Source organism: Ixodes scapularis, unplaced genomic scaffold, assembly GCF_016920785.2.
Source record: "Ixodes scapularis isolate PalLabHiFi unplaced genomic scaffold, ASM1692078v2 PGA_scaffold1__304_contigs__length_218370807, whole genome shotgun sequence".
Classification (NCBI taxonomy): Eukaryota; Metazoa; Arthropoda; class Arachnida; order Ixodida; family Ixodidae; genus Ixodes; species Ixodes scapularis.
Genome location: NW_024609846.1, coordinates 182,442,368 through 182,514,456, shown reverse-complemented (window position 1 = coordinate 182,514,456; position 72,089 = coordinate 182,442,368). Strand labels below are relative to the sequence as shown.

The window sequence follows — 72,089 nt, the reverse complement described above, 5'->3', positions numbered from 1 at the left end:
TTGTAACAAAAGTGGCACTTTTAGAAGGAGGGCGATAACACACGCCTAAAATATATATATTTTTTTTTGTTTTTAACTGAAGACAAAGCCATAGAAGCGCCAGTTCAGAAAGAATACTGATTTGAAATGATAATACGTTTTCCGCCACCGCGACCAATACGCCACCGCCATTTTTTTAGCCTCTGTCATGACGGTATAAATTGAAACGTTTATAAAAGTTTAAGATTTCATCGTTACGGTATTTTGCTTGACAACCAGGTCTCGGTGAGAAGAACAACATCCGCGTCTGATGAGTCCACAATTGACGACAAGTCATCGCGGTTACGCATAACGCTTCTAATGTTAGTAAAAATAACAGAAATATTTACAAGGGGTGACTCACTAATGCCATCCGAACGCTAGGACAGGGCAGGTACTGGGTTAGAACTGCCGATTTTTCCGAGCACCATGACGGGGTCATAAAATCCGGAAGGAGTCCCGTCTGGATCCAAGTTCCGCTCAGGTGGGTTTAGTTCGCGAACGAAGTCTGTGCCAGGCGAGTAGATGTAACATTTGTTGTCAACGAGTAGTTTGTCGAAACGCAATTTGATGGACTTTCTATGCGACCTGGCGAACTCTATCAGTTTCCGCCTAGCAAGGCGGACGGACGGTATATAATCTTGACTAACGGAGAAAGGGGTGCCCTTAAGCTTGAAAGCGTTTGAAAGTACCGTCTCCTTTTCTTTATAGACCATTTTTACAATAATGGGGCGATGCTTTTGGTGACTGAACCTGCCAAGACGATGCGCTCTTCCGATAGCTGATGTTGAAAGCTGGATGCCCAATTTTTCGCGACACACGTCCAGAACAACTTTTTCGATTGTGTCCAAGTTTCTCTTTCCCCGTCGGGGATGCCAAAAAAAAAAAAAGAAGATTCGACCTGCGCGCTCTGCTTTCTGTATCATCGCAGTGCGCCCTAAGTTCTGATATCTCGGAAACCGCGGATGTTATCTGGGGACCAGGTGTTATGCAGTTACTTGCACTTGCTTCTTTTATTGTGGAAAGTTCGTTTTCTAAGTGACAAACTCGTGTGGTGAGGGCATTCAACGATTCATCAGCACTACTCTGTTTTTCTTTTAACTCTCTAACCTCCTGAAGTATGCTAGTCTGGCCAGTCTGCAATGACGTGACGATGTTGAAAACTTGGTTAAGAAGGTCCTCTTGCGCTTTCGTCATAGGACCAGGGTTTGTCTCAATATCCCCTCCGAGGATTAAAAGTGACATATATCTAACACTTTCTACGTAGGCAGCAACACAAGCACTACCAACGCGATACAGTTCACAACATTTGAGGTACAACACTGAGCATGCCTTGGGGCCCGGCAGCAAAAATGACACACAATGTTGCTCTTTAAACCAAGGTTTTTGAAACTACTGACCTGTAACGATATGACGAAAAACTTAGGCATCCTGCTCAGATGGAAGCTGTCGGGCCCACTGACGATGTTGAACGATGCCGCCGCTTGTCTTCCCAGTGGCGCTGAGCTCATGGAGGTGGCTGATAATGACTGGTTGGGCCCAAGCAGGGGCAGAACCGTAAAAACCACGTGCTGAAGACCGATCCACAAAGAATAGGCCGGCGATGACGGGTGCAGTTTAATTGTATCTTTAGATGTCGCTAATGTGAAGTTGCCTCCGATGATGGTGTCGCCGTTCCCAGATATATAGTGGTGACCATGACGGTGCCAGGAAGGTAGACAGCAACTGTAACGATATGACGAAAAACTTAGGCATCCTGCTCGGATGGAAGCTGTCGGGCCCACTCCGACAGCTTCCATCCGAGCCAAAATAGATGGGAATGGAATACCAGCGTGTTTTCGTTAGCTTCAATCTCCAGTTCTGTCGGAAAGGTAACGCGCAGCACCCCCCCCCCCCTCCCCCCTCCGGGAGAACTCAGCCTGCCCCCCCCTCCCTCCCCCCGGGAAAATGGAAAGTCTACGCCGCTGCACTGGGCTGTGGGTTTGTAGGTTTGTACACACTGGAAAGATGCCGAAAGGTGTATGTTGGCTGCTGACATAGCGGCGGCCAACTGCGAAGGAAAACGTGGGTTTGAAAACGCTGCTTTTGTTTCCTTTAAGCGGGGCGCATTTTGAAGAAACAAAGTTCTGATAGCAATGCTCTCAACGCGCTCGTGCTTGATAACCAGTAGAGGTTCTGATGTTTCTGCAAGTTCCGATGGGCTCTTTCTTCATTAAAATCGTGTCGGCGTTATGTGATATGGATAAAAGTACTTGAGTACTCAGTCAAGGAAACTTTCTCGGATTACTATACTTGTTTTGCCGAAACTCAAACGATGCGGCATTGGTAGCTTGAAAGTGCAGCCAGATTTCCATTTCCCGACAGGCATAACGTAACGATCGAGCTGCGCTTTCGCGGGCGCGCGCCATTATCACGGCAGGAGCCTTGCGCTGTCGATAGAAAGCGTAAACGACGGCACGCGAAAGCGAGTTAGAATCCAGGAGATTCTTAAAGGGGCAATGCAATAATTTTCGTACTTTTAAAATATGCCACTCAGAATAGACCGATCTCGCAGCCAGTTTCATTGGGGACCATAGTTTCATTACGCCACCGCTGCCTTCATGCATCGTGGGATCTGTATTCTTTATTCACGCGCGACAACCTCGGTGAAGGTCTCCGCGAGCAGAGCACGACTCGACACGAACTGAAGTCATGCACTGGCGCCTGCCTTCTATGAACTACAGTTATGGCGGCGTTACGCATGCGTGGAACGCTTAGTGAGATCGGTCTGTTTATCCCGTATATTCATAACGTATGAAACATGCGCTATTTGTTCTCTCCACGCAATGGTAGTTGAAAAAGAAAAAACAAAAAAAAAAAAACGAGAAAAACGAAAAGCACCTATTTCCCCAACTTGCAGCCAGAACAATCGGCTACGTTTTATGTAGCCGACTATATGCCGCCAATGTTTATCATAGCCACGTGCTCGGCATAGCTCCTCACAGGGAATGCGCTGAATTCCAAACATTGTTAAGCTTGAACCGTATGTAAGAGATTTGGCGAGTTACAGACCAAGCGATAGCGACGAGGTTTGCCGCCGCCCCTCGCTGTCGCTTTACGCCTCGTTCGTCTCTACACTTTCATAAAACTTATCCATCTTCATGCTTCTTACTGAAGTCGCTCGAACAAAGAGCCGAAAGAACGAAACGTTTCGTTACGTCACTAGCGCTGCGCGCGAACGTTTTTTGGTCGCGCGTGAACATCTGTGACATACTTGGAGATAAATATATTTTAACTATGTTTGTCTTATTTTACCAAAAGCTGCCTAAACATACAAAAAAGACACTGTTAGCGTACTTTCTTTGTTATTTATTTTTGTATACAGCCAGGTTTGAGGTTAGCAGTCACTACTATGCGGGGAACACTGGAAAGCCGTCCCGTCGTTGCTTCTCATCGCGACGTGCACCGCTTGCATGCGGTTTTGACAAACCGAACGACAGGGGGTCCTGTCGCGTCGCTTCGAAGAATCGGTCACATCTGGTTCATACGGTAACGTTCCGCTACTCCCGCCATCGCGGTGACTGGGCACGAGCCGCTACCCGAATCACCACCGTACCGGCAGTGATTCGGGTAGCGGCAGTGATTCGGGTGCATGTCGGAGCAGTGATTTTACCGAGCCCAAGTGGGGTGCTCACGTATAGTGCTGGTAACTTCTGTATGAGCCACATTTAAAGGTAAGTCGAAGAGGTTCTTCAAAATAACGAGTTAGAGGTGAATTCTAGCATATTATTTTTCCGTGATTTCGAATATCCCAAGAATCTAACCCGAACGCATCAAGAGATGCGAGAAAAACCGAAAGCTAACCTCTGGGTGTGACGTCATACAAAGAGGTTTCAGCTTCCTCGCGCGTGCCGCTTGTGAGGAAATACGTGCAACGCTTTTCGCTGCTCGTATGAGACTTGCGGAAAGCGCAGAAAGTTCGAAATCTCCGTATTATATATTTTAATTCCCTCCTCACACCAAAACGCTGTTGGAGCTACTTGGCGAGTAAACCTGAAGTATAATTTTGCTATTCGTAGCCCTGGAGGCCAAATAAAGACAATTTATATTTCTTGATTTACTTAAATACAGAACCGCTTCATTTTCTCTTTAAATATTGTCGCCGCGAGGATGGCAAAGCTTGATGCTAAAATCCTGGAGATCGCTCTGTTGACGACGCCAACAATGCGATTCCCACAACTTCATAATCGAGTTTTGCCGAGGAGAAACCGAAAGAAAACGACCCCCTTTGTCCTCAAAAGTACGTGGCGCCAAACACCGCTGCCCTTTTTTACGGGCCGGAACTTAACAGCGCGCATGCGTTGTGTCTCGCGCCGAGCTCCCTATAGACCAGTGTCTGCTCTGTTCCATGGGCGCCGCCATGTTCGTTTATGCTGACGTCATGACACAGAAGGGGGGCTGCGTTTTTTGAAAGGCTCAGTTTCTTTTAGAAACCTTTGCCCATATCGTATACTTCGTTTCAGCCTAGGTCCGAGCGCGGCCGATGTTATGAACCGAAGGGCCAATCAAACAGCGAAAAAGGCACAACGTCATGGTGTGCTCTCTGCAGTTGATAGGAATAGCCGGTATTCGCCGTCCCTCTGTGCGTGCTCCTCTGCCGGCTAGTCCTATCAAGCGCAGAGAGCACGTAATGACTTTGCGCTTTTTGCGCTGTTTGATTGGCCCTTCGGCTGATAACATCGTCCGCGCTCGGACATAAGGTGAAACGAAGTATAGTTCAAGAACGTAAGAAATGCACAGTCCCGAAGCTCCAAAAACCGCACCGACGCCAAGAGTGTTGTAAAAAGCAAAAGTATTGTTTTATGCGCAGCCCCCCCTCTTTACAAGAGCCTGCGTTTGAGATTATTATTTCCCATTTTTATCGCTGGGGGCTAGGATATCGGACACTGGTCTATATACTGCGTTTCACACTACGTCCGAGCCCACCCAAAGCTCCTTTAAAGCAAATCAGGCAGCGCCAAAAGTGCACCGTCATGGCGGTCATCCTTTTTGTGCGTTTCTTTTCAGTGGCTAAAGGCAACACCTCCTAGAGAAGAAGGCCAGAGCGCTCTGAGAGGTTACGTCACAATGGTGGAGGAAGGAAGTCCATGGCGCAACTACGTGAGAATACGCTATCGACGTGAAAAAAATGTACCTCGGCGCGGTGGTGTTCATGCGCGTTTATCCGGCGTTAATATACGTTTTAAATGCGCAGTCTTGTACAATTTATTATATATATAATATAAACGTAATATACAACGCGTTACCAAGGTTAAGAGTACCAAATTAATATTTATGAGTATCCCCGTAACCGCGGGACTACCTGCAGTTCCGCAGCACGCCACACTTTTCGAAAGGACCGGCTGCGATGCTGCCGATGCCACATGGCTCCGATTCTGGTAAATTTACGTTGTGTGTGAGCTGCTGACTGTCTGAAAAGGAGCGCTGAGACATCTCAGAAGGGAAGGAAACCGACAAGAAATCCAGTCATTGTCGCAGGGAGCGCACACGAGCAAAAGATGGGTCGACAACGTGAAGCCTTTCGTCGCCGCTGCTCTCGTGTGTGGTACTTTTGAGACTTGTTTCCCGTCGTATTTCTGTCATCACCGTAGTCTCGGGTAGTTTTTTTGTGTTCGCTTGATACTACGGCATTTACGTGGATTCGTGAAACAAGTCCTGCTTCGGTTTGAGTGACATGTGTAACAACTAGCCAACGAAGACTGGTCGATTAATCGATAGATCTCTCTCGACAGAGAGAGGGTTCTTGGAGTTCGTGTTCAAATGTGTATGTCACGGATATTGTGGGACGTATGGATACGATCGACAGGTGAGAAAGAACTTATTTACGGGCTTTCTTGGTCATGTAAAACGCAAGTAAGATGCTGCAATCGTTTTTCTTTTTTTTTAATCGCATGATAGATTGCAATTTTGTTCTTTGTCATGATTCGCGTGCAGTTTCGTCGACATTTGTAAATATGCGCGCTAATCTTGTTTTCACTGGAAGGTGAAAAACAAGTTTGTGTGATTATTGAAAGTGCGTTGTTCGTGGTTCTGTGTTTATTTATACTAAAGTTATTTTATTGCCTTTTCCGCGTTTATTTTAGAATCTTAACTGTATTAAGGTAATAGTATTATTATATACAAAATAAGTTATGTGTTGTTCTAAGGCAGCTCGAGCCCCATAGGGAGAAGTAAATTAGTAGACTAAGTAGTAAGTTTAGTACCCCTGCCACACGGAAAAGTTAATATATTTTCATTCAGTGATATAGGATTTAATCAGCTCGCGGTCTTGAGTGGTTATACGAGCGCCGCAAGCGGATTTGTCGACCCCACAATGTCATTCGATCGAAATTGCATTAATTTTGCCATCTGGCCGGGGTATGATGCAAGAATTCAGTGACTGCACGCAATAACGTCGCTTACATGATCGTGGGAAACACTTGTCTTGCCTTGTTCGCGTTGACCACGTCTACCTGATTTTTAACTGTTCTGTTTGCTGTTTCCAAATCACTGCGTGTCTCGCCATTTTTTCGAAGTATTTCTGTATAAAATATGCATTCCTACAACAATAATTGCATGACTCAATGTTTTCGACTTAAAACAATCACATCTTTCTATAGACGCATACCTCGTGCCATTTCGTACGGATTATTTAGCGGTGTAATATTTTGCTCGTGTAATAAAATGTTTTCTAGACCTGTTGCTATGTGCAGCTTTCATTTTAGTTAATATGACACGCGTATGTGACTAAAAACGCGTTACGACGGTCGATCTACGCTCGTTGCATTCGCTTCGACGCGCGCCCCCGATGGCCTTCCTTTGCGACGTCACGAGGAGAGCGCTACGGCCTTGTCTTCTAGGAGGTGTTGCTAAAGGCTGGACTCCAAGGAGCGAAAAAAGCGACGTAAAGTTTCCCCGCGGCGTTGTCTCTGCGCTTGGTGTCAGAAGAGTGGCTGTTGCGCCACGCGCGAAGTTCGCCGGTTATTCGCCGCGTATTGGCTCAAACCGGGACATATTCAATAGGCTCATTGGAGTCTTTTTTTTAAAAATAAGTATGATGGCACACATTTTCAATAACAGTGGTCGGGGAACAGTTGTTCAGGATGACTCAGACGGTGTTGGGCAAGGTAGTGTGGTCGCACCCTCACGCGGCTAAAGAAGTCAAAATTGCTCTAGGCGAGATTCAAGGCCGCAGGGAAAGCCGCTCTCTAGCCCGGCCATAAAAGGACATGGCAGGACAACATTGAGCATCTGGCCACACTGGCTGGTATGGCTGGCATCGGAGGCTCACGTTGATTCGCTGGCTCTGGTCCGCTTATCGGGGGAGTGCCTCTAGGACCTTTACTGACCCTAAATAAGGTCATTTTTCTTTTTTATCTCACTTGCCTTGATTTTATTTCGGAACACTGATTGGGCGCACTTGCAAGAATGAAAGAGAAATGCGAGGAAACTTCACGAGTTGGGGGGGGGGGGGGTGATCCTGGGCCGGCTTGCTAGAACAGCGTCTCAGCTTAGATTGGGTGAAAGAAAGCAGTGCAAAGGCTGGGGCGTCCGAGCGTCTTGAGACGAGGCTGAGTCCGGCTCAGCTCGTGCACGCGCTGGCTTTGGCAGTGCTTTCTTTCACACAATCTCAGCTGAGACGCTGTTTCTAGCCATTCAGCCCTGGCAGCTCATCATTAGTTGCAAAGGACAAGAGTCATCATGGTTGGCGTAAAGCGCACTCTGGACTCTTGGAGTCGTCGCATTATTAAACCAAAACCATGAGAGTTAATGGTCCTACATTAATTTTATTTCATTAAATGAAATATAAATTAATAATATAAAAAGACGACATAGGGAGAGTTTCGCCAATGTGCAACGCTTTTGGTAGCGCACTTCACAAGAAAGGGGTTTATTAAACCTTTCTCCTGAGCGTTAGATTTGAGTCAAGAAAGGGGTTGGAGAAAACAATCTCCGTGAGTTGTCTAGGAGTAGAGTGAGAACCCAGCGATCCTGGGTTCGATCCCCACCACTGCCCGTTTCGATCCGGATGAGCATCGTACCGGCGTGTGGTAGTGTATCACTACTGCGTGGTGCACGTTGAAGACCCCAGGCTAGCGGTTGTACTGCACTGGCTAAATTTCTCACCTACAGCTGGGAGACAAGCCGCCCGTTGATGCACACGAAGTACTAGGCTGTATAAGCATACACAAAACCCAATATATATATATATATATATATATATATTAATATATATACATGTATTTTTTTTTACGAGTAGAGTAATTTTGGAAGCTGAAGAATCCATGGCGATGGCGGACAGGACAGAACGGGTGCGGTTGGAAAGCGGGAACCTTAAAAAAAATTATGTTTGTGTATCTTGGAGTGTGGGGGGGGGGGGGGGGGGGGGAGAGAAATAAATTCCACTTCGTCGTCGCTTGTATATGTCTGTTTTCGTCTGTTTGTTTTGTGCTTTCTTACTGTTACATCTGTCCCAGCACGCTCGTCAAAGTCTTCATAGGTAATCAATATTTGCACCTTTTGTGGTGTTGGAACATGGCGGGCAGCATTGAATAGCTTATTTATAGGCAGTATGTGTTTTCGAGAACTTGCACGTGACTCCTGTAACGCGCTTCTCGCTTCTTCTTTTTTTTTTTTTTTTTCGGAAGACGAATTGTGATTTACTGCAAGAACGAGGAAGAAGCACGACAAAATATTTGAGACAAGAATCCTCTGCGCCAGAAACGGGATCGGCGCCTTTTTACCTGAACTGCTCAGCTTCGAAATTCAGCCACCTTTCAAAAGATGGCGCAAGTGCACGTCGTCTGCTACAATATAAGTCCTTTTTGAAGAAGAAGAAGAAAACAGATGGTGGTATGGAGTTTTTTTTTGTCATTTAGGACAATTATAGACCGCTTTAAAAAAATTAGAATCATAGAAATTGATTTTAATTAGAATGAGAAGAGCTCTAAATAAAAAAGAAATATTTGTTTAAATAGTAGTCCTTTTTTTAACCATTTTTTTGGCATACAGAGTTTAGCTCCAAAATAGTTTCATGAATTAAAATTACTTTAAACAAATCAAAATATGAATTCATCTCGTTTAGCCTAACATTGAATTTGCTAAGCTTATTTTAGGACCTTACCTTTATTGTGCGAACGTCAGATTCTACCTCAGTGACCAGTTTACGTCGATCGCGGCCACTATGCACGAGTGTTCGTGCAGCCGAGCCCGGATGTAATACAAGAAGGTCGCGTACTTACAGCATTTTCAGTACAGTGCAGCGAAGACCGCAGGCCCGATGTCGCCATTTTGAGACCCGTTTTCGAACAACGAGCGCTCACGTTGGAAAGGCACGGTTTAGTGCAAGGACGAGCTCGTGTAGCTGAGGCGTTAATTCGGTTATCGTCTTTGCAGCACCGTCAGATAGACGAAGATAACGTTGCCTCGTTTTCAACAAGGTGATAGGGACCTTTAGCAAACCGTTGCCATGCTCCGCGTACTCCCCTTCCGGAGCCTTTGAAGCAAAGCGCGCACCCCGCTGTCACGGTACCTCCCGGGCACGCGCTTCAAAGCATGCTTCGAAGGCTCCCGTAGTGCGGTACGCGGAGCACGGCAACGGTTTGCTAAAGGTTCCTAATGCCGCATTAAGACTGAAAATGCATAAACCTTAACTGTAACGGCGTACGCCTCCAAATTAACGTTTGCCTGCCGCAGACACCGTCCATTGAAGACGGTGGACTGGGAGCTCACGGTCTCCTCCGAGACATCGAAAACTTGCCTACTTCTGCACATTTTCTCTCCGTTTTCTTTAATTCCTCCTCTGAAAAATTCATCGCTAATCGCACGCCGAAAATTGGCCCGTTTAATCGTTCCGCCGGTTGCCATATCGCACATACACAAAGCGGTCGGCGTGTAGTCTTTGACCGTTGGCGACGTTTCCGTGGCGGAGCGTCGCGCCCCCTGTAGGTGTCGCACGCTTCCTATGCTCTTCGGATGCCTTCTACCCGCGTTGTATGCTGCGTTCCTTTGCGCGTTTGCCTGCATTTTCTGAAATTCCGCGCTGCTTTAATGCTGTGAAAGCACCTTGCACCCTCCGACCACGGCATTTATTGTAAACATATCGTGTGTCGGGGAGAAAAGTGAATCTTGGTTTTCTTGCTGCAAGAATAATCTACACGTGGCGGAACGCTCGGTTTCTCGTTAGGAGGAGACAGCAATGTTTCAGAACTTACCGTTATATAATCCAAAGGTTATATGCAATGTTCGTACGTTTTGTTTTATGAGGAAATGGCGAGTAACGGATTCTGCAAGTACATGAGTGTGACGCGTCTGCTACCGGGAACGTGCCCCATTTATCAGCATTGAAAATGTTAGAAAACCGTTTATTACTTTTTAAATCAGAGAACGGTTAGCTCCGTAAGTTTCGCATTTGGTTCCAAACGTAATTGTATGGTTTATTCTAAAGGTGAAAAAAAACAAAAAAAAAAAACGTTACCTTCACATATAAATATCCGGTAGATCTGGGTGGGTTTCACACATGCCTGTGCCTTTCGTCGTGTTCGTCATGAATGTGGAGAAAGCTGCAAATGTGTCAATCATTGTACAACTCTAAAGTTGGCGGTCATGATTTACGGTTGCAATCAGTAATTTTCTCCCTCTCAGTGACACAAACACACACACGCATACACACGCACACACACACACACACCTGACAACCCCCAGAGGCTGAGTTCATCAGCTGAGTTTATTGAACTCAGAACTTATTAGGAGTCCGCAAATTGGTAAACTTCGAAGTCATGCACATTTTTCAGAAATCGCCGGTCCGAGGTGTTTGGGCAGAGAACTCACGTGCATTACGAGTGCTGGTTGGCACGGGCCTTTCGCTTGAAACTCTGTCATTGTCTTTCGTCGGCTCATAGAGGCGAACATGTGTTTTCATTGCAGAATCTCTAGAATATTGATTTTACAAAACTTGGATTCTATCCAAAGCTTCAAGACGTGTCTGTTTCCGCCTTTTTTTTTTTTTTTGAGCTCTCTATCACAGGATTCTGGCGTAAAAAAATTCGCATGAATAAACCTGTGAACAGAGCGCCATAGAACTTTCCACAGAGGTGTTTTTAGAAGGTACGTTGATTATACGTAAAAGAAATAAAATTGTGAGTGTAGGTTTTCGGCAAAAAGGAAAGGGGAAAGGGAAACTTTTTTTCCCTTAATTTTTTCTACATTTTTCTAGGTAGGAAAAGGGAAGCAAACCGTCGGGTTGACGCTGTTGCTCATAAATATGGCACCACGTGTTACAAAAACTAGAAAGCTTCTTAGAGATTAACAATTTAACACCCTAAAGCAAATCCAGAAGACCCGAGCGTGCGTGGTACACTATCCACCAGTCAATTCAACGGTTTGCTTCTGTTTTCCTCCCGCGCCTAGGAAACAAACCATGGTTTTCTTTTCCCCCCTTGCATTTTTTCCCAGAAACCCATATTCACGAAATTTCAGTATGATAAATGCACCACCTAAAGACCCCTTTGTGAAAAGTTCCACGGTACTTTGTTCATTGGCCTTTTTATGCGAATTGTTTTGCGACACACTGTAGAGCAAATAGAACTCCGCTTATATCTGTTTTCTTTCCTTTTTTGTAAAGAGGTGCCTTGAGAGTAGTGTCCTTTATTCGGTGCATGCGTGTTAAATAATGGGGCGAAAGCAAACCATTCACAAACAATTTATGACCTTGCCGGGCGCGCACATGCCCATTTCCCCAAGCATTTCTGTCACGCATTGAACAGCTCTATTATGGGGCCATCTAGTGTGACGGCGCGAAACTATATCTGCCGCATCCGGAGACAGCGCTTCCGCTGTAGGCGCGTTCCGGGCTCCGGGTGACGTGGTCTCAGGCCTTTGCAGAAATCGCCTCCTGCGCGCTGCCATCTTCGTCTGCTGGGCTGTGGAACGCCTTCCAAGCATGCGCTGTTGATCTGCTGTGCGGTATATCGGACGCTGCGCATCCGTCTACAGCTCAGTGACTCGGCATTTTTTCCCCGCTCGCTTCGTTCGAGACTGCCGCTTGGAACGGTGTATAGACCATACACCGTTCCAAGTAGGTCGATGCAGAAAGGGAAAAACACTCTCGAACCAGAGCGCTGCGCCAACGCTCCGCTTACCTTTTCCCTCGAAAGCTCGTCTGCTTCACGGAGTGGACTGTTAGAAAGCACGTGCGCAGTGTACGGAGGCAAGTTGTTTCGACAAGGCTAGGCGCCGCTTTGGTATTATAGTGTGTTTTCGCGCGTAACATGACCTATGCAAGAAAAGAATCGACCGGGCAGCACTGTGCTGGCATTGGTTGTACAAATAACAAAAAAACAACAACAAAAAAAAACGTAAAATAAACGCCGGTTCAGTGTGCGAGACCCACGCTGTCAAACAGGATGAATGTGGGTGCGGCATGTTTATGCTGCACCGGTTCCCCGCTGCTTTAGGCCTACGACGCCTGTGGCTGGCGAATTTAAACAGGAAAGACTTCTTGCCATCGATTAGCAGTCGTGTTTGCTCCGACCATTTCTTGGACGGCCGGCGAACTGCGGAGAACCCCGTGCCGTTCCTTCGCCTGGGCTACGACCGAAAGGTAAGCGGAGGGCGGCCTAGACATTGGTGAGTAGGGTAACAGTCCAGTAATGGCGGTCGATCACTCAGCCGGGTTCAGATTCTCCCACATGCCCGGATGAGGGTAGGCGGCTCTACACTCGTTAAAATGGCGCCGGCTAGGAAGCCCAACTTGGAACGGTGTTATTGGGGTGTTTCATCTAGGCCTTCATTCTTCTACTCTCGTCAGCGCGCACCAAACCCTGTTGTTGAGAGTGCGACCGCTAAATGCGTCTGATAACACTGACATCACCCTCGGCTCCCCGCCGTTCTTGTGAATGCTTGAGTCGGGGGGGGGGGGGGGGGGGGGGGGCGAGTCCCGCTGGTTCCGTCGATCACTGACGCCACGCACATCCCTCCCTGAAAGGCATCCCCCGTGTGAACGCTCCTTTAACAGTGCCCTGTGTTTTTCCACCCCTATATAGCTCATGGCAATAATAAACTTCGATCTTTCCGGGGAAGCCTCGTACGCAAAGGAAATTAGTCTACACTTTCTGCTCTCCGTTTAACTCAGATCCAAATCTGGGTCTTGAACCCTAGTCTTGATTTAGCGTTTGATGTGCAAAAGCTCTCGTGGAAATAACACACTAAATTAAACCACGCGGTTGCACCAGTAGCTTCAGCCAACTTATGATGGGCTACGTACAAGGGGAGGTGTGACGATTGAACGGGCAAGAACGGTCCAGCGATTCAAGCCTCAGAGCGCAGCGTAGTCTGTATGGGGGACGGCTTGCGGTCCAGGGTTAAAACTTACAAGCGAGGATGCTAACAAAAACAGGTAGGATTGAACATTTCTGTATATTCAGTAGACGTATTGCACAGCTGTAAATGGGAACATACCCCTGATACATTTTCTCCAGATTTCTTACCAACTCTTTTAGTTAGAGCCCAATTTATAACAAATAATCTGGTCTTCGCCATTGTGAAGCTACTCATACGGGATTATGGTGATACCGCACTGAGGCAAAAAGCGTGAGACCCTTTTCGGCCACTGAGAAGAGCGAGCGACCGCCACACCTCCCGTATAGCCGGTTTATAAGCAGGCGGCAAAGAACGTTCTGAGATATCTATATTAAGACAGGAAAGCTGTGTTAACTGGCTTGGGAGCTACTACATCCCTAACGTTGTATTCTTTTTAACTAACACACGCACGCACGCACGCACGCACGCACGCACGCACACACAAACACGCACCCTCCTCCCCCACACACACGTACACACACATTCGCACATACAATTAGACACGGGTAAGAAAGGAAGCCAATTGTCAGAAATGTCCAACGACACAATAAACTCTGGGGAGTGGAACGGCCAGCGGCGGAATTGCGGGAGCGTGCTTGGTTAATGGGAGCCGGCGCGTTATCAGCCCCGCAAATGAAACTGCGATTAGGCTAAACGAACCGGAGGGTCCACAAATGAAATCCTGCTTCTTTAATTAAATGAGTCCGTAGAGACCACGCTTTAATTAACGATCGCGTTTCTCCCCCCAAAAACGGCGTCGCCAAGATCCAGCTTTTTATTTTTTTGCATACTGTGGATTGTTAAAGCGGGAAGCAACAGGACCTACGTGGCATTTGGAAGGTTGCTGTATAGCTCTGGGCTTTTATTGAATAATAACAACTCAGCGTAGGCATTTGGCTCTGAAGTCTACGCATGCTTTTAGTTATTATTATTTTTTTTTTAAAGTCATACCGTTTATAGAGCTAGTCCTTGCGCTTTCGTATCCTTGGCATGTAGACGCTTTGCGGCAGCTGTGCGTGCGCACCGCCTTAACCGACCATCGGTTTTTGTTTCCTCTTATTCCGTTCACTCCACTTTATTATTACCACAGCAAGACGGGTTATTGCCACTTTAAATTCTACTCTGTCCACCTCCCCAGCATAGGCCTTTGTGGAGGCTCGCCATCGCCCGATTCAGTGGCTCGGTATTTTGGCAAGACAAGAGAAGATAAGCAATGACGGCTGTAATCTGGCGCGTGAGCAAAGCACTTATAGACCAACTCATGTTTACAAACAAACCAGAGCGCCCCTAGCGGACGCCATCGGAGCCGTGCATGCGCGATGGAGTGTGGGCAAGAAGCTCGCCGTCGCCCATAAACGAACCATTGGAATGCGATGTTGTCGGCGTCGGTGTTAGACCCCGTGTTATTTTTCGTGTTGGCGTTGTTGATCCCACATCTTCCTGGCAATGCCTGATTACTTTAGCGGCCTCAGCGAAATTACCGAGGCTCGTTACACCGCGAAACGTCACGTGGATAATGTGACGTGCGATGATTTATTCTGCGTAGACGCCGTGGAATAGACGATAAAACCTGATTCGCATGATGAGATTCTGCTCGCTATTTCCAGTCCCGACGTCGCTCGGGCTGCAAAAGCGTGGACCGTAGGTGAGATGGTCGACGTCGATACTGAAAATCGCAAGCAGAATCGGACCAAGTGAATCAGGCATAACAAGTCGATGATGGCCACTGGTAACAATGATCAACATATCCTTGTATCTACTGTTTACACCGAGCCTGCTTAATCCAACCAACCTTCAAACTTAAGTTTTTTGAGGTCTTGATTTACTTCTTATCGCAATTGCCGGGTCAACGTTTGGTCTACGGGGCGCTGCTGTTTGAACGAGCAGACGATAACAAGCAGAAATGTTTGAAAGAGCTGACGGCTATTCCAACGATCAGGCAGCCGTTTGAACTTGGACTCACCGGACGTAGTCCGCAAGTGGTCCTTACAACTTGGCGGTTTTTCGCGCGTACTTGGAACAAAACAAATACTAAATCTGACGACCACAAGTATCCGTGAATTCCACCCAAAGTGCTTCTCGCATAAGCAATCGCGGTCCAACGGTGTCTGGTTTTATTTTTCACAGCGCCTATCATAGTTCTCGGACGAACCGAGCAGGTAGAACACACATAAAAACTGACCTTCAAACCTTTCCCGACTCTTTTCATAGAGCCCCAGTGACGGCGTTTTGACAAAGAGGCAGGTTTTTCTCCAGTTTCTTTCCAAACAACATAGGTATGTACGTTCCGCATGGTAACTTCCGCCCACAGCCCGAGACCGGAAGTGCGCCCGACGCCTCACCAACGCGCCGTGACGTAACAGAGGGGAGTTTGTGTATAGCCTCGATTATGACGTCACGGTATTCACGTGACGTCAGCAGGATTTTAAAAGGGTCATCATAACGTCATCATGTGAGCACGTGACGGCATCAGCATGAAGGTCGCCACGCGACGTAGCTTCAGGTGCACTTGACATCGGGTGGTTGCATCAGGCGACACATTGAAGTGGCAGTGTGACGTCACGTCACGCGACCCCATGATTTCAAGCGATACCACTGGCGTTGCGTGGCACCACTATACCACGTGGCAATGTGATATCTGACTCAAATGAACATTCGGTACGGATCCAGAAACATGTTTTGTTGCTTTTAAAAGCGTGTTCGTAAGACGCCTTTCGGATAGGATTGAATATATGTATTTACACCAAAGAACACTTATACTGGGTCTGCGTTCAGGTATTTTACAGCGACAGCTGTTAGTGAGAACCTCCCAAGGAATATGCATCGGTTTTCTTCGCAGAAACTCACGGTGACGTCACAAATCACACGATCTCTCCCGGCCACCCCCGCTGACTTCGCGTGAAAACAAAAAGTTCCGTTTGCGGAGCCGGATTCGAACCAGAGACCTAAGGATGCCGGAAATTGTTTCTCCTGCAATCAACCCAACTACTGACTGTGCATTCGACGGGGCGACTTTCGAAGAATTAAATGCGGTGAAAATTCCATTTTTTTCTACTTTCGATAACGTTTCAGCATCTCCTGAGCCTCGAGTGTATGCGCGCGACGCTAGGGCACAGCAAGAGAGAGTGTGTGCTGGAGGACGGGGCGTTTGAAAGAGACGCCCTGCCCTTCGTGTTTTGTAGTAGGTGGGTTTACTATGCTAGCACATAAAATGAGATGGAGTTATGGATGAAGTGATGCGTCTTGAGCCAGCCCGAAGACCAGCACGAAATCCAAAGCTCCCCCTCTCTATGCGCTTCGTCGTCTTCGAACCCCGGCTATCCAACATCTCCCCTTTTCCTTATTGTCCAAAATGACTTGGTGGCTTGACCAATCTTCCCGCTCCTGTAGTGCGCCCACGTTGTGGCTCTACGTGAACAGTAGCTCATCATCAACACTGAGTCCTGGTGGCCTTTGTATAGGTTTGTACCTGGCGAATCCTCGTACGACATCTCATCGTCCTCCTTGTTTTCGCTTCGATCAATATCCAGAAACTTCGCGTTTCTCAGGACAGTGCCATCCTTTGTGGATACCCAATATGAGCGCGGCGAATCGGCTTTTTTGAGTACTGTCCCCCCTTTATTTAGTTCCTTGATCCAGACTTTCTGTGATGACTGAAGCTCTGGCAGTTTCCTAACTCCATGATGCCTGTTGAAGCCAGACGCTTGCTTGTTTTTTGCTGGGCTCTCGCTCTCTTTCAAAATGGAGAGGTCAGGTGTTTTCGGGTTGAGCAGATTTGCTAGGACTGGCACCTGGGTTGGAATCTTTCTGCTGAGCAAGAGCTCTGCGGGACTGAATCCACAAGCTAATGGTGTAGCACGATATGCAAGAAGCGCTCTATAAGGGTCAATTGACTTCTCAAACTTCATTTTTGCTATCTTGACGGCCGCTTCTGCTGCACCGTTACTTTGAGGATACTTTGGGCTTGACGTGACGTGTCGAAAGCGCCATTCTTTGCTAAATGACACGAATGCCGATCAAAATTGGGGGCTATTGTCTCTAATGACCGTCTCAGGTATTCCGTGTCTAGCGAAAATCGACTTTGCTTTTAGGATGGTTTTTTCCGGTAATTGGTCTGTGAGGAATGATGTTTAGGGCTTCTATGAGGTCCAAGCCGAGCAGTGGCACATTGACATTTCTTGTTACATAGAATGCGCCCGTTGTATGAGAGTCTTTGAACGTGACTGTTGCCTGCAGCACGCCGAGAACATACAGGCGTTCTTTTGTTGCTCCAAAAAGAACTTTATCCGCGTGTCGAACACTGTCCTGGTAATGCAGTTTGGAGAGTAGGTGCTCCGGCACGACAGAGACGTCAGCACCAGTGTCCAAACGAAAGCTCACATCTTCGCTCCCAATACGAAGCAAGACCCGCCATTGTGCGCATTTGCCCGGGGACGTCACGGTTCGTGTGAAGTAGAAGTCTTCATAATGTGCCTGGAGGTGGTAGGTTCTGAGATTTGATGCAGGAAGGTCGACTTCGATTTGCAATCGCTTGCGAAGTGACGCGGCTTTCCACATTTGTGGCATTCGCTCTTCGATGCTGGGCAGTCTTTTCGTGGATGTACGTCATGTCTTCGGTCTGCCTATATAGCTCCTCCTATTAGACCCTCCGTGTCCCAGCAGGACCTGACTCCTTTCCAATCTAGCTACCCCCTCTCTTTTCTCCATCTCCAACTCCCCCGAGGATTAGGAAAGAGGCTCGTCGAACTGGCGCCTTATCCCCCTGTTTGCCAAAGACAAGGCCAGCGTGTTCTGCTCTGCCCGTGCCTAAGGTCACGGCCACACTCCCAAAAGCAACAAAGCTTTTATCTGTCGGATGCAAGGGCCTAATAATGCACTTGCATACAACACAGCACCCCTAAGGAATCGAGCGCACATCCCATACAACCCACCAGGAAAACACATAGTTACATGAAATAGCAGGGAGTGTGCAGGTAAACTGGTGCTTGTAAACGGATACCGTAGTGCAGAAATATTAACAAGCTTTTAAGTCACACTTAAGTTACATTATAATTGACATAGTTGCACACAGCTGTTTTTGCTGTTTTCTTGCCTTTCATTTTAAAAAGAAAATAATATAATATGTTCCATCCTCTACATGTGCAGGTGACAGCGGCTACCCCTTGGAGCCTTGGCTCATCACCCCTGTCCCCGGGAACCACGCGACCTCCACCGCTTGCGGCCGTTTTAATAAGGCGCATTCCTCGGTCAGATCTGTTGTGGAGCGCTGCATCGGGCTGTTGAAAAACAGATTCCGGTATCTGCAAAGGCATCGGGCTCTGTATTACCACCCTTCAACAGCCACTGCCATTATTTCGGCATGTGCAGTGCTTCACAACATCTGCCTTGTATCGAGCGAGCTAGAACCGGAGTCAGACTCCGACCCTGAAGTGTCAGAGTTGGAGTCTGAGCCGAGCTCGGACGGTTCTGAGCCGAGCTCGGAGGGGTCAGCGTTGGCTCCCCAGAGGCTGGCTCCTGCCGGCCCTCCGGTCGGCCTTCCGGTCAACCTCTCGTACAGGGGAAAGGCTCTGAGGCAGCGCCTTGTCGCCCGGTTCGGAACCCGCCGCAGACGTGCCCGTGCGGAGCGCCACACGCAAGGAGTCCGCCGCCACGACGGTAGGCCCCACCACCACGGACACCGTCGGGAAGCCCCTCAGCGCCCTCGCCACAATGGTGCCCAGCATGGACGCCGCCAGCGACAGGGAACCTCTCGCCACCACGACTGAGGTCCTGACCACCAAGGACCCCGTCACATCCTTACCCTCAGTGAAGGCCTTTCCGTGGAAGCCGTAAAGTGCACACTTCGCTTCTTGCTCCACAGTCATGGCCGTCCACAAGCTACATACTCTCTTCAGCTCCTACACCTTGTGAAGTTCGTCGCACAGCCAGCGTGCTGCCTCCGGATACGTGTCGAGTGCATCGCGGTGATATCGATACAGCCTTTTTTTTTATGAGCAGAAGGCACGAGACGCAGTCGACAGTGACAGAAAAGGTTCGCAGGTTTTGTTGCCAGACCAACAGGTCATCTGGATTGCCCCTGCAAAGAACTGAGAATTAATTTAGACTACTTCTAGAAAGAAATACTTGCTTTTGCAGAGGTTGCTTTCTTAGTTACTGATTGAACCAGGGATATTGTTGTCGTGGACATTGTCTCATTTTACAAATGCTTCAAAGCGTCCTGCCTTCAGCTCCATTTTATTATCTCTTTTATGGCACTTCATCAAAGTTAGGTGATTGTGTTATCTTAGGACAATGCACAGGTAGTTTGTTTTGAAAATTGCTTTATTTCTTAAAGAAAAACCTTCGACTTCATGAATAAAAAATGGAATGTAATATTTCATTCATGGAAGTAAAACTGAGCATTGACTGGAACCTTGTAAACAATTGGGCAATCTGAAGTACATATAACAGATACCTTGTTGAACAGTTTGGTCTTATTTGAGCCCAATAGTTAAATCTCGTAAGGAAAAAAAAATATATATTTTCTGACTAGCATACCACCATATAAACACTGGACCACTCTGAAAGAATTATCACAGATGTTGCTCCAAACATTCTTATTTGAGTACAGCAATAGCAAGTTCTCGAAAGATAAAAAAATTATTTCTGACTGGAGATGCACCATATAAACACTGGGTCATTCTGAAGAAATATATCACATGTTTTAAGGACACTATGAAGCACATAGTCTCTAGATTGCATATTGTCAGACATATGACAATGCTACACATAAAAAGCATAAAGGCCAAGTTCAATGCTTAGGTAAGACAAAATGAATGTAGCTGCTATTGCAACCCATGACTAGACTGCAGGCCTCTTAAGTTCTTTATGAAAAATTTCTTGACACCTGACAGGAATGGAAGAACACTTCCTATAGTTAGCGACGGGTTAAGAATTAAATTATGAAAAATTTCTTGACACCTGACAGGAATGGAAGAACCCTTCCTATAGTTAGCGACGGGTTAAGAATTAAACGGAGGCTCCTCCCTCCTCTTCCCACTTCAGCAGAGCAAAGGCTGGAGAGGAGCTTGCTTCCTCTCTACTGTTCGCTCTGCTAAAGAGCAAAGACGTGGGAGGAGCTTCTACTTCACTGTTAACCTGTTGCTGAGTATAGCTGTCGCTGTTCGTCAAACACGAGACATGGAAAAAATCTGTTGCCCAGCCAATATTTCTACTTGCTTCAAGGATCATAGACAAGGAAAAAGTACTAACCCAGCTCTTGGCAATTGCTGTAATCTATTACGCCAATCTCAGGCTGCAAAATTAAACGGCCGGCTTGTCATGTGGAATAAATGAAATAAATAAATAAATAAATCTAAGGTTCAGTTTCAGGGGGGGCGGGGGTTGTGACCGGGGCTGTGGCCAGGGCTGCGGCCAGGGCTTTGGCCAGGGCTGCGGCCAGGGCTGCGGCCGGAGCAGCGGGGTGGGCCGGGGCTGTGGCAAGAGCTGCGGGGTGGGCCGGGGCTGTGGGGTGGGCCGGGGCTGCGGGGTGGGCTGGGGCTGCGTGGGGGGCCGGGGCTGCGGGGTGGGCCTGGGCTGCAGGGTGGGCCGGGGTTGCGGGATGCTCCAGCGCCCTGCTGGCCAGCAGGAGGAGCAGTTGGACTAGGGTGCTGTGGGTGTTCTCGAGTCCCGAGGCCGTCCTGTCAAGGTTTCCAGAGATCCGTTCCAGGACCTCCAGGAGCTGAAATGGCAAAGGAGTTTCATTAACATTGGGCAGCATATTTCCATACACCCACAGTCTGCCAAGACCTTGCTCATGCCACAACGGTTTCATTCTGCACCACTGTGGACATGCACTGCTTTCTGTGGCCTCGTGGCAGCACCTTGATCTGAACCTTGTTAGTTGTAAGTGCGTGTAAGGTTAAGTTTGAGCCTGTACCCGGCCTTGGAACTCCCTCTCCTGTGGAGCCTGGTCCTCGTTCTGCTGCAGCAGCAGGGCCTGCTGCTCCACGGCCTGGATGGCAGCCGCGTCGTGCCGCTCCTGCCTCGACTGCTGGGGGGGAGGGGGGGGGGGGGGCGAGGCACGGTGGGCCGCACCCACGGCTCCTGGCCTGTCGTTGCGTCTGCCAGGAAACCGAGTATGGGTGATGGTGGCGCTCATACCTGCATCACTGATGATAGGTCCCAGATGCCCTAGCAAGAGAGCTTACCTCGTGAGGTTGAGGGCACCGGCTCGGCTACCATCTGGCGCCTGCTGCTGCTTGGCCTCTCCTGGAAGGGGAATTTTTAACTACTCGTGAGAACACACAGCCTTGTCTGTGCTTCCCGTGTGTTGACCAAACATTTTGACGAGCTTGCATTCTACTCGGGGGAGAACATTTTGAGAATGCCACCTCAGAGGCATTCTCACTTTCTTTTTTTGACAACGTTTCCATTGAGTACCGGGATATATGTCTAGTGCTAGCACATCATCTTCCCGAAAATTACAAGCAAGACACCACAGGGATTTATTGCAACAGCCAGGGGCGAGGTGGCAAAAATGACGCATGTCCCTGTTTGAGTGTCAAACATTAGATTTCGCCCCTACATGGACATATGCAATGTCTTCCGCTAGAGCTCCTAATATTTGCAAGAGGTCAACGCGTTTCTTAAATGCATCCTCATTGATATTCCGCGGTGCAGCGCATTGGTGCCCGCTGCCCTGCACTCTTTGTTAACATGATGGTAATTGTTGAAGTACGTACCAGCTGGTCGCCCGGTTTACCGGGGACCCGTACCCCAGGGGCCCCGAGCGCCGAATTTGTGCCCACCAGCGTCAGGATCCTGGCCAGGGACGACGCTATTGGGCGCACGGCTGAGCTCCTGCCCCCGGTCTTTTTGTTGACAACAAAAACGACTGAATAAATTTCATTGCACTATCAGCAAACTACAAAGATTACCTTACGCCCCGTTGAGCTGTGCAGCTCGCTTCCGCGCCTTCATCAGGCGCCGGGTTTAATGCTCTTTCCACTGCTTGTAGCTCTTGGTTGGAGGCCCCAGGGCGTTCAGGCGCAGAGCGAGCTGCTCCCACAGCCGCCGCTTATCCTCCCGCGTCAGGGCGGCGGAGAGGTCAGTGGCACTGCGCGCGAGCGACGGGTGCTCACACATGAAGGAGAGTTGCTCCTCCTTTTGAGCAGCCGTCACTCGCGCGCTCCTCGTTGGTCCCGCCGACCCCTCCGCTGCCCCCGCCACCCCCGGCTCCTCGTGGTCCGACATTTTGGTTTGAAGAAGGCGCGAAGTGCACATCCCGCATGATATTGGAACAACTTTCTCTCGAATTAATTCTTAAATGTATTGCAGAAGGACACGAAAAAGCGGGTTGTTTCAACAACGCACAACAGGTTTTGATTGTTTTTCAATACTTTTACCTGTAATAGAACATATGGGACGGCCAGCGACGCACAGGATTGGTTGTCGTTCCTTCGCTAAGTGCAGGAACTGCTCCCCGCGTCGTAGTAAATCCTACCCCGTATCCCGCGCGTAGGGACGCCACAGGGAATGCGTAGCTCCCTCCGCTCGTCGGGGGTTGGCTCCGAACGTCGCTCAAACGGGTGACAGGTGTCAAGTTTGCGATGACGTAGCGGCGTCAAAGTGGGCAGAGCCGCCACGTGAGTGTTGCTAGGATACGTTCCTCGTTTCCATTACGTCACTTCCATGTACCTTTTCTCGAATGTCCAACCTAGCGATCCAGGGGGGCTATGTTGCACGTTTTGGACTCCCAAGAAACTAGGGAGAAGGAAGTGACGTAGGTGTGAATAAACGTACCTTAGCAGCACCACGCAACGCGTCATCAGCGACTCCACCAATCAACATCCAAAGAGCGTTGCTGACGTCACTTCCTTCTCCCTAGTCTCCTGGGAGTCCAAAACGTGCAACATAGCCCCCGAGGTGGTGCTTTGCGAACTGAGCCTCTCGCTTCTGGCGTCGAAGATAGCTGACCAGTCCCAAAACATCTGACATCATGTTTTGTAGTAGGTGGGTTTACTCAGCTATGTACATAAAATGAAATAAGGTGATGCGTCTTGAGTCAGCCCGAAGACCAGCACGATATGCAGAGCTCCCGCTCTCTATGCGCTTCGTCGTCTTCGAACCCCGGCTATCCAACTCTTTGGTGCAGCGATGTCACCTAGAAGAAAAGGCCTGCGCATTACGTCATCGTTTGTGATGACATCATGCGCAGGCACCCCCCTTCCCTCCCCCAAAAGCGGCAAACACAACGAAGCCTGACGACAGCCGCCGCAAAAACGGCAGACGTGTCCGTCTTGGTCGCCACGTGCCAGTGTCGCGCTCACTGTGAGACGCTGCGAAACGCGTTGAAAGCGCTGCTGAAGCACGCTATAGGCGGCGCTGTCTGGATTCTCTAGTATTGACGTTTGGCTGAAGGCGTAGTCTTTGTTTGTTAGGTGGCATAGCGTTAGCACGCTGCGATGCCAAGACGAAATCGTCTTCACCGCGTCTGCCGCTTTTGGCGGGTGCGCGATTCACTAACGATGACGTCCGTATATGGCTGATCCGAAGAGCACGAATTTCAGTTGCGGCGCACTGATGGAGCTCGTCGTAGACGAAGTAAGGATGAGGCAAACGAGAACCGAACAGAAACTGGAAAGCGGTACCACAATGATTGCGATTTACGGGAGCGGCGAGGGGGGGGGGGGGGGGGGCTGCATGGTGACGCTGCGACAACCCGTTACGCTGAAGTGTAATTGCACGAATTGAATTGCTTAGTTGCTTCATCGAGTCTGGAATTACAAAACACTATAACTTCTCTAAAAGGTACGTCTGCGGCAGTGAAATTCGGATGACGAAGTTTCAGCCCCGCACTTTGCTAGAATCCAAAGCTACAAACTCTATCTTCGGGATTCAGGCAGGCCTGAGAAGCGGAAACATTTTAAATCGCCTCTCTAGGCCCACGGGACAACATGGGTTTAATCTGGTGCCGGTGAAGTGAATCACGTTATTCAATATATTGTTTAAAAAAAGCTTGCTCTCGTTGGGCGATTTATGTGAAGTGTTCAGCTGAAACTTTTGCATCTGTCCTTCAGCGGGGATACGTCTCAGTGAAGTTCAAAGCCTTCTGCCAGGTAGGCATCGCGCCACTCTTTGCTACGTCGGAATCGTCCCATAGAAAGGAGAAGGCCTTGTCGATTTGGTATCCCAGTGCGCCGTACTTGAAGGGTGACGTCAAGTTTCTACTGAAGAAAGGCGAGACGATGGCGTATGACGTCAGCGCGAAGTCAAGCTTCTTTGGTATGATCACAGGAGGGCTGGGGGAGGGATGATCGACGTGTGGCACGAACGTCAAGTGGGTCACACGCGAAGCGCGAAGTCCATCGTTTACTGTCGTCTTGTTGTTGAGGATACTATTGGTCATCGGGACGTAGCGGCCATAAGCTCTAGGCAGTGCGCTCGGTCTCGAACAGTTCACGCACTCGAGAGCTCTTCCGAAGTGATTTCGTGCGTAGGAAGTGAACGTGACATTATTTTGTAACTTGGTGTTCGCGTACTGCAGGTTTACAATGGCACCCGTAGTATCGCGCACAATGTCAGCGACTCGCCCGAACACTTCGTCCGTCGCTATTCTGACCAAGTACCCTGCAGTGAATCGGGACCCATAAAAAATTCCGTTATTCAAAAACAAAATTGGTTGTGGTTCACTTCAACGTTCACTAAGCTCTCGTAGTAGTTAACGATCAGTTAGTTCCTTTTTAATGTGATCACCGGTCATTTGTGCAACTACCCAGCCGACGTATAGGGTCATGTTGGCTCCTCCAATAGCGGCTGTCAAATTAAAGAATGCCTTTAAGAACGCCACGTTTTTATTGACAATGACCGTCTCTTCAATTGATACGTCACAGAATTTAGAGAGCGGAGTTTTCGACCTGTCCTCGGTGACGGGATGCGTTAACGTCGCAACATAGCTCAGGTTCGAAACGATTGCCTCCTCAGGGAGCGAAAAAGCCTCTCTTTAATCACCATGGTGGGACCTGCCACGCGCTAGTTCTTTACGAGGACATTGAAATAAGTAAGATAGTGCCTCGTACCTGTTGGTCCATCTGTCAATTGTTCGGTCCTCCATTTTTTCATGAGCCGTCTGTAGTGTTCATAAGGTTCAATGGTGATGCGGATTGAATAAGCATTGAAAATCAGTCCAACCACGCAAACAGTCCCCAGGTTCCACTTTGCGTTGGGGAATAAAGTTGCTGCTAGGACATCGGAGCTTTGGCTGCGGTGCGGCCAGGAGACAGTTGCTTCGCGAAGGATTGATCTAAGAGGTTCCATTTCATTGTTGGTGCTTTTCAGGACATCCACGCAGGTGTCATAAAGCAGCGCAGCTCTCTCTTGCACGCTTTGGAGTTCGCTCGTGGGGGTATGAATGCCAAAGCTCTGGACGACATCTTTCTTGTACAGGTTATTAAACCCAGGCTTCACCAAGATGCTTTCGCCGTTTCCTGGGTGTCCCGCGGACGTATAGGTAAAAGTTGTGGCAGGGGTTCGCGTACGGATCGAGGCTCTTCTTGATTTCATCGGCATACCACTTGCAGATCATAATCTTGTATCCCGTGGCTTGCTCCCGGTTGGACAGAAAAAAATCTCATCAGGAAAACAACACCGAAAAACATTGGTGTTAAGACGAGGAAGACGAGAAGCATTCTGAGGGTGCTTGCGTGACCTTGCTGTGGCTCCGGGTAAGCTCTGGGGAAAAGTCCCGTTGGGCCAGCATTTCAAGCGTCTGTAGACTCCGGCAGAGTCTGGAGCATGCTTTTGAGGGCATTATCCTCTTCGGGAACCTGCAAAGACAAAAAGTCACGATCGTGTCAAAAACATATTTACATAATATTAAGTTTGAGTTTTTTGTATTTCCGGCTGCCGGTTGCTTCTGGCACATTCTCGGTAATGAACTGTTGGTAATAGACATATTTCTTTGAAGAACGGTTGTTACAATCACCTTAGAATTGTTTGTTTGGGAGTGTTATGCTAACAAAAATAGAGTACGGTGCCGTGTAGTAGACGCCGTAATGGGAATGCGACCAGCTATTCTGCTATATTAACGTAAGGTACCTTTATATGCCCTAACAGCAGGTTTCGGTGTTACGTTACGTTACATCACAAGGCTATCGTCATGTCTCGCTAAATTTAGTGGGAAATTTCAAATCTTGAACGCATATCCTACAATCCAATGCTCCATCCGGTATGGGCCGTGAATACGGAAGTTTTGTTTAGTGTTCACTTTGTGGCAGTTGCTATACTATTGTCTTTCCCTGTTCTTCACATTGATGCGTGGTAAAATTTGCACGTACAGTCGCCGGCCATATGAGCTCCCCCGGCCGAACGGCCACCGGAGCAGCGAAAATCCCGCAAGCGGCGCGTCGAGCGTTGCCGCGTTCTGGGAGCCGGGCTATAGACTACTTCCATAAAGCCCTGCATGCAACACGGCGCGCGTTGCACTCTGGGAACTAGTTGGCCAGGGAGGAGGGTGGCATGGTTTCGGTTTCGATCGACACGTCGACAAGAGATCGTTTTCTGGTCCCGAGAGCGTCATTTGAGGTCTCTAAACTAACCTAAATTGCCAGACCTCGAAGCTTTAGTACAAGCCTGAGACGTATAGCTCGTCTTAACATATGCTTGTTGTATTTTTGTACGTGAGCCTTCCTGTTAGCGTTTCAATCGAGGTATGTGGACGAGCCAGTGCTGGGAATCTCGACGCTGCGAAGCTCGGGGATCTTGCTTGTGTACAAATCAACAAGCTGTAGCAACCAATTAGTACGCATACATCGAGCTCGCGCCTTTACATTAGTGTTGTTGATCAGGAAGTTTGTTTGTTTTGTGCGTCCATAGACGAAATATTACCTTTTGCAATTACTGTTTTTCTTAATATGCCTGAGTATGCGAGGTAAACCTCGGAGGCGCCATTGAAAAGCTCTTCTTATCTCTTATCTGTACTGACCCGCAGCACTGCACGAAGTGAACTCCCCACCCGCTTGCTTTCCACTAATATTCAACATCGCGTATGCGCACAGAGTTATCCTGCAATCATATAGGCACGTTCGCACATACAGACCGTTTTAAGAAAGCAAAAGTCGAGCACTTGAGTGAAGAATGTCGCACCGTTCGCCGGAAGTGCGCCGGACGGGCATGAACCCCTATGCGCACCGCATAGGGGTTCACGCCCGTTCGGCGCAAGGTGCGACATTCTTCACACAAGTGCTCGAACGAATTCAAAGCGCATTTGACGGTTGCTAATGGCCATAATATTTGTTATGTGTTTGTTTTCTTCCTGCCTGAGTATGCCGAGATAATTTCAGACACACCGTTCAGGCACAGATCTTGGGCGTCAGTAAAAGCTCGTGCAAAAAGGCTTAGCGACGAGTAGGGGACGCTTTTAGGGCCTCCGTCGTAGCTAGTCGATCTCAGCGTTTGCGAAAAGTTAATCTTCTATCAGCATAAAATTCGAGTGGGAGATATATGATGACAGGAGGAAGACATCATAGTAACTTTTGTGCAGTAGTGAGGTCGAATTTATTGCATTTCGCTAAAAGTTCATGCGTAAACGCTGGGCTTAACTTTGATACCCTGTGAGGATGCGGCTTGCTTTTCGCCCAATGAAGTAACAAGAAGCGGACGTTTGGCAAACGAAATACGTGTAAGGCTCCATATGAACAAATTTCAGTTCTAATCCACTGGTACGAGACGGGATTATTGAAATTGAGCTCAAACATGCACTCGAGGGGTGAGGTGACTAAGCCACGACTTACTACGTTCGCATACGCACGCACAATATCCGGTGTTTCGGGAACCAAGGAAAGTGCCCCGGAATAAGAATAAGTGTATTGTACGTTCGTGAAAAGTCAGATAACCGAAAACGCAAGCAGCGCGTTCGGTCGCGGCGTGATAGCATGAGATGAAGCTGCTCAGTCGAAACCGAAACTGAGTGGCCAACTAGTTCCCAGAGTGCATTGCGTGGTATTTTGCCGCGATGGGGCGCGTCGGTTTTGGAAGTAGTCCATTGGGACCAAACCATTCCGCTATCAAAGGGCTGGACGCTAGAAGTTTAATAGCATTCCACGTTTCGGAACGTGAATCTGAAACACGGCCGATTACAATCCCGCTTGCGGTTGTAGGTAAACGCAGACGGCTTATCGAAATTATTCACTGCATAATACCTTTGACGTGTTAAATTCTACTTTTTTATTTGCAAAACCGGTTAGTCATTTTAAATATTTCCTATTCGAAGAGTAATCCTATGCACAAGCCCTTTCTTACAAGCTTATATTAAACCTAGACTAGACAATGACAAGCGATTTTGAAATAATTTATTTAATCTATAAGGATATGCTATAGACAACAAATAGAAAATATTTTTGTCGAAGCAGAATAAAACGTCGGGTTTTCATGAACGAGTTTCATCGAGGAGACTGTACTGTTCTGCGCTCAGTAGCCTGTTACTTCGCCAAGGGTAATCCTCTACACGATGACTTTGCAGATGGCTTCCTGGCTGGCCACTTCTCGCTTGCCGAGGGATCATTGTTGTCATGCCTAATATCATATCAAACATAGGGTTTTTACATTTGTCAACATCGATCGAACACTGCTGCTTTATCTGCGCCTAAAGCAAGCTCCAGTTTATCAGCAGTTATAATATCATCTCCGAACACTTGGGGCCAACACCCGAAGGTGGCAATTCTAATCGGCAACGTTTTTGTGATTCACACTTCTAAAGGCTGCAATCCCGATAAAAGCTATGCGTCCACCCCTTTGATAACGGAATGGTTTGGTCCCAACAGCCCGGTTCCCAAAACGCGGCAACGTTCGACGCGCCGCGTGCGGGATTTTTGCTGCTCCTGTTGGCGTTCGGCCGGGGGAGCTCATATGGCCGGCGACTGTACTTATACTTATGCACTAAAAAAACAAAAAAAAAAAACACTTATGCATTAAAACAAACTCTTGGCGTAGTTGGGTAAACATAGCAGGGCCCAAATAACGCGACGGTCAAGGACGAGTAGAAGCGGACACCACAAGCGCTCACCAGCCACTGACGCTTAATTCGCTTTAAAAAGACAAAGGCGTCATTAGTAATATATAAAGAAATGTTGATGAAGCCAGGTTCAAAGTAGGGAGCTTACGCTCAACATGTCAATCCGCCATTATTTGCGGTAAAAAAGTGCATACTTAAGACAATCGGATCTTTAGTGCTCGAAATTGTAAATTTGTTTTTCAAGTATTCATTGGGGGGGGGGGGGGGGGGGGTAATAAGCAGCAACTTGCCCAATATTATGTGCATTATATTTGTGTTCCAGTTCTAGTGTGTCTGTGTAACAAATAATTACTACCGTTATCTCTTACGCAATCTCAGGGTATAGAGCACGACACCGTTTGCACGAACAAAGGGATGTCGCTTTTAAGAGCGCAGCGCCTTGGCGCCTGTTTCCGGGTTTCGAGTCGTCGGCTTTGGCACCGCCGTCGGCGTAACCGCGCTAAATTTAGCAGGAAAATGGGAGTCACGTGAGCTCAACACCAATTGAATTCCCCACTAAGTTTAGCAGGGAAAATGACGTCACATGACTTGGTGTTACGTCGCCTGTGAACAAATAAGGTTTTTCTGCTAGATTTAGCGGGAAAATTGACGTCACGTGACCTGAGCACTAATTTTTTTTCGCCCGCGAAAAGAACGGGGAAAATGACGTTACATAACTTGGTGTCATGTCACCTATGAACAAATTCAGTTTCTCCGCTATATATAGCGGGAAAATTGACGCTAGGTGACCTCAAGAGCAATTCAGTCCCCCACTAAATTAAGCGGGGAATTGAATTGTTGTTGTGGTCACGTGGCGTCAATTTTCCGGCTAAATTTAGCGCGGAAACTGTGTAAGGAGGGGAGGGTATGGCGAAGGAGGGTGGGAGGGTACGTAGGCGGAGGAGGGGAGGGTACGGAGGAGGAGGGGAGAGGAGGTGGAGGGGAGGAGGTATAAGAAAGTTGAGAGCCATTTAAAACTTTCTGTAACCCCGAATCAGAGCGCAGCACTTGAGGAGGAGGAGGGAAGGGTACTGGGGGGGGGGGTACCTGACCTGGAGGAGGGTCACGTGACCTCAGGGGGGTCACGTGACTTCGGGGAGGCGGGCTACGTGACCCCGGGGAGGAGGGAGTCTCCCGTGACCTCGGGAGGGGGGTCACGTGACCTCGGGGGGGGGGGGGGGGGTCACGTGAGCCCCACTCCCCGAGGTCACCGAAGGTACCCCAGATGCTCCCGAAGGAACCCGAGGTCCTCCCGAGGTCCTCCCGAAGGAACCTGAGGTCCTTTCGAGGTCCTCCGGAGGTCCTTGCGGGGGGGGGGGGGCTCGCGGTTACGCCGACGGCGACGGCGACGCCGTCGCCGTCGCCGTCGGCGTCGGCGTAACCGCGCGGTGCATCATGGGAAATGTCCCATAATGCACCGCGCGAGCCCCCCACCGGGGTCACGTGACTTCGTGGGGGGGCACGTGACCCCCCGAGGTCACGTGACTCCCCTGAGGTCACGTGACCCCCTCCTCGAGGTCACGTGACTCCCCTGAGGTCACGTGACCCCCTCCTCGAGGTCACGTGACCCCCCGAGGTCACGTGACCCCCCGCCGATGTCGCGTGACCCCCCGATGACGTCATCGACACTGATGACGTCACCGGCATCCACATCGGCATCGTCATCATCACTGATGACGTCATCATCAGTGATGATGACGATGACGACGTCATCAGTGACGTCGTCAGCGACGTCACTGATGACGTCACCGACATTCGCATCGTCATCGTCATCATCACTGGTGAAGTCATCAGTGACGTCACTAATGACGTCATCGGTACCCGCATCGTCATCGTCACTGATGACATCATCAGTGACGTCAGTGATGACATCATCGGCATTGGGGGTCACGCGACCCCCCAAGGTCACGTGACCCCCCCCCTGGTTAGTCTAACCCCCCCCCCCAGCGCCCTTCCCTCCTCCTCCTCAAGAGCTGCGCTCTAATTCGGCGTTACAGGGAGTTGTAAGCGGCTTTCACTTTTTTGTTTCTTTGTTTTAGAATTAAAAGGCTGTCATCAAAAAAACTGTATTTGGTGTCAACTATTTTGTGCTCTCTTGGAATGACGGTCGCCTGGAGCAGTGGCGTCGTGCAACCCCGAGGGCCGATCGCAAGTTACTACCGAGTGATCATGTTTTTGCCAAGCATTTCCCCGGCACAGCGACATCGAAATGGTATCATGCGGAGTTCGGCGAGAGAGTTCTCTTCCATGCCGCAAAGAAGGCCGTGCTATCTGTAGACGCTGTTCCGATAATTTTCCCTAGCTGCCCGAAGAACCTTACATGTTACAAAAAAAAAACAAAAAAAACAACAACAACAAACAAACAGAAATTTGCTTTGAAAGAGAGAGCATGTTGAGACTATCGTACGTAAACGGGTGACATCATATTGTGAGTGTACAGAAGTGATTTATGTCCTATAACTGCTACTACAGTTTGACTTTCAGTTACTCTGCCATCATTTTATTCAGTATGTCATCATACTGTGTCATCATTTCAGCACTATGTCATCATAAATAGAAATGTTTTCTGCTCACGGTGGTATGTATGTACCACAGTAGCAGTTGACATCGTTTGTATAAACCATTCGTAATGCTAATACCTTTCTGCGCATGTAAATAATTATTTGGGCCCCACTATGTAAGATTATTCAAATTCATTTTTTTAATAAGAAGGGAGGAGCAGGGTGGAAAAAAATCTCCCGCCCTTTAATAAAGCCACGCAATGCGTGTCAACAATTTACTGAGCTGTTACCAAACATGCTGTCGGACAAAACATGCGAGCATGACTCAGCTGTTTAACGGAATTATTTTAAATTAGTCTAAAATTGTTTTAAAGCCCAGTAGGTGGTGTTGGGAAGTTTTATGTTTATGCAAGTATTTTTGTCACGTTGAGTTATCATCGAAATCTTCTCGTTTAAAAAAACAAAAACCGCACGGGGGAAAAGGCAATCAGTGCCAATGCGCCAACATAAATCCATCATTTCACCACACAGTACACGGGGACCAAGTAAAGAGCCCATAATTTCCTTCACAAGCCCTTCTATACTAGGGCGCCATCCATCCCCGTGCGAGTGAAGCACGCTCGGTGCGCCGAGCATCATGTGGTCGCCGTGTCGGACTGAGAGTCATCACCTAAATGTATTTCTTCCACCATGCTTTGCGTGCACTGCAGATGTTTGCGAGATGAAGCGCAGCCAATTCTACTGGGTTCAATTCCCTCCTGCACGCTTCAGTCCGGATGAGCATCGTGCCGGTGAGCAAACATGTACATCTACCGCGTGATGCACGTTACAGACCCCAGGCTGGCAGTCGTACCATAGAGTAATATACACAATGTAAAGAGCGGACACTGCATAGGCCCCAGCGGCCCAGATAGACGCGTAGGGTGCCTACATGTCTGTCTGTCTCAGGGTGAAGACATCCATTGTTGCGCTGAATGTGCCAGCGCGTGACACTCTCGCGCACTCGGTGCGTGACTTGGGCGGTAAAATGGTGTCTTTGCATTAACCAAAGCTACGCGCTCGAGCTGAGTGACACCGGATTGCGCGCGCTTCGAGATGCATGAAAAAACAACAAAACAAAACGATTGGGCGGAAAAATGGCTGAGATGTCACCACTCAAGCAAAAGCGCGCGTGTGTACGAAGGCACTCTATAGATGAGTGACAGCTAGCGCTCCTAGCGGGCGGCATTAAACACAATCCAGTTCCGGTTCCGGACAAGTTAGTTTCGGTTTCGGTTTGGGCGTTTTTGCTCCGGTTTCGCTTATACCCTTCTCCTTCTCTTTCTCCCCATCTTTCCTTCTTGTGTCGCTCCTCGCTATGCTCTCGGGAGGTCTTCGGCTCCCGGAGCCACTATTTCCTTTTTTTTTAGAGCGCAGCTCTTAGGGGCCCGTTTCCAGCCTGAGCGGCGTCGCCGTTGGCGTCGGCGTCGCCGTCGGCGTCGGCGTAACCGCGCCCCTCCCTCTCCTTCTCCCCCTCCTCCTCCCCTCCTCCTCCTCCCCCTTCTCCCCTCCCCTCCTCCTCCTCCCCCTCTTCCTCCTCCCCCTCCTCCCCCTCCTTCTCCTCCTCCTCCCCTCATTGTCCGGCTTGAGCGGCAAGAAGGAAAGCAGTGCGATGGTGGAGGAGGGGGGAGGAGAGACGAGGAGCCGGAGGCGAGGGGGGGGAGGAGCTTGAAGGACGAGGAGGTGGTAAAGAAGAGGGAGTGGGAGCGGGAGGCGAGGAGAACTAGCAGGCATGATCACGAGGGAGGAGGAGGAATATACCCTCCACTCCTCCTCAAGAGCTGCGCTCCAATTCGGCGTTACAGGAAGTTGTAAACGGCTTTCACTTTTTTAATGTTGACTCAGTTTTATTTTAATTTTTACGATATAATCCGTGCAAAATGTGTAAAACAAAATTTCTACTTTACAAAACAGATGCGTATATCTTGCTTGTTTGTTTTTTCTACTGTAAAACATTGAAGTTACACATCCTCCACATTGACTTCAAGTAACACCTTTTGGCGGGCTAGTTGGTTCATGATTTTAGAAATAAATGAACTGCGTAAAGGACGAGGACAGAGGTAGAAACGAGTACGACACACGGAGCGCAGACTTCCAACTCTTTATTTGGCGCAGACACAACAGTATATATGACAGCAGCAATCAGTTTGCGGTTAAATAAGGTTTAAACACGACCGTCCAAAAAAGAGAATTCCTTGTCTGATAGTGAAACAGATTGCATGCTTATGCAGTCGTGACCTTTCTTTTTAATGAAGTAGGCTTCTACGAGTTTTCTTTCCGTTGCCTCACTTGCTCTTGCGAGAACACGTGTCCTTTGCAAATCAGGATGACAACCGCATTTCAAACAATGTACAGACAGATGTCCGCCTGTGTTGTTTTTTATCGACAGAAAGTGTTCTCGTGCCCTCAGGTTGAAACAACGCCCAGTCTCGCCAATGTATACTCGCCCGCAAGAAAGCGGAATTTCATAGATAACACCGGATGCGCATTCCGTGTAGCGCGTGCTGTGCTCCTTTTTGCATTTGTTGATGTTCACTCTTGGCTTCATCATAGGGCACACTTTACTGAGTTTGCAGGGCGCTGAAAAGACGACCGAGAGACCATACCTGGCCGCTACCTTTTTCAGGTTATGGGACAGGCCGTGGTGGTACGGGATGACATGCACGCGCATTTTTTCTTTTTGCCTCTGCTCATTACTACCAGTTTTCTGCTTCTGTAGCAAGCGCACACATACAGCAGAGACCAAGTGTTGGGGGTACCCTGCGGCAGTAAGGCGGTCACACTAATCGCGGAAACTGGACGCCATTTCGTGAACACATGATTTTTCTTATGCTGAAGTACAGCTAGACCAAGAAGGGCCCTAGGACCAAGAAGGGCCTTTTGCCCTATGACAGTGCTCACTCAGAGCTTGTTAAAAGAGCCATTGTTATGTCTAGCTGTACTTCAGCATTAGAAAAATCATGTGTTCACGAAATGGCGTCCAGTTTCCGCGATCAGTGTGACCGCCTTACTGCCGCAGGGTACCCCCAACACTTGGTCTCTGCTGTATGTGTGCGCTTGCTACAGAAGCAGAAAACTGGTAGTAATGAGCAGAGGAAAAAAGAAAAAATGCGCGTGCATGTCATCCCGTACCACCACGGCCTGTCCCATAACCTGAAAAAGGTAGCGGCCAGGTATGGTCTCTCGGTCGTCTTTTCAGCGCCCTGCAAACTCAGTAAAGTGTGCCCTATGATGAAGCCAAGAGTGAACATCAACAAATGCAAAAAGGAGCACAGCACGCGCTACACGGAATGCGCATCCGGTGTTATCTATGAAATTCCGCTTTCTTGCGGGCGAGTATACATTGGCGAGACTGGACGTTGTTTCAACCTGAGGGCACGAGAACACTTTCTGTCGATAAAAAACAACACAGGCGGACATCTGTCTGTACATTGTTTGAAATGCGGTTGTCATCCTGATTTGCAAAGGACACGTGTTCTCGCAAGAGCAAATGAGGCAACGGAAAGAAAACTCGTAGAAGCCTACTTCATTAAAAAGAAAGGTCACGACTGCATAAGCATGCAATCTGTTTCACTATCAGACAAGGAATTCTCTTTTTTGGACGGTCATGTTTAAACCTTATTTAACCGCAAACTGATTGCTGCTGTCATATATACTGTTGTGTCTGCGCCAAATAAAGAGTTGGAAGTCTGCGCTCCGTGTGTCGACTCGTTTCTACCTCTGTCCTCGTCCTTTACGCAGTTCATTTATTTCTAAAATCCACATTGAGTCCTGACTGGTGGAGTATTTTGGGGTCAACAACAGTAAGTGGTTCGAAAATATTTTATTGAACCACATTTGTATATACATGATTTACTTCAGACGTCCTGTATGTTTTATAAGAAACAGATACTAATCCTCACAAAATAAATTAATATGAAGGAGTTCGGCATATCGTACACTTCGTAATAGATTTTAGCGGAACCAAGTTAACAAAAATTTTCCACAGGGAACATGCTGAATGGTCCATTCGCTTTTACGCCGACTCGGGCTCGGGAAGTAAGTCCAGAAATAAATAAGACATCTCTATCATTACAAGTCAAAAGAGTATAATAAAAGTGCAAAGCACACAGCGAAGAGTACGAATTCCCAATTTCTGGCTATTATAAAACGTACGAATTGGCATAGCCTGAAACACACTGCGGGCGAGCCAATACCAAACACTGAGAACTCTATTCGGAATCTGACAATATTCAACATTCCTAAATATTCCTCGAAATACATTTGATCAGAAAGAAAGCATGGCTAAAAAAAGTGGCTAAAAAACTATAGACAATGAATACAAAAGTGGATACATTTTCGTTCTAATATCTATAGCATCTATACACTATTTTCCATAAAAATTCTGTAGAAAGTGGATGAATACTTTGGCAAAAGGGACGTGATACACATTTGCTGGAAATAATAAAAAAAAAATTTTCGAGTGCAAGCTGCACCGCTCAATTAATATGCACCTTCTGTTTCTGATTTGGCAACCACCTTCGTAAATACACTATTAACAGTTAAACTTGTCTAGTTGGTTTACAGCAACTGAAGAGTGTAACCAGACTTTGTCCAGGTTCCGGTTAAGAAACCGAACATGCCAACTGAAGCGTATTCTGCGAAACATTTTTAAAAACCATTTGTACTAGTCTGAGCAATGCCAAAACTACCCAGACTTGAAAGTGTGCGATACAAGACAGCACAGACTCCTCAAACATGCGCCACGCTCTCTATTACGGCAAGAAAGCGATTGTCTCGTTGCTGAATGAAATTAAAGGCAGCCTGGGATGGTACATTAGATTCCCGAAGAGCTTTCCAGGCACGTGATATGCTTTAAAGGGATACTGAACCAAAGAATTTAGTGTCTATAATAAGTGGCGCACGTTCTTTCCACGAGCCAGCAGCCGCCGGTGTGCGCGAGCACACGCAACGAAAATGACGTCAAAGACCTCCATTCGCGCTTAACAGGACAGTGAAATGCATGGGCTTCGGGCCAAAGGAGAATAAAGACAGGCTTTTCATCTCTACAAGTGAAAGCTACGTGCTTGTTAGACCATTTAATCGCTTACCTTTTACACCAGACACTACGGTGTAGATGAAAAACTTCTCTTTATTTTCCTTTGGTCCGAAGCCCATTCATTTCACTGTCATCTTAACCGCGAATGGAGGTCTTTGACGTCATTTTTGTTGCGTGTGCTTGCGCACAGCGGTGGCTGCTGGCTCGTGGAAAGAACGTGTGCCACTTATTATGGACACTAAATTCTTTGGTTCAGTATCCCTTTAAGCACAACTGGCGAGGCCTGGCCAAGCTGTCAGACTCGTCCCCCAGCAGCTGAAACAGCCACAGCTGTGGGTTGTCAGTCCAAGGAAATGCTTGATCAAATAGCCCTGAACGTAACAAGTGGACGAGTCATCAAATATGCTAAACCTAATGTCTGATGTAATTTCAGAAATATTCTTGAGTGGCGGGAAGTTATCAATCGGAAGACACTACAGATTGTCTGCAATTCAACTTTCATAATGCAAAAATATTGGCAACTCCTTCAAGAGGTCCAGCTTTGTCATCCTCTACGTTTCCATTGTTTGACAGTTTGAACCGTTCCTTTATCCCTATCTGTTTCAGTCCTGAGATGAACTGATAAACCTTTGAGTTTGTATTGCAGCCCTGCATTTGTCATATAGCTTCAAAAATCTTCTGAAGTGGGTCTTGCTGCAGGCGTCGTGTAAGTAAGAACTTAAAGTCACGGCTATTTGAAAGCTCCTCCCAGAGCACGAGGACGCTCTTCATAGTCACGTGCCACCCTATGATGGTTTGTGACTGCATTCTGCTTACGAACTTCCATGTTGAAATCGATCCGAGTTGCAGGTGAAGGAAGTGAAATACCTCAGATTCTCCTTTCAGAATGGTATGACGCAACTCCTGCCCTGTCTTCTTGAATTGTGACTTATTTAGAAAGCTGTCCATTCTATCGCAGAAACAGGCTGTAATCATGGCTGCCTCAGGAAGCTCCTTGGCATAAACAATGAATAGGATTGCAAGACAGACTGAGGCGCTCATTACCTGTGCGGCACGTTTTACTCTCATGTGATTGAAATGGTTTTGAAAAATGTGTTTTTCAGTAAGTTTTGGAGCCAATCGCAACCTCATCTCATAGGTAGAACGATAAAGTTTATCAATATGGGACCACCCAATGACCTGATTTCTAATGCAAAATTTGTGCGCTTGGAGATTGTTTCTGGTTGTTTTGATAAGGTGCGAAACATCAAAGATGAAGTAAACATGTTCGTTATAAACTTAAAAAAAGTGAAAGCCGTTTACAACTCCCTGTAACGAGGAATTAGAGCGCAGCTCTTGAGGAGGAGGGAAGGGTACTGGGGGGGGTCAAGTCACCTTGGGTGGGGGTCACGTGACCTAGGGGGTCACGTGACGATGCCGATGACGTCATCAGTAACGATGACGATGCGGATACCGATGACGTCATCAGTGACGTCACAGATGACGTCATCAGTGATGATGACAATGACGATGCGGATGCCGGTGACGTCATCAGTGATGATGACGATGACGATGCGGATGCCGGTGATGTCATCAGTGACGTCACTGATGACGTCATCAGCGATGATGACGATGACGATGCGGATGCCGGTGACGTCATCATTGACGTCCCTGATGACGTCATCAGTGATGATGACAATGACGATGCGGATGCCGGTGACGTCATCAGTGATGATGACGATGCGGATGCCGGTGACGTCATCAGTGACGTCACTGATGACGCTGACGATGCGGATGCCGGTGGCGTCATCAGTGATGATGACGATGACGATGCGGATGCCGGTGACGTCATCAGTGACGTCACTGATGACGCTGACGATGCGGATGCCGGTGACGTCATCAGTGACGTCACTGATGACTTCATTGGGGGTCACGTGATCCCGGGGGTCACGTGACCTTGGGGTCACGCGACCCTTGGGGAGGGGTCACGTGACCTTGGGGTGACCTTGGGATGACCTTGGGGGTCAAGTGACCTTGGGATGACCTTGGTGACGGCGACGGCGACGCCGCTCAAGCCGGGAACGGGCCCCTAAGACCTGCGCTCTAAAACACGGCTTACCCACAGACACACCAAGTTGGTTCGCCAAGCTTTTATTTTGAAGCCCCCTAATCACAGACCAAAGCCTTTACTGTGAAGACAGTTTTAAGCTCTTGCAATGAGAGAAATGGGAGACTGTGGATAAGAGAAAACGGTGTTGAAGTGTGTACAACAGTGTATGCAAGTGACTAAACCCACTTCCTGGAAATTCAAGAGAGCACAAAACAACCAAGGATCTATCTGAAACACCGTTCAACACCATCATCTGTAAATCCATGGACAATGTTGTTCGCAGAGTAATAAGTCAAGTCCCTTTTCAAAGAAATCTCATCGAAAATCTAGGTGCACACACGATTGCAACCCGACAGCCCGACGGAAACAGCAGCGGGAGAAGCTCAAACCGCTCGGCTACACGAACTCACGCCGAGCATGCGAGCACGCGGGCAGTCATACGTCACCTTGTTTGATGCAAAGCCGACCGAACACGCTGCAGCAGAAAGCACAAACGGACGGCACGGCACGCACGGCACGGACGAACGACGCACGGACGAGCAGAGGCTATGCAGAATGATGCTGAGGCGACGGCGTGCAGGCAAGGAGGCACACGGCAGGCCGTGGCAGGCGCCATTCCTTACGTGATGTTTGTGACGTATTAAATTAAAACTATTTAGTCGTTTGAAGTACTTTAAATAATTCTTAAGCATAACAATTTTAAAAATGAATACTTCTCACGGAAAGAGTTCTAACTAATTTTAACCAAATCACAGAAAAGCGCCACGTAGCGGAGGGCATTAAACGCACTATCTGAATCGCGAATCGGCTTCAGTGTCCTCTCTTTACATTTACTATATTACTCTATGGTCGTACTGCACTGTATACGTTTATAATCTACAGCGTACCCTGTTGGAAAATTTCGATGTTGGAAAGATGACGGAAAAAGCTCATACAAGCGTAACCGTAATATGGGACACCCTATACAAGCGAATCGGCGGATCCAGTATAGTGGATTAGAGCGGAACGATACAGGTAGGCGGAACCATACAAGCGTGTCGTATTATGGGACATCCTAAACCAGCATAGTGGAATATGGCGGAAACATGTGGAACCATACATGCATAACGTAATATGGGACAACCTATACCTGCCAAAAGGCGATACCAGCACGGTGGAGCCATATGGCTCCAACATGCTGGTTTCGCCTTTTCACTGTTGTACAGGGCGATTTAGTTTTAAGCTTTACATATATGTTTAGAAAGGTCGTGAAAGCTAAATCAATGCAGTTTGTCCAGGCGAGTTATACGGCCAGGCGTACGTAGTGTAGGTACCTAATCGTAACGATCAGTCACATAATTAAATACAATTTGTTAATTAACTTTTTAATTAGTGAAAATGAAAATATGGTTTCAATTAGAAACTTGCTGAGTCATTGAAAACCACAAAATCAACTCTTTTTAGAAGGATATAATGCAGGGGTAGCCTTTTACGCGTTCTGTAAAAACGCTTTATTTGGACGAGTTTCTAGGTTTCAGTTCCTTATCAGAGCTCATCTCTGCGCCCAAGGTCCTGTTCCCCCTTAGACACGCAACTCACGTACACAGACCGCGTAAATGTAGCTTTTACGGCTTTTTTAAAAATATCTGAAAAACATACAAATAAACACTCTCTAGAATGTCCCCGAATACGATACGATTGTATGGTTCCTTTCCCGCTTGCATTGTTCAAGAAAAACTTGTGGACATCCAGCGTTTCATTGGAATGCTGGATGTCAGCGAGTCTCTACATCAGTGAGTGGTTTCAAACAAGCATGATGTTTGCACACCAGAAAGCTCTTATCCGAGGCTCACCAGGAGCACTAAGAGCAGAGGCAAAATAACGTGACGTGGTAAAATTGGTTGCAGGTATTTATTTTTAGAAGACCTGCATGCAGCAAAGCTTAACTTTGCTCAAAAGAAGATAATTAAAAATTCAATACTGAACAATGGTGTCCCTTGAGCTGTCAGGCCAAACTCCCACTCTTGCCACTCAGGAGTTCCTAACTTCTGCGTAGAGGATCAGCACAACCCAGATTTGTGCTGCAAGCGCACCTGCAATATAAAAGTTGAATAAACATGAGATGAAATATGAGACGTTTACAATTCTCTGTAATGTGAAATTAGAGCACAGATCTTGAACAGGAGGATGGGAGGGTATGACCCCCCACCCCCTAACCCTCCTACTCTTCTGCTCCCTCCCATTTAGCGGGAAATTTCCCTGAATTTAGCGGGAAAATTTGCCCACTAAATTTAGCGGGTTAAGTTTTCCACTAAATTTAGTGCGGAAATTGATGTCACATGACCTCAACACAAATGCAGTTTTCCTGCTAAAAGTAGCGGGGAAAATGACGTCGCACGACCGTGTCATGTAATCCATAAAAAAATTCAGTTTCTCAGCTAGACTTAGCGGAAATATTAACGTCACATGACCGCAACATTAATTCAATTTCCTGCCAAGTTTAGTAGGGTGGTTACGCCGACAGCGACGCCGCAAAGCGCGGAAACGGGTGGTAAGAGCTGCGCTAAAAAAACTAAATGCATCAGGTGAAATAAAGTGAAAATTAGAGATAAGAAAAAGAAAAGAGAATCTAAGATCAGGTTCTCAGATCCTTCCTTTTGTCCGTTCTCAAATGTTTTGATTTCAAGAAATGTTTATATCTTTATTCATACCCAAAGAACCCCTCCCAGTTTCAGCATGAATGCAATAAATCAATGCAGACTAGACCTTGTAAACTATAATGCACATGAAAATGAATGTTTGCCACATAGTCATGTATGAGTCAGTGGCTCAGATCTCTAAATACATTTGTATTGAGAAACATTCTTGAATAAAACTTCTGGGCTTTGAATTCGACAGTTTGTACTTCCATAAGGAACACTGTATGGCACTGATTTTTTTTTGCGACACATCAGAAACAGCACAGCAGTGTCATCCTTGCCTACCTAACAAGAATTTGTATTTTTTTTTTGTTTAGCATGGCATGTGCTATTCTAATGATTATACAGCCTCCTTTAACAAAATTTCCTTTGTAGAGCTTTCTATTGGTTCTTATTTAACTCGCATGACAGATTCGGTACCTTGAATTCTCACTCGGCATCAACAGTTTTATATATTAATGTAATAGGGAAAGACAAGATGTATGGTCTTGAGTACGGCTCAACAAGCACAGATGTTGAGAAAAGTACTGAAGAAAACTCAAACGTCAAAATAAAAATAAGCTGGAATGTGGATACATTTAAGGACACGGTCATAAATACAGTAGCAGATTCAATGTGAAGAATACGTGTTAGACGCACACTCAAAGAAACCTGTTGCATCTATATTCATTCAAATTACTTCGCAGAACCCAGCGCTGCAGTCTCGGGTGCGAGTTCGCTGAATGAGTCCACTGAAAATGAGTGCAGACGGAAAAAGCAGTTTGATCTGCGAAAATGAGCATTACATAGGCAAGTGACATGGCATTATTACTGTTACAGTGCCGAATGTTTCAAACTGCCAGTCGCATCATTCTGCGAGTTCCATCCGTATATTACAGGGTTTGGCTCTCTCGAATGCTTAGCGAGAAAAATTATGAACTGGAAATGTCTAGCGTAGTTCTAGAAAAACTACTTCCAGAATCCTAACTCAGCATCGTAAAGAATATAAAAAGTTTCTAGAGAGAAGGTTAGTGCAGGAGTTGAATAAACTAAATACTTAGTTTTGCGAAACCATCTTGCCGTAGTAAACGTATAAAGTTCCCCTAGGTAGAGCTAGTCATTACGGATGATTGTGCCCATTGCATACCATAAAAATTTAATTTGCGACCTACAATATTTACAGACTCAACCAACTCTGAATAAGTGGAACACTTGGCACTAACGATTGGTCTCACCATGACTGTCTGCAAACATCCAAATAATTTCCATAAACCTATGCATTTCAAGAAAATATTTGGAGCGAGCTGTTTAAACTGCCATAACACTTTTTAACACTAATAGAAAGCCTGTAGTGGGCCACAACTTCAGCAGTTTTTACTTCATTATGAAGGGCAGTAACACATATGTGAACCTTAAAACTAGGCCTGCACTGAATTGCTTTCTTAAGTTGAACGTGCTATGCTCGGTTCAATATATTATCTTTGCAGAGCTGACAATGTGCAAGTTCCCATTTTTTTATATTTCAAATCTCCCGACTGCTGGGTGGGGTAGGTACATAAGATTGATGACACCAACGTAACACAATGATTATTTTAAGAATTTGTTTGGGTATAGCACTAGCGAAGCCATCTGTGGGAAGTTATTTCTGTGACTCCGTCGAACCTACATCCGTGGGCTTTAAGTTCACATGTGAATCATGTCTGCAGACGCCTTTTTGTAATTGGAACTCCATCCAACCCGAGATTTGAATGTTTTTTGCATTTTAGGCTTAGCAGTGCTTTTGCTGTTTCACTTCAAGAATAGGTAAGAATGCTTATTTCGAGTAGCATACCTAACACTTGGTGGCATGAGGACTCCCTTGTCGTGATGCTAATCGAAAGTCACAAGCAGGGAGATACTGTGATGCTCTTGTTGCTGGGATTACCTCCCCCATGGTCCTGGCCGGACCACAGAAAAAGATTGAGTCCAAGCTTGTGGCCACTAGGATCCCCAGATCTTGAGGCAACCAGGTAGCTGGAAATAAAACAAATCACAATCAAGTACTTGGCAGAGCTACATTAGAATGGCTAGCATATTCTTTCATGATCAGCACATAGATCCTTTTGTTTTTATACTTTGTACTTGTACCTATTAAAAAACTGCTCCTTCACAGCACAGTCATAGACACACCCCAGGACAAGGCCACACAGGCCTTGAAATGATGGGTACTGAATTAAGGCGAATGAACAAATGCATTCATTTAACCCTCTTTCACCCCAACCTGGGAGATTTCTGTCAAATATTCACATTTAACTCTAAAGACTATAAAAAAAAACTACTATTGCAATGCAGAGCCGTATAGTGGGAGAGTTTAGCCAGTGGGTGTGGTGACAAAGGTGGCGGAAAGGAGGAAAGGGAGGAGAGCGCCGAAGGAGGGAGAGAGAAAGCAACAAAAAGGAGACGACCGCTATTTTGACGCAATGCTGTTGGCGCGGAGCACTGTTGAGGCTATGTGTCGTCTGCTACTGGCTTAATTCATTTTTGCCTTTATAAAACTTTGCGTTTAAACATGGAGAAACTTCTTTCTTTAGGTTTTTAAGCCACCGAGGAATAACACTATATTATTTTATTGCCAGAGCCTGCCAAATAAAAGCAAAGGGCAGGTGTCTGGATAGAAAGAGTTTAGTTGGCGCACCAAGAGGCTAACCAATAAAAATGGGTACCACTCTGTGCAAAATGCCTAAAAAGCGTGCATCTCTACTTGACACTAACAGCTGCATACACTATCTATTTTACTGACTAAAGGGTACTAGATCATTATTTTCAGCTAACTAGTCAAACTAGATATTCTTGCCGACTTGCTTTTTAGGAAAATTTTTAAATTTACAACAACTATTAAGACAACGGCTAAAAAAAAGCAATGGCAAAACCAACAATCGAATTCGCCTGCTCTCCAGTAGCACGACATCTATAGAAGGCAGACCTGCAGAATGAGCAAGCAGTCTAAAAAAGAGTATGTCCCATGTATAATTTGTTTCCATGCTGCAAAGCAAGTGCTGGAAAGAGGTTTCACGACATTAACAAAATTTCTTGCAATCAGTTGAGAACAAGTTAGAGCAGTGAACTTGTCCTTGCCCTTGGCATAACGTCTTAGTGTTGCCCATGGAAACTCAAATAAATTTGTAAATAAAAACAAAAAAGACTAACCTTTATAAAAAAAATCTAACTTTCGCAAAGAAAAGTTATCTTGAACAAAATATGCGGGATACAGTTGTACAGCATCCATTTCTGTGCTGAACCAATTTTGAGGCAAATCTGCGACAATGAAAAGAAAACGCCCGAGTACATTAGGGAAAGACAGAAAGGATGCATACCTACAAGAAAAAAATTTAGAACGACCACGGGCAGGAACCTCTGGTGAGGCTCTCGGAGTGACTCCCTGCAATGGGCCTGCGCAGACCAGAGAACAAGATCGGTCAGAGCTTGCAGCCATAAGGTGCTTCATACCATGAAGTTCCAGAAGTAGCTGCAATTGGACGCAAAGTGCATTTCATTTCTCTGCAGAATGGAGAGTTTAATAGCTAGTATGCATTCATAAGGTGATACAGTCACGAATGCAGATTTTTCAATGCAGCAGTATATCACCAAATTGTTAACCGTGCCGGGCAACACTAAAAACCGAGAGCATTATTCCAAACTATCTCAGTTTAAAGTTAACCACGGCAGAAGCTGCAAGCCATGTGACCTTCAAGTTGGACGCCATGGTACGTCGAGCTTATAATCATGTGTCACACTGTTTTTGCTGCAATGGCTTGTAGTGTCAAAAGTGGCCCAGCTTAAAGAGATGCAAAGTATAGACGTTTGTGAGTGGGGCCCTGACCTAGTCTTGAGCTACATTGCGAGGAAGGACGTTTCAACCGGGATGTTTGCTGCCTGTATCCACACAACCAGCTTGTGGACAGCGATTGCTCGAGCCGAGTACATGTCCTCGACAGTGCCATTATTTGACAAGCAGTTTTATGAATGTTAAACATGACTGACTTACAGAGAGACTGCATCTCAACGACTAATGACTTGGGATACCTAACTGAATACTGATATATTAACTGAATGCAAAACAAATTACCTGGCAGGCATTAAATTTATCAACAAGGTGGGTCGACTCCGCATTAAGTTGGAGTCGATGCGTCAGGCACGTAGCCAGGATTTTGTTTCAGGGGGGCCCACTCATAACAAAATGCTGTATGAGGGGGAGGGGGGAGAGGAGGACCCATGCAAAATGGAAGATATCGGGGGGGGGGGGGGGGGGCCGGGCCTCATAAGCCTCCCCCTGGCTACGTGCCTGCGATGCGTAATAGGACAATACAAACAAAGATATGCCTTACAATTCCTTTTGCACCCCCAAAATGATGTGTTTTTGAAGGTAAGATACACAATGTTCTTGATTCAGAAAGTGCCTCAGCTGTACAAATGCATATGCAGTAAGGGCACTCGCCAAGCCTATTCTCCTCAGCTCTGTGCAGGTTAAGCTAAGTTAGAGTATAGAGGTACACGCTCACTGACAGCATGAGAAAGGCAGGGAGAAGTCTCCGTTGTTCCACCACCAGCCCGTCTGGTACCTTCGATGACGTTTCAGCGCCTCATGAGCCTGGAGCGAGCACATCTGTCCAAAGTGGGGTGAAAAGCACAAGCACGTGCTGGAGGACGCCCAGCCATTCTCTTTTTGTCATCGGCTATTCTACATATTTTAGTATGACATATTTTTAAGTGAGAAAAAGTATTGCAAATATGCAGTCCAACTTTGACCATAATACAGAAGTCTGATAAAGATAACAGTTGCCATTCACCATTTTCCAAATAAGTGGTCCCATGTATTGGAGCATCTACACATGTGGTGCGTGAGTGGGTTCAGGACTGAGACGCTAGAAAACGAAGCGCTCACAAGGCTTGTCTGGCCCTTCCAACCATGCGGGTACATTCATCGCAAATCCCCGATTTTTAGACAAAATGATTTAGAATGAGCAAATCTTGTCTACGCCCGAGGTAGAACATTGAATTGTGATTCCCCCATATTGTGCCAACCATCCTTCAACCTGCGGTACCACCTGCAAATGAACTATGTTGCGCTGCGGCACGCGTCCATGCTGCCTGCTTCAGGGAAAACCACTGCTCGTGTTGAAGACGACATCCCAGTGTACAGGCAACAATGTTTAACGAACTAAAACAAAATTGATATCATTCAATAGACACAGATAGGCTCACAAAGTGTTGACACCATGATTGTTGTTGTTGGTTTTACTCTTGCATACAAACAAAAGTGACTTCCTCTTTCCTCCGATGTACAGTAAAACCCCCTTATCTTCGTGGCCCCTATTTCTTCTCGAATCGGTCACAGAGCACATAATCGCAGCCACTGAATTCTGCAAAATTAAAGGCCGCGAAAATTAAAGGTTCGCCAACATGAAAGAGTTTACTGTTCTTCTGTGTGTCACATGATGTTAACATTTCAAGGAGGCTGAAGGTATTGGTTTAAGAAAAAATTGACCTATAAAAAAAAAGCCCTTCTCCAGGTTAGGCACGCGAGGTTCTTTTGGACTACCTATAAGGCGGCAAGTTTGTTTCGGCAGAGCTTTTGGTTAAACGGAGTCACAAAAGTAGCTATACTTGGAGTTAACTATTTTGTGCTGCATTATAAAGCTAGAGTAAATTCCACTGTGCTTCTGCACAGCACTGTTTGTTGCGAGAGCATATGTGGTTTAGTGTTGCATCCCATTTGCATGATCTAGAGAAACTAGCGCTAGCAGAGTTGGAGCACTCAAAAAAAAAACACAGCCGACTGTGGAAACATTGAGAGATGCACACATGCGAACTGTGCATTTCTTAAAAGTGGATTCGAGCAAAGGTAAAGACAATATGTATACTTACGGCGGCCATACTTGCCTTTCCCAAGCATGACCACTTTTCCCTCGGTAGCAGCATCCAGTAAGCAACAGCAACACGCCCATGAGACGCCGCCGACTCATGGATTGAATGACGACCCGCTTGAGGTCTTGGAAGGAGATCCGGAACACTGCTTTAGGCCAGATGTGGTATCTGGAGGGGGCAGGGACTAAAAGTAAAAATTAACAAATTTATCTGAAGCGCTACATTCCTATAGCATAAACTCTAGGATAGCAGTATCTTTTTTTTTAGGTCAGTAATGCATTTTAATTAAACACAAATGGTTGGTTTATATGATGAACCAGCAGCCCCTATTTTCCTTAAGTGTAACGGAGTGTCTAACATTACGTCCGACGGAACCCGAAATAAAAATTAAAGTTACGCCCAACGTAACTGTCAAGCATTCGAGTTGCGTCCGACGTAAACCAAAATAAAAATTAAAGTTACCGTATTTACTCGAAAATAGGTCAAACCCTATTTACTGGGTCCATAGAGAATAAAAAAAAAAATAATTCAAATATAGGTCGACTTTTTTTTTTTTTTTTTTAAGAACAGGGGAAATTTTGGGCAAAAGAAAGAAACAAACCTTTATTTACATCACTCTCAGCTAAATCACGGGGCGATGCCAAAAACTTCATCGCCGTCAGAACTTCTGGACATGTCATCGTCGTCCGAAGCTTCTTCAGCTGGGTAGACATCCTCGCATATTCGCAGCAATACTTCACTGACACCGTTGTAAAATGACGACAGGAAACGAAAGAAGGTGCGAAGCGACGGAAGACAAACTACAAAGACGCAAGCAAAGCCGCCGTGTCGCCATGAGCAACACGCGAGCCGAGCCGCCTCAAGCAACTAACAAAAGTAACTTTTTCTTTTTTTTTTTTTTGTGCGCGTTTGCAAGGATGGAGGGTAAAGTGCGTGGCGCATCGCGTTCCTCTCCTTCCCCGTTGCCCAGCAAGGGGAACGCTAGAGGCGCGATGTCGAAATCCGACGCCCGAGGAGCGGCACGGGCCACCGCGGGCGGCGAGCCATTTCGGTTACCAAAAGCTTTTTGAAACAAGAAGCGGCGCGGCTCTACGGCAACGCCGGCTCGGTGACTCGATAGCTTCATGCTTCCGGTAGGGTTGCAAAATTTGGTCGCGAATGCAAGTGTCGAAATTCTTTAGTCACAATTTCCGAAAAAAAAAAAAAGAAAGAAAAAAAAGGTCGATTTATATTCGAATAAACACGGCCGCGCGACGATACACACATTATGATAGCGATTGGTGCGAGCGACCAAGGCGATGAGCGACGTTTTCTAGAAGCCCAAGAACCGAGCGGCGCAAGCAGCGGGAGTGAGAAATCTTCGTCGCTCGGCGCCGCCACTCGTAGCTTCTCGCCGTCGCTCGTCTCGTTGATCGCTATATTGCTTACATGCCGTTCAGAAAGGCGCTCTAAGTGCTTAACATTGCATTGGGACCAGCCTCGCATCCAACCGTAACCAGTCTTGACTTTCTTTAAAGCCGCACAGGTAGAAGTTAACATCGTACATATATCGTTTTCAAGCATGGCTCCTCGTTCATTGCTCGATTTACTCCTCGTTCATTGCTCGATTTACATTTGCGGTAAATGACAAACCGCAATGAAGCACAATTATTCTAGTTCAAAATTGTCACGAACACTTGGCACGCATGCTTACACTGTAGCGCACCAAACGTAATTTAAAAGTAGAACGAAAACGGGACGAGATTCGCTTACTGTTTCACGGAGACAGACGCCTTCTGATCCCAGGCCTGAAGAACTCGGAAGTTGCCGGCGGTCCGGAGATCGAACGAGGCGAGCCGACCGCGCTGACCCAGGCCGACCACACCTGGTTGAACTATGAGAGGCGCCGTCGGGTTTAGAACCAGAGACGCAGTATAAACGGACCGCAAAACATCTGTCCGGTAACCGTAAACGAGCCAACGAACCACATCGCGCTATCTTCGCCATTGTTCGCCATCTCCGCGACGACCGGAAGTGGAAGCCGCGAAGTTAGAAAGGCCGCGGCAGCGGAAGCACCGAAGCCACTGGGCGGAAGCCTTAAGTTTCGGTTTCGGTTTTCTCCAACGCCGGCTACGGTCGCTACGGTTGCGGGCTGGTGAGTTTGTGGCTGGTTGCGAGGACGCGAGGGGCCACGAAAAGACGCCGAGTTTGCCGAGTACGAGCAACGGGCCGTTTGCCGCTGTCCACCGGCGATGCGGTATCCGCGGCTTGGTGTTGCGATCGGTTTCTTGCCGTGCACGTTAACTCAAAGCTCGAAGTTCCGCAGTTCCGTTCCGGCACCAGCCGCACCACGTTTTCCGGTGCATCGCACGTGGAGTCCTTTCGACGCATTCAGTGAAAGTAAAGATCGTGTCCGCTGTCTTCGGTGCTGTGGAAGAAGTTGCGAGACGGAAGAAGCATCAAAACCAAGGCGTTTAGGACTCCAGGCCGGGCCGCCGGTTCACTCTGAACGAGAGGCGACGTGTGTGCGCACGCTTTGAGAAAGCCTCCGCGTTTCGCCGCGCCAGACCTCGCCGATCGCGACCGGACCAGCCGGACCCCGAGTCCGAGAGGCTCTTGCGCAGCCAGGAACGGCACCGAAGTAGGAGCTGCTCGTTCTGCGCTTCCATGCAGCGCTCTATAGTGCTCGGACCTCTCGGTGTCATTCGTGCTTGCACTGAAGTCATTGTGACCCCTTCGGAAGCGCAAGTCGTACTTCGCAAAGGTTTGGACGGGGCCGCCCTCACCGAGCAGCTCCGCTATATTCCGCTTACTTATGATCGCAACAAAAGCTTGCGTTTGTTCTCGGGAAAAAAAATTGCGGGACCGCTCTCCGCGCCGCCGACGAGGTTGGCCGCCGCCATGTTCTCAGCTGTTCACTCGCTCCCGCAGCGAGCGCCTTGCGATTATCCTTCCCGTTCCAAAATGCGATGCGCTTTGCGCATTATGCCGTTTACATGACCATATATTGGATGCGGCAACTGGATTCAATGCGACTAAGTCGCATTCATGTAAACGCGGCTTATGTTCTTTTTCGACATATATGGTGTATGTACGATACCGGTGGTGAACGATGGACGTTTTGTTGGAAGATGGCGGTCGTCTTTCTGCATGTATGATTTAGTTATAACGGTGGTCCTGTGGTGTAAGCGTTTTGTTGGAAAGAAGGCGGTCGCCTACGCCATCGGACGCAAAATCATACCAGCCACACGGAATCATATCGGCAAGCAAACTGGCTGCCAGTATAGACAGACCCGGAGCCATAGCGGTGCCGGTATCTCCAGTTATGCAGAACGCCAAACCAAACTAGCTGCATACATAATACCAAGAAATTATGGTGGTGTCATACCAGAATTGTAAAAGCGGCAGGTTTGTTTCTTGTACGTTTTTCCAATAGGGTAAGCAAGTGTCGCCACAAGTAAAAGGCAGACCGACCTTTTATTTATTTATTTATTTACAGAGTACCTACATCGCCTCGAGGGCATTATTGTAAGAGGGGCAGGAAATAACTCACATACATAAAAAACACAAAGTGATCACTTGTCCGCACAGATTAGATATACAGCCGAGAAAAAAAATACACTGTTGTACAAGGTGCTCACCACATTATCAGGCAGCAAGTTCCACTCTCTAATTGTCTTTACAAAAAAAAAATGACAGAAGCTGTCTGTTTTATAGGAATATTCAAAAACTTTTCTAGAGTTATCACACCTAGCTAAAACATACGTTGGCCCCAAAAGATACTCATTCTTATTAATACCAGTATTATTATAATAAATGCGATGAAAAAACTTCAATCTTAATTTTTGCCTTCGAATGCTCAAGGGCTCCCATCCCAGCATGATTTCAACCTCTGTCATACTAGCGTATGGATCGTAGTTGTTACTAACAAATCGCGCTGCTTGATTTTGAAGTTTCTCTAATCTATCGATCAGATACTGCTGGTAGGGATCCCATATAGCGCACGCATAATCAAGCATTGACCTTACGTGCAAGAAGTAGAGTTTCTTTTACGTCTGGGGACGCGTGTTTGAAATTTCTACGGATAAAAAAACAACATTTTATTGGCCTTATTAATTGTGCAGTCAATATGCTTATTCCATTTAAGTGATTGGTGAAAATAAACGCCAAGATATTTACATTCAGAGACATTACCGATTGTCAGGATTTTGATAGTATAACTTGTAAAAAATTTAGAGACGTTTCTAGCAAAATTAACGAGGTTACATTTTCCAATATTTAGGCTGATGTTCCATTGGTTACACCAGTATGCTACCTTATCAAGATCGCTCTGTAGGATCTCGATGTCTCTCGTCGAATTTATTTCCCTGTAAATAACGCAATCATCAGCAAAAAGTTTTATTGTCGGCTGAATATTTTGTACAATGTCGTTAACGTAAATTAAAAACAGTAACGGTCCAAGAACACTATCCTGGGGGACCCCTGATGTCACGGAAAGGACTGGGGATTTACTTCCATTTAAGACAACACATTGCTCACGGTCACTTAAGTAATTTCGTATACAATTTAGTACCTTACTATTAATATTTATAGAGGCTAGTTTTATCAGTAGAAGGTTGTGTGGTACCGTGTCGAAAGCTTTGCTAAAATCTAGAAAGACTGCGTCTACTTGCGTATTTATGTCATTTGCTTTTAATAGGTAATGCTGTAACTCTGCTAACTGCGTGTTACACGAAAATCCACTCCGAAAGCCATGCTGGGATGGAGTAAAAAAGTTAAAGCTAACAAGATATTTGAATATTGCGCTATATAAATTATGCTCAAAAAGCTTAGAGCAAACTGACGTTAGTGATATAGGCCTATAATTTTCTACAAGTTTCTTATTTCTGGATTTAAAAACAAGAATCGCATTCGCCGTTTTCCAATCTATTGGGACCAACCTTGTCTCAAGTATCGTTTTAAATATAATAGACAAGTACTGTGATACAATCTCGGAACACTTAATGAGAATAACAGGTGATATAGCATCCGTGCCAGTAGCCTTTGACTAATCTAGGCCGCGCAAAAGAGAGGCAATACCATGAACATCAATATCAATATCCACCATCATGCCAGTAAAACAACTATTCGGTGACTCCACTACATACCCAGAGAGTCCCGGAGAAAATACCGATTTAAAGTAGGAATTGAAGCATTCTGCCATCTCCACATTTTCCTTTAACATTTGGCCGTCAACATTAAGAACTGGGATAGAAATATCGTCTTTCCTGCATGTCTTCACATATTTCCAGAATACTTTTGGGTTTCGTTTAAGATCGCAGTTTAGCCTGGTAAAAAAATGACTGCTTAGCTAACTTTATTGTTACTTTTAATTGATTATTAATATATTTTAACCCTTGCAAATTAAGGACAGAGTTATCTTTACAACGTTTTTTGTAAGCCCGCCTTGCTTTCCCCAGTAGTTTCTGTATTTCGGCATTAAACCAAGGTTTTTGTTTACGTCTTTGCCGCAAAGTTCTTGAAGGTACAAAAGCCTCAACTAACTCCAATATTTTATTGCGAAACAAAATCCAAATCTCTTCTGTTGTACAAGACTCAGATAAACATGAAAAAGTTAGAAAATATTTCTGTAATGCATTACTGATGGCGTCAAAATTACCCTTTTCATAGATAAGTACACTGCGTGGCTCTTGTTTCTGTTCAGGTACTCCTGATACATTCAACTTGGTGACAACAACATCGTGATCACTTATTCCAGGATATACCTGGGCGCTAGAAACAATATTTGGGTCATTGCATAAGACGAGATCTAAAACTTCCGTCAGTCGAGTCGGCCCTATGACATACTGAATCAGTCCAAATGTATCTATCAATTCTGTGAACATAGAATAAACACGCGATTTGCTTCTTGCCGTCGTCCCAGTTAACAACGAAAAGTCTGGCAAATTAAAATCGCCTCCCAGAAAGATGGTGCCTGGTATCACTGATAACATATCTGAGAGTAAAGAAATGCTTGTTTCATTTTCGTCTGGCGGACGGTAGATAGTTCCAAACACCACAGTGTTCCCTTTCGGAAAACCCACGCGTCACCACACCGACTCAGAGGCATTCTCAAATTTAACTGCACAGCTACTCCACCAAGATGAAACCAGCAAAAAGACTCCTCCTCCGTGTCGATGTCTGTCTTTACGATATACCGTAAATCCCGGCGGAAAAACCTCAGTGTCAGAGACCGTATCGTCCAACCAAGATTCGGTCCCCATAACAATCTGTGGATTCAAAGTCATTATTAAAGATGCAAGCTCATCAACTTTATTCATGATGCTACGGCAGTTCACAACCAGATTATATTATAATGCAATTAAATGCAAAGGTGCAAGCGAGCTGGAACCAGAACCGTAGTTTTCTCTGGCATATCAACAATGTCATTTTTGCTTGGTCTGTTGATAGGAGGTAGGTGTCGTCATTCTGCTACGATCTCGGAATTAGTCGGACGATGCAGGACTGCGTCTTCTGCCAATTTATTACTAACTTATCATAGTTCAAATAGACCCGGTTTTCTTTATTTTGCCTTTTCTCTTTTGCGTAGTTCCAGAGTTGCCGCCATTTTTCTTGAACTGGGGGACTGAAGTCTTCTGAGACGCTGTTCGGGATATTTATAAACCTAAATGCATTTCGCCTCACATTTTCTCTGGCTTTCCAGCCAGAAAAACGCGCAACGATAGGCCGATTTTTTTCATCTTTAAATGCTCCCACGCGGTGGGCTCTTTCGATCTCAACATCGTCCATAGATAACGTTTCTTTACAGATGTCCCTTATTAGTTTCTCAGATTCTTCCCATGTCTCTTTTCTGCAGTTGTCGGGAACACCAAAAAATACTAAGTTTGATCGTCGACTTCTATTTTCAAGGTCGTCTAATTTGGCTTCAAGTTTAAACTCACTTTCTTCAACATGTGCCACGCGTCTTTCTAGTACCTTTGTCTTTGAAATTACGCCATCAATCTTATTCTCAAGATCAGCTTGCCTTTTTTCTATGCCTGTTAGCTTTGCCAAAACAGTTGCTTGTCCAGACTGTAATTCTCAGAATATGCTTTTAATTTTACCCAACTGTTCAGTTTCAGCCTTAGACATGGGACCGGGGTTTGATTCCACGTCCCCTGCCAAGAGGAGTAATGCTTCCGTGAACAAAAGACAGGAGTCGAAGAACAGGAATGTTCACCCATTAATCACCCCGACACCAAAAATATGAGAACATCAGTGCAGCATGCGTTTGTTGATAGGGCACGACACTCTCACAAGCAGTAGATTACTTGTTCGATAGCATTTAGAGCATCTCAAGTAACCAACCTGATACATGAAGCAACGTGAGTACGGGCCGAAAAGAGTGCCGTGCCCTTAGGATGGTTTGCGTTTGAATTGTTTTGGTTTTGCTTCTTCTTTTTATTTTGTTTTGGAAACCTGAAAATGTGTCTCCCGGCGCGCGCTCTTGGCGTTGAGAGGGCTGCGGGGCTATTTGTTTACAGCTATTTATTTGTGTTTTCCCTGTCGGGGTGCGCTGTCGGCATCGGGTACTATAGACCTTTTTTTAAAGGGCGCCGCCGTCTTGAGAATGGCGGTGCCGACGACGTGGTCTAGCTGCTTATAACTTGAAACCCCGGCTGATTCTGGCAGCAGAGCTATATGGGTAAGCAACGGCGTGGGTAGGGGGGTAACTTTGCTTGACTTGGCTATGGTGGGCCACAATAACCTGGCTTGAACTTGGCGGTTGCAAAGGGAAGCAAGTTGTGTGTATGTTTATACAGCCGGAAGTTAGTCTGCCTCAGTGGGCGTCTGGTGTCTCAGTTGTAGATGAGCAATTTAGCCAGTGCAGTACGACTGCTAACTTAGGGTCTTTAACGTGCTCACGTGGTAGTGATACATACCGCACGCCGGTACGATGCTCATCCAGATCGAAACGGGCAGGGGTGGCGCTCGAGCCCAGGATCCCTGGGTTCTGCAGCGGGAGCTGTTGCTCCACGCGCGTCGAGCTGGGTGTGCGCTTTAGCTCACTCGGCCACCAATCCCCCTGGCGGTTGAAATGAGCTGGCTAATGACAGGCCATCACCTTGCCTCCTCAAAAAAACGAGGACAAAGAGTTAGCACGACAAAAGTATATGAGGAGGAGTTTAATGTAGTCTATCCAGGTGAGCACTCGGCATTTCATAGCGGCATTTTGGGTGGTGGCTCACAGACGTTTTCATACCTTTCACGTGCCATGCTGCAATAGCATGCCTTGCAGCAGTAACCTAATCGAAACACCTGCACTGGGATGGATGCAATCGTCTTGCCGTCAACCAAGTAGGCTTGAGCAATACCGTGACGATGAGTCTGATAAGAAAAACCTCGCGATTCAAGCTCGAAATCGACTGACTTCGTAAGTAAGGATCCTTGTGGAAAATATGAAGTTCAATAACATTGCAGCCACACTTTCGCTGCAGCTTCTTGTTTCCATCGCACACTTTCAACGATTATTTTTACGCTTGTTAGAACTATCTGTGCACCCGACGACTACGCAGTGATAGCCAGACAACCGTAAATTTTCGGAAATTATAACACGGTAAAAAGAAGCACTCGAAACTAACTCTCGCATGACGTTAGTTTCGAAGCCTCTTCGCCCATACCCTTGGCTGTTGCATACCCTGTGTCAGCTGTCATTCCAAAAATGCACCAAGTCGAGGGTACGTCGGTTGCGCGCTGGTAAGAGGTTATGCAAAAAAGGTCTATACTTCGTTCATCCTCAAGCTGAGAGTAGAAGTTCCGCCATCAAGGGCCAGCTTTCTGCCCTTGCTAACACAAACGTGCACACGTTTGTGTTAGCATTTTCTTTTCATGATTCCTTTAACGGTGCAACGCTATTCTTGGCAATCGGGTTAGCTGAACACGAAAAAACGAGAACACGGAGAAAAGGACCAGTCCTTTTGTTCGTGTTCTTTTTTTTTTTTCGTGTTCAGCTGACCTTATTGTCAACAGCATGTGCCATCTAGCTCAACTAAAACCCGTAACTCAACGATATTCAGTTGGAATGTCTGTTTTTTGTTAACTTTACGCGAGCTTACTGGCACTAGCGGTGCCCAAGCATACTTGCACGCCACGCCATTGACCGAGAAACCTCCCTGCTGCGGTGTACTTTCAAGAATAGAAGCGAGCGTTTTCTTTCAATCTCTCCTCCGTAGGATTTGATGACGAAGTTAAGACGTCGCAGCGTCAAACGTTTCTAGATTATTTCAGTTATGAAAAAAGGAGATACCCCCCCCCCGCCTTGCTCACTTCAGTCCGCCTCCTGTCGGTTGAAGCGCCATCGAGACTTTTGTTTGTAAACTGTGTGATCCATAGAGCTGCCAATGAGTACCGTGAAACGCCATCTAGACCCTGTGCTTCGAAACATACGTATTTTGCAGAATACATTAGAGTTACCATAGCACACTCTGAGAAAAAATAGAGGAAAAAGGTAGCCACGGCGCATTTTCCTCCCTTCTACTGACGCGCACCCAAGCGGACACAAGAAGGAGGGAGGAACGAAACGTTTTTCTCCTTCCCCAGGCAGACGGGAGAAAGCTTCCGCCCTCCTGGCTCATCTTCTTTCGTTTTCGTTTTTCGAGCACGTCGCGCACGTTGTTTAATAAAAGTTGTTGAGTTGGTTGAGCTTTAGCGGCAGCGAAGGCCGCCTGTAATTCCGTCTTCCAGTCCAAGCGTGCAGAGCATTTCGGTTGCATTGACGTTTTTACCACAAATTTTATCAAACGAGCAAACGAAGCCGCTAGAAACAGAGAAGTTCCGGAGCAGTGCAAGCAGCGCTATGTACACTGGGCCAAGATGACCATCTCCGGATTGTGGAACCCACGCGGAGCCATGCGGACCCTCGCGGAATGATGTGTCCACAGTGGATGTGTCGACTTTGACGACGTTATGGAAATCGCGGAAACTGCGTCCAAGACAGGCAGGTTTTGCTGCGGGGCGCCTGGGTGCCTTCTGTGATGAAGTCAGTTCTGTTTTACGGTGCCGAGTGCCAACTGGCAGTCAACGCGGTTCTGTATTTATGCTTGTCAGCAACATAGCAGCAACATCGCGCTTGCAGTGTTGTGTGTTGTGAACAGAATATTGGAATTATCGCCGATGTGACAGTCTGTTCGCGTATCAGTGGTGTAACAACAAGGTGAGCTGTCGGGCATTGATGCCACTGGTCGGGCCGTTTTCAGAGGGGGTGAGGTGTCGCAGGGTGACATTCCGCTTTATAATAAAGAGTTTCAGACCACTTCAGGGATTAGGTGCAGTCGATTGACGTGTAGATAGTCATGTTGGAACGCTGGTCTGAACCGTAACTCCAATGGCACAGTGGCCAATGTGACTGTCGGTTGTCTCCTCGCCGAGAGCGCTCGGGGTAAAGGAATGAACAGTATGAAAATATGACGGAAAAATACGTATATTTACAGCCTGGAATTTTAGCGTTAAGGAAAAATAGTAGGCGATCGAAATAAAGAAAAGCTATCCTTAATTTTGCTGTTTAAATATACCATGGTTCCTGGAGAAACTGCCCTCCAAGTGGCGCGCTAGGATGAGCGCTAGAAGTTTTCGAGCTCGCCCCTGCGTAGCTCCGTACACTTAACACCTGCCGCAAGCCGCGGCTTCGACCGCATTCAAGTTGATCGAAAAGTGATTTCTCTACTTGTGAAGCATCATTTTCAGTTGAGTGAATGTCCGCTCTAAAGAGATGAATTCAAGACGACAATTGCAGCCGCACACGAACAGCACGAATAGAAAAACAAACACTACAAGAGATATACTGGCTACGACGTGCCGTGCGGCGAAACAAACGCATGGCTTGGAACCGCAATGGAGTGGCCTGATTTATTGGCTTTCAAATAATTACGGCATGAGCGTTTACTTTTTACTAAAAGATTCATCCCCTGAGCCGTTCAAAATACTCGCAGAGGTATTACATTGCTTGAAAAAAATCAACACGCTGCGAATATTGTTTATTGCTTAGGTGGTCACCGAGAAATTCCGTACGTTCAAGACGACCAGTATAAAAGACGGAAACGCAGAGCTCGGAAGTAGTGATCAGGTCCGTGTGCTTTTGTATTAATGTTTGCATGTGCCGTGTATGTGTATGTGCTCAATTATGCGTTCAGCTGATGCTAGCGATGTGCGTAATGTGTCTACATGTGAGTATAATGAACGTTCCCAATTATCCCGAAGAGCAATGGTGGCAGAAGCAAATAAAGATATTTTTGTAGAACATGAATTGGGATAAAATATTAAGGTGGGCTAGTTGGATATGCATTTTCGAAATAAATAGCGCGAGGTTTGTTTTTGACCTTCGCGCTATTTATTTCGAAAATGAATTGGGCGTTACCTAGCGTCCCCTAGACTGGCTACTTGCAGTTACTCTGCTTCACCCTACCTTCTAGTGGCAAGCGAACTAACCTTCTTTCACGCTGTGCGATAACTTATAGTTGCCGTGCAACTGCGGCTTCAAGTTAGTTATGTTGAGAGCGGCTTTTGGTTTCGCGAATCGGTTTACCATTCCTCCGTGATGTACGAAGGAATTGTGACTCGAGGAATAGGAAAAGTCAGACGTAAAGTGCGCAAAGTAACTGGGTATCGGTTGTCTCCGTTTAACATTGCAGTGATGACGACGAGAAGACTTAGTAACTGTTTTTGAAATGCAGATTTCTTTACCTGCGGGGGGAAGCTGGCTTCCGAAATAAACACAGTTCGCAAAAAGCTCCTGTTCTTTTTTTTATTTGCTGCTCCTCTCGTCCCCTAAGAGACGTAGCGTCCTCGTTAAGCCTTATTGAGCTCAATTAGCTCGATTCGGGGCCGACATAATGAGATTCAAGCGACGGAGGAACTTTGCTTCTCTGCTTCAGGGACGAACGTTTCTCCCTTTCTAAAGGAACATAGGTTACAAGACCGTTCCTCCCTTTAGGGAGGACTATAGACACTCTTTTTTCTAAGAGTGCAGCCGTCCGGCGCGTCAAACGACGGGAGGCGAGCCGTGGGTGCTAAAAAGGGGAGAGGGGGGGGGGGGGTAACGCTCGTGCAAGCAGCATCTATGAGCAGTCCGGCAACTAATCTAATAACGTTGGCAGTGTCCCCCATTGATGATGTATCCGCGGCTAGAAGTTTGGGTATCGCCGCCTGGTTGAATTTTCATTACAAACTGGAGTGAGGATACTTCAACTTCCTCTGGGCTCGCGATGATTCATAGGTCGACAAGTGATCGTGTAGTGTCTCGTGTCCAATCTCGTCAAACCCAGCGCATGGCTGTGATAAACATTGTCCGGCATATAATAGGCTCCAGATCACTTGGTCTCTTGTGCTGTCTACGAGTGGAGGACAAGAACGGTGCTCGTTTTTCTTTCATTTTCTTTTTTGACTACCGTTGCACAAGAAGAAAAAAAGTAACGGCAGTTTCATGAGTTATAAACGTCAGAGATTCATCCTACGTTATCTTTACGCGAAGTACAAAAACCATTTCGCCGGCCCTTTAATGAGAAAATATAAACAAATGGCACTTTTCACGTGCCTTTTCTATCGCCTAAAGAGGCTTAATACTGGAGCACATGTGCGAAAAATCCACCGAAACTCGCATGAAATTTGGGACCTGCGCAAACTATGTAAAAGCTTCCACATCGGTCTCGATGTCCTTCTTTTGCCTGTAAATATTGTATATAAAGTTCGCTGTCAATTTAAACACCGCCAACGACCAGCCAGGAGTTCCTTCAAGCTGATTCATGAAGTCTATGAGGAATCAGGCTATTTACTGTACGAAATTAGGAGACGTGGTTTCATTAAAAGCATATTCAGTATATGCGTTTATATACATAACGCGGATGATTTTCTTATTATACGCGTTCCTGCATCACCAGTCTTGTGCCAGTTCCACCAGGGACAATTTCGGCGCAGTCCCTCTCTTCACACGTTCTTCATGTCTACCTAAAGTGGACTGATTTTGGGGGTTATCGATGGCGCTCAGAAAGTTTCTATTTGAGGCCATCTATTTATTTTGACTACTTAAAAAGTCAATTGGTAAATCGCTTTTTTTGGCAGGTTTTCGTTACTTTTTGGCAACCCCTTGGCGTCCGCCGTGGCTGGCGCTGTCTTGCCGAAATGTATTTTTTAATTGTAACCATTTTATTGGTAGGATTATTTGAACGTCTTCGATAATAAAACATTCCCTTTGCAGTAAACCATCTTACGATCGTGTAAAAGTTTTTTTAAATTTTGTTTCGCGGAAAGTTATAACCAGCTTTTATCAAATATAATATGCTTAAGGCAGACCAAGTATATTTTTTTATACTTTTACAATAGAAACATAAAACAAATACACTTTACACTACACACTAGCAATAAGATTGAGTGCATATCCGATTACAAACCCAAAGCGAAGTATGCCGGTTATGAGAACCAACTTTGGCCAAAAAATTTGTTTTTTTCAGACAACTAAAACTCTAAGTATAACGGATCTGAACATTTAATTTAACAACACGTATTCTAGTTTTAAAAGGGGTCGTAAAAGTTTCTTGGTTGGCAGTGAAATCGCATTTTTATTTGGATAGTGTATTCCACCAAGAACATAATCCCTAGGTATAGCTAATTTTAAATATATATATATTTCATTGTATACCTTCATCTGAACTTGCTGTTGATTCTGACATGTTGAAGGTACGTAAGGTTGCATTGTAAATTTTTGCTTGTGGATTCTGTCTTCGTGTTTTCACGACCAACACTTACTGACGTTTATAGTGCTTTTTTTTAACCAAATGAATGTAGTGTTTATTTTCCCTTGTTTCTTTTACTTGTTTTCTCGTTTTAGTTTAATTGTATAATGTTTTGTACAATCTGTTACTATGCAACTATATTGAGCTGGTGAACTTAAGGGGCCGAAGGCTTTGTCAGGCACCACGCCTTTATCTCTGCCCACTACGCAGCGAACACGCAAAACAAATAAAGAAAAAAAATCCGACATTTTTTGCAGACCAAGTATAATACTTCAGACTTTTACAATGGATACATAAAAATAGACTTTGCACCATACCAGCAAATAGACTGAGTGCATATCCGATTAGAAACTCAAGTGAAGTATGCCAGCCATGAGAACCAGCTATGGTCAACAAATTAATTTTTTCAAACAACTAAAACTCTAAATATAACGGATCTGAACAATATATTTAACAACGCGTTTCCTGGTTTTAAAAGGGATTGCAGAAGTTTCTTGGTTGGCAGTGAAATCGCATTTTCATTTGAATAGTGTACTGCACCAAGAACATCCTCATCAGCTATTAGCCCCGAGAAGTTTGCGTGGCGCCCCCTTACGACGAACCGGGGTGACGTCATGGCGAGGACAAGATTTTTGCCTGACTCGCCCCACTCGCCCTGTGGAGGCGGTGACGACGTTAGCTGTCGGCGAGCTCGTTTCAATTGAATTATTTTTGTGCGCGTTTTTCCTAGGAAGTGTAAATTTTAATATGTGGCTTTATTGAGGTATGGCCTCTAGTTACAGGCGAAAGTTCAACCAACATTTCAGGCATGGTTCACAGGGCAGGCAACGTACGAATCACAGCTTGTATATGAAAATAAAGAAATATGATTAAAATTGCTGAACCATCACTAAAGTTTTACGTCTCACACAATCAATGCTGTTGATGGTCTGAACGAATTGGCAGGTTATGTATATCATTTTGTTTTGTATCTGTGTTTTTAAGCGAAAACGCCGATGCAGAAAAGCTGCATGCCGCTCGAGCAACATGTTAAATATAGTCTGGGCCATGGAGAGAGAATCACAAGTGAGACAGCCCAAGTACAGGGCAAAATAAAGAAAGAAGGAACATTTATTTATATACATTGCTTTGCATTTGACCTTTGCTGGATTCGGATACTATTTCAAAGGACTCTACAGGTGGTATCTGTGCACTTGTTAGTACTATCTGTCGAGTAATGTACAACGTAAGCTAAAGTTAGCCCGTTATTAGTTCCTTAGGCTCTAAAACTGCGATTCTAGCTAAATCAAACTCTCCTGAAACTAAAATACCTGAAGCTTTTCTCACGCAAACTGTCACCCTTCACATGTTCCACATTTTCTGCTACTAGTGCAGCATCGACCACTGGACAGCCGCTCAAATGCTTGCTGTTCCTCCTGTTTTCCTCTGTTCTCGGAGAGTCCAGCTGCAGGGAATTTGGAGGCCGAGGAGGCTTTTGGGGACCTGCAGCAGTGTCTCTTTTAATTGGAAATGACAATTCAAACGAAACGGTGTATTTTCCGAATGCACAAGGCTGGACTAAAGAAAGAATATAGGAAAAAAACTATATAAACAGATTAAATTACGGTACCATTGCTGTGCATATTTGGGGCAGTTCAACACAAGCGGATGCAGAGTGGCACGAGCAGAGTCGGGGTCGCGAGCTAATTTGCCGATCGCCCAAAGGCCTTTGATATAAATGCCATTTGAAATGCCTACAAAGCGGTATGCAGTATTCTCCTAAATGATGAACATTCAAGGAACAAAATTTCAGCACCTAAAACACGCCGCCGCTTCACCGGCCTCTCGCACGATTGCCTTATGCCGTGTGGACCGACAGGGAATTTCATCGGCGGAATTGCCTCCGCCGATAGGTTTCGAGATTTGTAACCCAATTATAAAGGTAAAAGGGACAAGCACTCCTAGAAAAGGTACGGAGCACGTCGGTGTCGCCCTAGCCCAGCGTCTTCAGCACCGGGTAAAAGAGGTCCTCGAAGTGCTTGCGGCACGCACCCGCCAAACCGAAGCAGGGAAGGGAGTCGGATGCGAGATCGCGGAGTGGAGTGTTTCCCCTGACTTCACGGCACACCTGACCCAATCAGGGCGCGGCGACCACAGCGACGCTAGTGTTCGCTCTCGGGGCTAATAGGTAATTTCAACTATAGATATATATTCATTGTATACCTCCATTTGAACTTTCTGTTGATGCTGACATGACGGAGGTACATAAGGTTGTATTCTATTTTTTTTTTTGCTTGTGGTTTCTGTCTTCGGGTTTTCACGACCAACACTTACGGACGTTTATAGTGCTTTTTGTAATGAAATTAAAGTAGTGTATATTTACCCTTGTTTTGTTACTTGTTTTCTCGTTTTATTTTAATTGTATAATGTTTGGCAGAACCTGTTACAATGCAACTATTTTAAGCTGCTGAACTTAAGGCGGCAGGGGCTTTGTCAGGCACCGCGCCTTTATCTCTGCCCACTACGCGGCGAACACGCAAAACAAATAAAGAAAAAAAAATCCGATATTTTTGACTGACCAAATGATTGCAATCACACACACACACACACACACACACACACACACACACACACACACACACACACACACACGCACGCACGCACGCACACGCACGCACGCACGCGCACACACACCCACACACGCACGCACACAAACACACTATATATATGTAGTTTGCACGATTTATTCGAATTAAAACAATTTAGTTGCACTTCTCCCACGGAGTTAACGCTTCTAGCAGTTTTTTAATATTTATTTTTATTTAAGACTCCGATTTTTAACTTCGTAACGACCCGACCAGACGCCCAACTTGTAGTGCTAAAATAACTTAAAGCAATGAAAGTGGGAAAAAGTCCCACTTTTTTTTTGTTCGTTTGTCCTAATACGCCAGTTTTTCAACAGTTATATTTTTTTAAAGGGGAGGTAAGGGGGAGGGGGGGGGGGGTCATTTGTACACAGAGCTGCTGCTATCGGCTTTCGATTCGCACCAGCGTTCGTGCGTGTGTGAGCGAGCTCGAGTTCACGCGTAAAAATCACTCAGTCAGTCCGAACTCGCACGCGCTTGCTCGCATTCATGCAACCCCAACTTTCGTGGGGTTCAGGATAAAAATTTGCATGAAGGCTCTAAAGAGGGCAATACGCTTTTTATATATCTAGATATAAGACTATATAAAAAAACGAGAAATAGAGCAAACGGATGAAAAACAGTGACAACGACGGCGAAGCGGGAAATTTGGCACGGGCTTAAGAAAAATGCGCTTTCAGGAAAAAAAAAAAAAAGTAAAAGAAAACGCAAGCAAGACACGGGAATTTTTTCCGGAAAATGCGAAAGCATGGTGGCGCACAAAACCGGTTTCTTTTTTTTTCTTTTTGTGGACGTGTAGGCAGGGATTAGCTGTGTTGATTGATTATTGTTTATCTATCGGGGAAAAATAATTTGTGTAAAAAAAACAAAAAAAACTGGAGGCGTTGGCGAGGGAAGTTTGAAAGAAGCGCCCGGGTGTTCGCGACGCAGCCCTTTATGCAAACAAGAGGATCGGGTCGTACACAAGCTTATCCTTCGAGGCTCGTCTTCTTTACATCCGGGCATCTCTTGAGCGCATCTCTTTGCGCCTCGTTTATTTGGAAGCTTTAGAAGACGCTCCGCGCTTGTCTTTTTTCAAGCTTAGCCGGGGCTTCGCAACTCTTTGTCCGCGTTTCGACAACAGCTAGACGTTCGAGCCTGACGTCGCAATAATCGATCAGAATCAAAAGGGATCAGAATCTACGTGTTTGTGATTTCTTTTCTTCCAAGTTTACGTAATGGCAGGCGTCGTTGCTGGTTCTCGGATATATATATATATGTGGGCCACTTCGAGAGGTTGGAGGCTTTCGTGTGTTTCTATTAACAGAAGCGGACACGTGCTGTTTCTCTAAAGATGTCTCAAATTTTAACGACCAGGGGAAAAATACTCAAGATAAACCTTCTAATGACAAAGCCATGCGAAGACGGGCGTCGGCGATACCGGCGACGTATTTCCGACTGGTCTGTTTAACATCCTCTAACGCCCCCGCATCAAAAGTGGCTCTGGAGAGGCGACAAATGACGTCACGAAAGCCGTCGTGTCATGCTGTCGGATGTCACGAACCTGGCGGTTGGTCATAGAAGTTGCGGCCACAGGCCCGAGCAAACGAGAGTATCGCTGTTGTCGCGGTATCCCAACTCCTGGAGGCCGAAGCTTCAGTGAACTGTGGTTGCCTGCTTATTGTAGAAAACGGTGCCTTGATCGCGTCTCCGGCTGGTCTGTTTAGCGTCTTCTTCCGCCCATGCATCGAAAATGCTCTCTAAGTGGCAACGAAAGGCCTCACAAAAGCCGACGTGTCATGCTGTCGGATGTCAAAATTCTGGAAATGAAGTGCAAAAATCCTGCAGAAAAAAACAAAAACAAAACATGAATGAACTTAAGTGTTGCTCTAAACGTGGCGTGCGAACTCCGACCTACGAAGGTTCCACAGACTTAAGCTGGACAGTGACCTGCAGCAGAACAGGCGTCTGTCACATCAACCACCGCTGCTGCGACACTGCCAGGGTCGCAGCCGACAACAGCGTGACACATCTATGTCTTCATTTGGCGGAAATCGAGGGACCCCTTTTCTGGACACTGAGAACACACCAGTCGGAAACGCGTATCGGCCATTACAGATTAATGGGAAGAGTCAGCTCATGTAATGTTTACCCGCTTGCACACATTTTGTGTTATGGTGGAAAATGGCTCCGCGTTGTCCGTGTGCTGCAAGGTATCGAGCTCCACGGTTGTCGCCACAACTGATTTGCGAGACATGGCAAAAAACAAGGATTTTTTTTTTTTGCAATGTATTTATTTCGGGGGGATTTTTATTAAATGTAATGAAAAGGCAAACAAAATCGCCAGATCCAGACAAATTTGAAGCGTAGAACGTTCATTGCCGATTATTTGTTGGAATCTTTTCAGAAATGCTCGAAAACTAAGAAAATTAGGCAGTCCACATTCTACGAGATGAAATTAACCAGTTCTTTTCCAAGAATGTGTTGGAAATCACACTACAAACCAAGTGTTTCTCTTTCTCTTGATACATCTTCCAGGTCCCATAGGCGCTTATTGGGATGCATTTCGGAGAGCGCTTGTCCGAAACCTTGTAATACAGAAAGGAATACATTGGAACTGCAAGTCCGATTATGATTACCTAGACTACACACATTTGCACTAATATTTCTTACTATTACTGTGTGGCCAGTTCACTTCACACAATGTTAGATCTTTAAGGGACCTGAGGAGGTTTCAGAGATCGCCTAAACATGGAGATAAGTCACTTTGCGGGCTCTGGCGTTCCCATAAATTACTTAATCATGATTATGCGCGGCAGATTTCCATATTAAAACGAAATGAAAGATCTCAATACAGCGGGGTCATCTCAGGCGATGGGAAGAACATGTTCCGTCAGCCAGGACGTAATACTACAAATGAAAACGCGATATTTCGTGGAGATTGCAAACGACGGTATTAAAACATTTGCAGGCTTTTGTAGATGATACGCCCAAATAAGAGTATGGGACAAATGTTAATTTTTCGCTGAAAGGGAACATAACACTGCGATAATCATTTAAAAAACAGCGCACTATGTTTTTTTGTTCGTCTTCCACGGGAGTGATGTGTCTGGTGGTCTGCTGCTTTCAAACGCGCGTTCGCTGGGCTGAACCATCGGTCTTCCTAGCGCAGATTCCGTCCGCGACACAGGTGACTTCCAAGCGTGCCTTGCGATCTGTCATCATCCGCGAGTCCGCGCTTTTTCATCACCCCTAGAACGGGGGTGCCTTTTATTTGAGCGTATTTTCATCTGCTGATAAAGCGGTTTTTTATGTCATGCCGAATGTTTGTTTCGTCGCGACGTGCCCTAATCGAGAGGTGAAGGCCGTGCAAAAAAAAAAGCCTGACGTTTTTAGTTTGGCCGGAGAAGGAGCCATGCAGAAGCGCATAGTTAAGTATGACCAGGAGAAAGGACACCGAGAGCCTGGCCCAGGCTTCCCTTTCTTATGCCGAACATTTCGAACTACGTGTATACCACAACGATGACCTAGTTCACGTTTTTGTTAGGATGCTCTAGCGACGCTTCTCCCCGCCGTCGACGAGACCCATGAATCTCTGCGAAAGCGCCAAAGAAACCAGGTGAGTGTTTTGACAAGACTTTTGGGAGCTTTGCGAATATCGCATCATGTTGCGAGATACGGCCGCTAACTTTGTACTCAAGCACGATTTCATATTGCCACCAGTTAATGAATTCCGTGATCACGAAGAAGCATGCTTCTTATTTTAGGGCTGTCCAAAATGATTGGTGATTAGTCTCTTGGTGGCACTTTTCAATTATTAAAAACCTCAAAGGTTGCTGTATTATCTTACCTTACGTTTATGAGCTGCTGTGAACACTCTCTGATTAGATTTTGCTGCGCGTAAATACATGTCAAATCTCGGCTTGACATGTGTGTGTTGTGTGACACTATATAGCGACCTGAACTTTTGTTGCTACAGAACTAGGGACTCAAAATGTATATAAAATGATAAAGAATGGCGTTCTCACTCACATTGAGCGAAGAAGCTACCCTGTCAGCAGTAGCCTGTTCACCCAACGTTTCGCAAACTGAGCGTTGGCCGCCGGAAACTCGCGCACTTGCTTCGCGAACACATGCCACATCTCTTGCTCTAGGTATCGCACCGCCACCCGTTGTCTTGCGTAGGCCGCTCCGGTCTTCGTGGCACACGGGTTTGTTTATGTTAAAACAGGCCGCAAGACAAGCCGAACGGAAAATGTGGAAGCTGAGGATAGAGACAAAATCAGCTGTGGCAATATACAGGTCACGTAAATGGGAAATCAGAGAAGAACATGTATTTGATACTTCACTGGAGAACGCTTTGCTATTTGAAGTAATGACAGGAGTTCTAAGAACTAAGGCATATTTGACTATAGTTTCAAATATTGACACATTGTGTGCCATATGCCACAGGGAAGATGAAACAATAGTGGATTTGGTCATAAACTGCGCGGGGCTTCGTGCCGCTCTCCCAAAAGGTGCAGAGGCGGATTTGGCGGGAGCTCTGGGGGTTTGTTGATGAGCATGAAGAATGGATTTTAAAGGGGTTACAATAAGGAAGAGAATGTTAGAAGATTTGTGAAAAAAGGTCTAGGGAAGTGTGATATTAGTATAAGTAGTTTGTGCAATCTGGGGGGCAGGAGAGAAGGAGAACTATTGGGACTCCCTCCAGGGGGAGGGGGGGGGGGGGGGTGTCTCGGCTCCAACCAGAAGTCCCAAACCTTCCGAGTTCATTAATATTTTTCATGACCAACTTTGTTCCATACGCAAAGATTTCGCAAATCCAAAAGTATTTTTATTTGGCGACTTTAACTTCCCAATAATAGACTGGTCCACACTTATTTCACAGGATGGAAAAGAAAGAAACTTTTTGGATGTCTGCCAAAACTTCGACTTAGAACAAATAATAATCCCCACACAAGGGGATGACATTTTGGATTTAGTCTTTACATCTACTCCCGAATTTCTTACATCTGTATCATTTTATAGCGGGTTAAGTGACCGCAAACTAATAAACATTGACATCACCGTTCATACAGAGAGAAAACAGGTCACGACCAAGATAATCCGAGACTATAATAAAGCCAAATTTGCTTCAATAAACGATGCTCTTTCCCTTTTTTATGAATTTTACGTTGATGGCTTTCATACTAGAACAGTCGAGGAAACTTGGCGCCTTTTTAAAACTAAACTATCTCAACTCACTGATACTTTTGTTCCACTAGTTCACATTCGCTTCAACAGTAATGAACCATGGTTTAACAAAACGCTAGTCATTAGGCAATAAAAAGAAAAGTCTCTTTCGCCTTGCGAAAAATTGCAATGCTCCCATGGCCCGGGTAAAGTATGCTCAATGTGAAAGCGAATACAATTCTTCCATTGCCCTAGCTAAGAAAAAGTACCTTGGTTGTAATTTCCTTTCTTTTTTAACAAATAATCCCGAAAAGTTTTGGAAAGTAATATCAGCACAGGAATCTCACTCATCAATAACCTTATCAGATGAAGCGGAGAAGGCAGTGCGTGATGCCCTCTATCCTACAGTCTTTAACAAATTCTTCACATCTATATTTACTGGAGAAGACCAATCCAACATTCCATCTGTAACTGTTCTTGATTATTCATACATGTCGCCCATTGTAATCACATGTCTCGGCATCAATAAACTCATAAATAACCTTGATATTTCTACGTCATCCGGGGCCGACAACATATGTTCTAAGATCTGAAAAAACACCAGTGCCCTTCAATCCGACATACTGTGCCTATTGTTTCAACAATCATTGTCATCTTGTTGCATTCCCACTGACTGGAAACTTGGGAAGATCGTTCCTATTTTTAAATCCGGCTCAAAATCGTCCGTAGCTAACTATCGCCCCATATCCCTAACCAGTGTAGTGTCAAAAATGTTAGAGCACATAGTATACTCCCATTCCGTGTCCCATCTTGAAAAAAAACATATTTTTTATAAATATCAGTATAAATTTCGCAAAGGATACTCGTGTGAGGCGCAGTTACTTGAATTCACCCATGGTCGACATTCACACCAATATGGACTCTGGCTCTCAAACCGACGCTATCTTTTTAGATTTTTCAAAGGCATTTGATCGCGATCTCCATTGTCGCCTAATATACAAACTTCCCGCTCTTAATTTAGATTCGCTAACTCTTTCCTGGATCCGTAACTTTCTAATCAATCGATAACAATTTACCGTCACTGGTGATTTTCGATCTTGCACTACTGATGTGACCTCCGGGGTCCCAGAGGGCACAGTTCTCGGGCCCCTTCTTTTTCTTATCCATATTAACGATCTTCCAACCACTGTGTCATCTACCATACGACTTTTTCCTGACGACTGTGTGTTGTACAGAAACATTAACAATCGAAGTGACCATGATGTCCTTCAGAATGAAATTAATATCATTTTTGACTGGTGTACCACATGGCAAATGCCACTTAACATCTCTAAATGTAATCTGCTTTCTTTCACTAGAAATCAGTCAGTCTCGTCTTTTATATATTTCTTAAATAATGTTCTTCTCCCCTCTGTCCTTTCTTACAAGTACCTTGGTGTACATCTTACGTCTAATCTCTGCTGGATCACTCATATTAGCACGATTTGCGCTGACTCCTCGCGCACTCTTGGCTACTTAAAACGAAACTTAAAGGCCGCACCTGCCCATTTACGTCACCTAACTTATAATACTTACGTTCGCCCTAAACTGGAATACGCCTCGCCTATTTGGAACCCCCATCAAAAGTACCTAATTAATCAACTAGAATCTGTCCAAAGCCGTGCCGCTCGGTTCATATCATCATCTTATTCTCGATTTTTTAGCGTCTGGCTCATTAAACAGCATAACTCGATTCACCCCCTCGAAACTCGCCGCCTAATCTCACTAGATTGTCTGCTACATCGACTGCATTTTAACCCGGTCAATCAGGCTCATTACTTGTAGAACCCCCGAGTAGAATATCTCATTGCCAAAATAATAGCAAAAGCTTCAAACGCATCTTTGGTTCCACAGCCGCATTTAATAACTTAGCACTTCCTAACGCAATCAAGAACTGGAACGGTCTTCCCGAAGCCATTGTCAACATATCTAATAAAAAAATGTTTCGCAATGCCTTCTCCAATCATTCCCCCCCCCCCCCCCCCCATGATCCCACACTGCATCCTGAATTTTGCTGTTTTGTTGTTCTGTTGCCTTTTTTACTCTGTCATTTTTGCGTCAAAATGCATTTTTCGTGTTGTCATTGTAATCATTTGTAATCATTTAGTTTCAATCATTGCTTTTTGGGTTCTTGTCGCGCATGCTAACATTATAACTTTATTTTCTCGCTTGGAAATAGTACAATGATATTTCTAAAATTTATAAGAAATCTATTACAAAGGCGAAGGCAAAATTCTTTAACAATGACTTAGTAAACATTCTTCGCAATAAACCTAAAAAGTTCTGGGAGGTAATTATTCCAAAAACGTCTAGACCTGTACAACTAATGAGCGATGATCGGTTGCCCTTATCAAACGAAGAAAGCGCCAACTGTCTTAACGACTATTTCACTTCAGTCTTCACCACATATGACCACAGTAGCATGCCTCATCTTAACAACGCATATCACACACCCATGGCTGCCATTGAAATAACGTATGCAGGTATCATAAGCTCTATAGAAAGGTTACAGTTGTCGTCGAGTTCTAAGGACGACAAAATTAATTCCAAATTACTGAAAAACACTAAATTACACTCAGCTCGTTTTCTGTTAATTATCTTCCAACAATCTTTGTCTTCTGGCGAGCTTCCTACAGATTGAAAAATCGGCAGAGTGGTCCCCATACACAAATCGGTAGTTCGAACTTCACCGTCAAATTATCGTCCTATATCTCTAACCAGTTTCCCGTGCAAGCTACTTGAGCACATAATATATTCAAATGTCATGAAGCATTTCGAAAAAAACCTCATCCTCTTTCCAAACCAGCACGGGTTCAGACAATCATATTCTTGCAAAACGCAACTTGTACAACTTGTTCATGAAATACACAGTAACATTGA

General features: G+C 46.1%; 2 pseudogenes; both read right to left on the bottom strand.

Moving 5' to 3' along the window:
- Positions 1-26,135: 26,135 nt before the first annotated feature.
- On the bottom strand, positions 26,136-53,919 carry LOC120848470 (annotated as a pseudogene).
- A 184-nt stretch (positions 53,920-54,103) lies between these two features.
- On the bottom strand, positions 54,104-55,021 carry LOC120848471 (annotated as a pseudogene).
- Between the last annotated feature and the right edge of the window lie 17,068 nt (positions 55,022-72,089).